Source organism: Nicotiana tabacum, chromosome 3 (assembly GCF_000715075.1).
Source record: "Nicotiana tabacum cultivar K326 chromosome 3, ASM71507v2, whole genome shotgun sequence".
NCBI classification, from domain to species: Eukaryota; Viridiplantae; Streptophyta; class Magnoliopsida; order Solanales; family Solanaceae; genus Nicotiana; species Nicotiana tabacum.
In genome coordinates this window covers 163,118,323-163,190,411 of record NC_134082.1, presented here as the reverse complement: position 1 = coordinate 163,190,411, position 72,089 = coordinate 163,118,323, and the positions used below count along the sequence as shown (strand labels likewise).

At 39.6% G+C, this 72,089-nt stretch overlaps 3 protein-coding genes across 4 annotated transcripts; 1 reads left to right on the top strand and 2 right to left on the bottom strand.

The window, feature by feature from the left end:
* Positions 1–32,350: 32,350 nt before the first annotated feature.
* LOC107782359 (large ribosomal subunit protein eL32z) lies at positions 32,351–34,163 on the top strand. 2 transcript variants are annotated; one of them, XM_016603232.2, is made up of 4 exons: positions 32,351–32,470; positions 32,550–32,666; positions 33,584–33,765; positions 33,868–34,163. In XM_016603232.2, the coding sequence occupies exons 2-4, from the start codon at positions 32,577–32,579 to the stop codon at positions 33,995–33,997; spliced, it is 402 nt and encodes a 133-aa protein (XP_016458718.1). In that variant the 5' UTR covers positions 32,351–32,470; positions 32,550–32,576; the 3' UTR covers positions 33,998–34,163. The 2 variants fall into 2 exon arrangements, with proteins under 2 accessions (XP_016458718.1, XP_016458719.1); XM_016603233.2 differs by having other exon boundaries at positions 32,354–32,470; positions 32,553–32,666.
* A 1,310-nt stretch (positions 34,164–35,473) lies between these two features.
* LOC107782357 (protection of telomeres protein 1b-like) lies at positions 35,474–41,747 on the bottom strand. The gene is made up of 10 exons (XM_016603231.2): positions 41,512–41,747; positions 40,794–40,930; positions 39,747–39,936; positions 39,114–39,178; positions 38,878–38,966; positions 37,799–38,080; positions 37,419–37,495; positions 37,280–37,338; positions 36,380–36,532; positions 35,474–35,925 (listed from the first exon to the last, which is right to left on the bottom strand). Exons 1-10 carry the CDS (start codon positions 41,642–41,644, stop codon positions 35,710–35,712), a joined length of 1,401 nt encoding a protein of 466 aa, XP_016458717.1. The 5' UTR covers positions 41,645–41,747; the 3' UTR covers positions 35,474–35,709.
* Positions 41,748–42,622: 875 nt separating this feature from the next.
* LOC107782356 (bZIP transcription factor 17-like) lies at positions 42,623–45,504 on the bottom strand. The gene is made up of 2 exons (XM_016603230.2): positions 43,600–45,504; positions 42,623–43,163 (listed from the first exon to the last, which is right to left on the bottom strand). The coding sequence occupies exons 1-2, from the start codon at positions 45,407–45,409 to the stop codon at positions 42,718–42,720; spliced, it is 2,256 nt and encodes a 751-aa protein (XP_016458716.1). The 5' UTR covers positions 45,410–45,504; the 3' UTR covers positions 42,623–42,717.
* Positions 45,505–72,089: the final 26,585 nt, after the last annotated feature.

Genomic DNA, 72,089 nt, shown 5'->3' with positions numbered 1-72,089 from the left:
ACATGGTGGTGTACCTCTCAATATCCCTTGCATAGATCCACCTCTGATTGGTGATCATCAACAAATTATGTTTTTCTCTTATCATCCACAATCTCAATATTTGTAAATTGATCATTTCATATGGACCGTCAGAGATTATTTCTTTTGGACCATATTGGTTTTTTTTCAAATGAGATTCATTTGAGTTACCGAGAATCCTTTGTGATTGGCCATAGTTGAGGCATCAGAAGTTGCGAGGGCTCATGGCCTTGCTTTTATTCACTAGTGATAGAGACATTTAAGGCACTTAATCATATTGCTTTCACTCACTAGTGAAACAAACTTTTAAAGCACTTAATCCTGGTCGTAAGATTTTTAAATATAGTGAAAATGGTATATGTCCTCATTCAAAAACTTTCCGACAGACTTAGAATGAGAAATGACCTTAATAGAGGGGATATCCCCTTATTTTCTTTGGTCAATGTGTGTCATAAAAGTGACAATATAGGAGATTTTTTACTTTGATCTGAAGTCACTGATAATATTAATTTGAGTTCTCATAATATTCAATTAATTACTTTTAGCCTTCTGTCAGTTCAAACTTGCTCAATTTTAGTTTCCCTGCTAATGGACTCTTAGTAGTTTCAACAAATTACTAACTAGGACCATATAGATCTCGCGTGCTAAGTGAGACTTATTTTAATACCTTCACTTCATAATTTTATGGAAAAAAATAAACATTGTCAGTGTTAACCTAAGTGTGAATATTTCTCTAGAAATTTTCTCCAACCTCTCACTAAATAAGAACAAAATCTTCTTCACTTGCCCTAACCTACATCAGTAGCTATGGCAAATCTAAGCCAATTGTGTCAAATCTCTCCCAAACCACCTGAAATAGACCCTAAATCTACTAATACCAATCCTAGTAATTCTGGTCCAAGTTTCAAAGATGAATTAATAGCAGGTGAGCATGGTACGTTAATCAATGTTCACTCCCCCTCTTATGTTTATTACCCATCATTAGCACAAGGATCAAGTATGCCACCCTCAAATACAAGCTCTATTGGAGGTCACCAAATTCACATTACATTGGAAGAACAGGAACGCATCTGTCAACCATGGAAATTTTCAGTCATCATCAAGCTTCATGGTAAAAGAATTCAACACAATCTTCTTAAAAGAAAAGTACAAGAAATTTGGAAAATTCCAGAGAACTTCCCCTTAATCGACCTAGGGGCAGACTATTACATTACTAGATTTAATTGTGAGGAATACATGTTTAAAGTACTACACTATGATTCGTGGTTTATTTTTGGCCCATTTATTTAAGTCCAAAGGTGGAAACCAAACTTTGTAGCAACGGAAGCTAACAATTCACTAATAGTGGTTTGAGTTCGATTACCACAATTGCCCACCGAGTTCTACGATAGAATCATTCTAGAGAAAATTGATAATACCATTGGGATACTATTAAAAATAAATGCTCGTACCATCCTCTACCTTAAGGGGTTGTTATGCAAGATTATGTATAGAATTACCACTGGAGGGGCCAGTTATTCCGTTTATCCATATTGGAAACCACAAGTAAAATGTCCAATACGAGGGTGAGAATTTCTTTTGTAAAAATTATAGGAGGATAGCTGAAAAATGCCATAATAATAAGACCATACCAAATGTGCCATCAACACTGCCAAACCACTCACCTCCCGAACCAAATGAAAGCAATAATGCCCAGGAAAATAATGAAGGAAAACAATGAAGTAGTATGGCAGACGGTTAACTTTACCAAGAAAAAGAGAGCCAACGGGAGAAGGAACGATGCAATCCAAAGCCAGGTATAATTAATAATCTACCACATCAAATGTCGGGTATGTTGTCTTCTTCTCAACACCCTAATACGAGCTATAACTCTACTAGCAACCAAAACAATTTCAAAACAAAAATCTCCACTTATGAAAATGATCTTTCTACAAATGAGCATGTTACTAGAGGAAACAAGTTTGTAGTTGGAAAATCCGCCCATAGATCTCAATAAAAAAGAAATCAACAATTCAAAAATGATTTTAGATTATAAACCTTCTGACGTGGCTTCAAAAAAATCAGATTAACAACTACGTGTCCCCCCATGAAAGAGGCTATCTTAACTGCCATGCAATTATCTAAGATAGCTATTAAAGATAATAACAATACTAACCTCTCTCTTAATACTCACCAACAGTGTTTTGAAGACTCTTTAAATCCTGAAATTAACTCTCTTAATATCTCCTTAATAAATAATATTAGTTGCATGGATGAAGATAAGGACCCACAACATATGTCTGTCACACCTCCTTTTGGCCCGCACCTACAGGGCGCAGAGGGAGTTTTTCCAATTAAAGGACAATCGAAATGAGATTTGTTTATTTAATTCAGAGTCGCCGTTTGGGAGATTTATGGTGTCCCAAGTCACCGATTTAATCCTGAATCGAGGAAAAGAATGACTCTGTATTACAGTCCGCGAACCAGAAATCCGGATAAGGAATTCTGTTAACCCAGGAGAAGGTGTTAGGCATTCCCGAGTTCCTTGGTTCTAGCACGGTCGCTCAACTGTCATATTCGGCTTGATTATCTGATTTAATACATGTTGAACCTATGTGCGAATTTTAACTTTTAGCCGCTTTTATTTTTATTATTATTATTTTTTATTTATTTATTTTTAGAATGTGAACATCGTTTAAAACATGTCTTTGGATTGCGTCACATGAAATGCACCCGCAATCCGGAACACATTTTATACATGTCTTTGGATTGCGTCACATGAAATGCACCCGCAATCCGGAACACATTTTATTCAATGTTTTGGGATTTGGATTTAGGTCGCATGAAATGCACACCCGAGTTTAAGAAGGTAAGATTATTAAAATGCGTGCCTAAAACGACTAGCGCGTGGTTATTTTGGAAAAAGCCGTGAATTTCGCTAAGCGGCCGATTCCGAGTTCTAAGTAATTAATACATACATTTGTGAGGGCCCCGCAATCTATACGTTTTACTAGGCGAGGCTCATCTTATTTATTTTTAAATGGACAATCCTAAAATGACTACATTTTTTCTATTAAAATTAGTCTCTAAAATAAAGAAAGAAAATCCTAATTAATTAGGAGCTTTCAGAAAAATTAAGAAAACGTAACATACTAATTGCTAGATTAAGACAAATATTAATGGAAAGGAATTTTACTAAATAAAAAAAATTCGAAATCATAAATAAAATAAGAAATTCGACAACTAATATTCAAAAGAAATCAAATATAGCTAGATTGAAGCTCGCATTGTTATATAAAAAAAACTATTGGAATTAATTATTCACAACCATTTGAAATTAGATTTAACCATAATTACTAAAGCTTATTAGAAAGTTTATTAAACTTAAACATTATCTAGTCTTGTTTGGCCTTTAACTAAATTTAGCTACCCATTCATGATTAACCTACTGTTGACCATATTAAAACCTTCATAGCTAATGAATTAACTCGTTTTGCCAAGCTGATTCACTAAAGACCAACTTATGTCATTTTCCTCTTATTCCAATTATTAAACAGTAATACATGAAATAGCCTAAATACAATCAGTAAAAGAAATAACGAAAAAGCGAAATTAAAACTTCAAAGTTCCATTCTTCATATGTATTCATGCTTTCACATTTTTCAGCTTACAATATCGACAAGGTTACAACCATGTACCTGGTATTGAATACAAAAGAAGAGGAAGATGAGAATCAGCAGCAGTAGTAACAATACAACACAGCAACAACAGTCCGGCAACACAAAAATAGACCAGTAACAGAGTTTGCAAACCGGTGGAGTAGTAACCCAAGAAAGAAGCTTCAAGCTTCGATGAAACAATAATAATTAATGCTGATTTCAAACAATGAAGGAAAGTAGAAGATTTTTTTTTTCAGTTTTGTTCTCCCTCTCCCTGTTTTTTTTTTCTCTTCAAATGAGTCCTCTTATACCCAAAGCAAGACTCCCTTTTTCTTTTTACCTCTTTACTTTTTCCCCAATATTCTTCTACTATGTGTAACTTTTAACTTTTTATTATTACCTATACTATTTCTGATTTTTACTTAAGTAAAAGTAGTCAACACGGACCCCACGGTTCCCCTCTGTTTGAATGGTCAAAGAAGACCTCATCATTATCCCCTTTTCTTTTTACTTTACATCATTATGTCTTGTCCCCCACTATAATATTTTAATATTTAACTAAATCTGCAATTGATTAATTCCCGTATTACCCCTAAAACTACTGTTCCTGGCCTGATTCAAAAACTGTTCAAACTTCAAACACTGTCTAAAAACTAAAATCCAATTATAACCAATTCACCTAATCAATTAACCAAAATATAGCAGCTATAACCAATCCTTAATCCAATTCAATCAACAAATTCAAATTAAACGATGAACAACAAAGAAACAACCGGAATTATTTTGACTGAACAATATTTTTAAACAACATCCTATTTTCAGATTCAACAACAATAACAAACAAGCATGTTCAAATTACTGAGTTTAAATTCAAATTAAGCTTAAACGAAACAAATAAACAGATTCAATTCACTAAATTAAATAACCAATTGAACCTCAAATTAAATCTAACAATATTACAATCAAAACGAAAGATTCAAGTTATCAAACTAACATATTTCTATATTAAAACTAAATCTTTTTAAATGAATAAAAACAAACTAAAGAAATAATTAATTGAACTTCAACTTAAATCTAACAATATTATAATTAAACTAACAATTTCTATATTAAAAATAAACTAGAACAAATGAAACAACCTGAAGCAATAATCAAGAAACGATAAACACGAACAAAAAACAAGAATCAAACATCTACTAATTTCAGATCCAATAATATCAAAACAAAATACGGACAGAATCGAAACGTAAACCCACTAACCGGATCGGAACGACGACGAACTCGGACGAAAACAAATCTGTCCGGAAACAATTATCGCACAAAAATAACTTGACGCCCAAGACGACCACGAACGGATGATCGAAGAAGCTGGTCGTTTGGTGTCGTTTGAAGATGAAACAGTGGCGGCGAGGAGGCGGTGAAGCAGTAGCAGCTGCCAGTAGGCTGGGCAGTGAAGGCCACAAAGGAGATGAAGGGCAGTGAAGCAGCAGAAACACGACTGTTTTAGGTGGTCATCCGACATGGTGAGGAGGAGCTACTGTCGAGGGCAATGAAGAAGGTGAAGGAGTAGCCATGGCGGACTGGACTGGAGGTGCAGCAGCAGGTGGTGACGAAGAGATGGCGATGAAACAATAGCCATGACTGCGTGTGTGTATTGACGGAGACGAAAACGAGCAGCCATGGGAGCTGGAGTCTCGAGGGTGGTTGACGACGAGGGGGGGTTTTGCCGGACTGCTGGTCGTTTGAGAAGGTGAAACAGCAACGATGGAGGCTTCAAGTGGTCGAGTTGGATGATGAAGCACGAGGGGGGCAGCCATCACAGCGTGCTGCGTGCCGGAGAAGATAACGAAGCAGCGGCAACAGTAGGTGGTGACGATGAGGAGGACGACGCAACAGGGGTAGGCAGCCATGGTTTCCGGAGGTGATGGTGATGATGAGGAGGCAGCCATGGCTGCTAGGGTTTGGAGGGATTTGGAGAAGAAGAAGAGGGAGGGGGGGCGAGTAGGTCTTTTTTTAGGGTTTTGTCTTTTTTTGTTCAAGAATGAAAAATAGAAAGGGTGGGGTGAGGTTTTGGGTTATGGACTGGGTCGACCCGGTTTGAAATGGACCGGGTCGTAGGGGAAGGTTGGGTATCCTTGGGCTTGTGGTTTAAAATTGAAGAAGAGGCCCAATCCGATTTTCGTCTATTTTTTGTTCTCTTTTCTTTCACTTATTGATAAAACTAAAATGTATGAAATTAAATTATAAAAACCAAAATTATCTTAAAATACTAATTAACTTCTAATAATAATTATCACCCAAAATTAAACATAAAATAAAATCACACAATTTGGACATTAAATGCTAAAAATGCAAAAGATGCCTATTTTTGTAATTTTTTCATTTTGTAAAACAACCTTAATTACTCCTAATTGTAGAATTACATATTAAATGCAAATGTGATATATTTTTTATATTTTTATTAATTTAACAAATAAACATGCTCAGACAAAATATAAATAATTATCCAAAAGTGCCACGAAAATTCAAACATTGCACACAAAGGAAGATTGTTTTATTTTGAATTTTTGGGAGTAATTCTCATATAGGGAAAAAATCACGTGCTTACAATGTCCCATAACAACTCATTGGATGCACAAATGACCAATAAAGTTAAACATGTTCCTAGCACTCTCAATACCCCAAATCCTATTAAAATCTCATCTTCCACAAGTAATCAAAGCATGCAAATAAATTCAATAATTACCACGCTACCTAAACCTACCTCTCAAAACTCTACCCCTTCTATCGACTTAGTCCATAGAGATAATATAAAACAACATTCCGGCAATAACAATGCCAAGAATACCAATTTCCCAATGGAGAAGATTCAGACTCGTACAAATTCTAAGGCACCAACGAGCACACACAACGGCCAATCCTCCACCAAATCCAACCACTCAGACAGAAAACCAGACAAACTTCTTCATTCAACCACCTGTACCTCAAGACTACCAACTGTTGTCCTGAATAGAGCAAGCTCTAATGGGCCATGCAATATCATTCAATATGATCTTGGATGACCAGGAGACAGTAATCATTCTCCAAAACTCACACTTTCTGGCTCAGCTAGTATCCGAGGGGATGCATATGGCCATGAGCAACTACCACAATCATGTTTGGTTGAACAATATCCTCCAACCACTAGCTCCTTCAATGAATGCAAACCAAGCCCAGACAATGAGAAACCATTGGAACCTACCTCCACATTTCAATCCTCTACCACCACAAAACATGACAATAGATCTCCCCTTCTTCCCACCAGGAGAGATCTCGAACATGAATCCAATCTTTATGCCATGGGCTGCACCTCAAAACTTAGTGCAAAATCAAGCCTATGCTACACCACCAGTGAACCAGGAACCACCCCCACCACCCCATCCCAATGTGCTAGAACCAGAAGATTACCAAGTGGTGAATGTAGAAGAGATGAACTTGCTAGGGTCAAGAGGAAATAGTGAAATTTTCAAATCTAAATAAAGTAAAGGTGTATCTCTTTAGGGAGATGCAAGAGAAGAGGTTTATTCTCAGTTTCCCCTCAACCCTATACAAATGCTCGATGGACATCATGCCTCTACATGATCTAACAGTGGGGAGCCATACAATGATATCGGTTCCTTCACTAAGGAGGAACCCAGTACTCCATGCAAGGATGGAGATGGCTCAACCAACAACCATGCAGCGATGATGTATCGACCAACTAATATCATAATATGGAACATACGTGGTGGTAGCAATAATAACTTTCATATTAACTTTCGGTAAATGGTTGATACCCATAAGCCATGCATGGTGACACTGCTAGAGACTCGTATAGAAAATCACATTTCTCTATTAAGTGAATTTGTATTTTCGGAAATGATTGAGGTTCCTTCTGAATGACAAGCTGGGGGAATGGTCATCTTGTGGGGTTCCAGTGTTGTGAAGGTTCACAACTTCGTTAGGAGAAACCAAGAAATCCATGCCACTATTGAGGTACTTCCTACCCAAACTACTTGGTTTTTTTGTCTATCTACGCTAGTACTAAACTAGATAAAAGATGTGATTTATGGAATAATATAGAAAATATTCATAGTAACTATAAGGGTCCTTGGTTATTAGGAGGTGATTTTAATGATATTTTTAATGTAAATGACAAATTCGGAGGAAACCCCATTAATCGTAGGCATAGTAACTCTTTATAGAATAGTATTAATAATTGTAACGTTATGGATTTAGGTTATAAGGGATGCTCATATACTTGGTCAAATCATAGGGAAAAAATCTAGAGGTTTAATTATGGAAAAACTTGATAGAATTTTTGTTAATAAGGATTGGTTATCCTTATTTTCTAAAGCTAAGATCATAATCCCTTACTAATCAGTCTTACCCCAAAAAATATGAGTCATAATGGTAAACCTTTTAGATTGGAAACTATTTGGTGACACCCCGACTTCATTAACATTGTAAAGCAATATTGGAATAATAATGACCTTGTTAGTGCCCAAAAATATTTTAAAGATGTTGTGATTAAGTGAAAAAGTGATACGTTTAGAGATATCTTCAAAAAGAAAAAAAGGATCTTAGCTCGACTAAATGGTATTCAATCTTCTCCGTCATACTAAATGAGTTTTTTCTTACAAGACTTAGAATCGAAATTACAACTAGAGTATAATAATATTCTAAGAATGGAGCAAAATTTATGGAAACTTCGCTCTAGAATTACTTGACTCAATGATGGTGATGCAAATACTAAATACTACCACATTATGGCCTCCAACCGTAACGTCCTAAACGTAATGCTATTATGTATTTCACAAATGACAATGGTGATTGAATTTTGGACCCCACATTAATCCTTGATCATACCCTCTCTTACTTTCAAAGTACATTTAAAACCTCCAAGTCCGTCACCCACGAAAATGCCATCTTGAAAGATCCTTTTTGCCATAACACTGTTGACCTAAGTAGCCTTGATATGCCTCTATCAAATATGGAAATTACTAAGACTATTTTTTCCTTTAAACCTTTTAAAGCACAGGGTCCGGATGACATACATCTCTTCTTTTATAAAAATATTGGCACATTATTGGTGATTCTATCACAAATTATTGTCATAAAGCGTTCGAACCTCAAACATTGCCAACAGGTATAAATGAAACCTTTATATGCCTTATACCAAAATTTTCTAATGCTAATAATCTCAAAAATTTCAGACCTATTAGGCTATGTAATATGTCTTATAAAATTATGTGATGACCCTAAAGGTCATCTCTTGTTTTAGAAGTCAAAACTATGTTTTGAGGCCTTAAAGACCTCTTCTTGTCTCGCCTCAATTTGCGTGCGAAGTCCGGACGCATTTCCGGAAAGCTTTTATGTGAAGTTTTAGAAAAATAATGAATTTGACCTTTAAAATAGGTTAAAGTTGACTTTGGTCAACATTCTTGGTAAACGGACACGAACCCGTGATCGGACGATCTCGTAGGATCTGTAGTAAAATATGGAACTTGGGCGTATGCCCGGAATCGAATTCCGAGGTCCCAAGCCTGAGAAAAGAATTTTTAAAGAAAATTATTTGTTGGAAAATATAAAGGCTTTTAGAAGTGAAATGATGCATTTTCTTGATGGTATCGAGCCCGTATCTTGGTTTCGGAGCCCGGTACAAGTTTAAAATAATAATTAAGTTGGATCTGTGAAATTTGGTAAGAATCGAAATTGGTTTGGTATAAATCGGACCTATAGTTGATAAAATGGAAATTTCAATGTTCTTGAGTGATTTCATGAATTTGAGGTTTAATTCATAGTTGTTGATGTTATTTTGATGATTTGATCACACGAGCAAGTCCATATGATGTTTATAGACTTGCGTGCATGATTGGTTTGGAGCCTCGAGGGCTCGGGTGAGTTTTGGATAAACTACGAAGTGAATTTGGACTTAGGAAAATTGCTGGTATGTTGCAGCTGTGTAACAGGCCTCTGATCTCGCAATTGCGAGATCAGGCTTCACTTGGGAAATGTGACCCAGGCGTCGCAATTGCAAACCAAGACTGGGTAGGCCATACTCGCAAATGAGACAATTTGGTCGCAAATGCGAAAGAGTCAGTAGTCGCAAATGCGACATATCCTTCGCAAGTGCGAAGGTAGCATACTTTTGAAGGGTTCGCAATTGCGAAACCCTCTTTGCAATTGCGATAACTGCACCTGCTAAATGAGATTTCAGACGGGATTTTCTTCATTTTTCCAACTCTCTTAAACCCTAAACCTCCTTAGGTGATTTTTCAAAGGCACAAACTTCTCCAAATCATTAGTAAGTAACTTCTAACTTATTTTCTTCAATCTATAACATCTTTTTATATGATTTCATTTCAAAATCAAGGTTTTTTCATGGGAAATTGGGTGTTTTTGGGTAGAAGTTAGGATTTTTAAATTTTGGAGAATTGGACCTCGATTTGAGGTCCGATTTCAAAACTAATTACACATTTGAGTTCGTGAGTGAATGGGTGATCGTATTTTGGTTCGAACTTCGAGTTTTGACCAAGCGGGCCCGGGGTTGATTTTTGACTTTTTGGAAAAATCATTGGAAAACCTATTTTCATGCATTAGAATTGGTTTATTTAGCATTTATTGATATTGTTAAGTAAATTATGACTAGATACAAGCGAATTGGAAGTGGAACCGAGAGGTAAAGCGGTAGTAGAGGCTTAATCTTGTTCGTGGAATCGAGGTAAGTGTTTGGCCTAACCTTAGCTTGAGGGAATAAGAGTTATGGTCTATTTGTTATATGTTTGTATCAAGTGCGACGTATAGGTGTGGTGAAAAGTATCTATACGTTGGTGTCAAGCATGACCGTGAGTCTTATATCATGATTTTGTGAACCTATTATGTACCAATCATGCTCAATTGATGATTAGTAATGTTGAAGAAGCTTATGAAAGTTTCTTGGTATTTGACTATTGTTGAGTATCGACTCAAATTGAAGTTTCATTTTGGTAAGGAAATTGTTGAAACAAGATTGGTTATAGCTGAATCCCTTACCGGGATGTTTTATTGATATTGTTGATTCCCTTGCCGGGATGTTATTGTTGATATTGTTGATTCCCTTGCCGGGATATATTATTTTCCATTATTTGGGTGAGGAAGAGCGTTAAACACGAAGGGTGATGTCGTGCATGTTATTATGAAAGAGTGTGAAGCACGAAGGGTAATGTCATGCACGATATTATGAGTGATAATGCACAAAGGGTGATGTCATGCCATGATTTGAGAGTTAATGCATGAAGGGTGATGTCGTGACGTTGTGAGGAATAATGTACGAAGGGTGATGCCATGCCATGATTATGTGAGATAAAGCATGAAGGGTGATGATGTGCCATTCTATTGTTTCATATGGTGAGGATAAAAGTAAAAGCACGAAGGGTGATGCCGTGCACGTGTTACCGTTTCATTGTTTTGTTGATTTAGATATGATGTTCATTATGATCCTTTATTGATGCTCCTTTATTGGATTATTGTTAGAATCTGATATCCCTCGCAGCATGTCCCCTTACCACCTTATTCTATTGATTCCTGTTTTTTTGTTTATGTTTGTATATGATCTATCTGCACAGGTATATGTGATTGTCGTGTCCTAGCCTCATCACTACTTCGCGGAGGTTAGGCTCGACACTTACTCAGTACATGGGGTCGGTTGTACTGATACTACACTCTGTACTCTTTTGTACAGATTTCGGTATCGGACCCGATGAGTAGCTGAGGTAGCTGCCTTCAGTCCAGGGAGACCAAGGTAGATCTATTGGTGTCCGTAGAGCCTAAAGTCCCCCTTCCCTATTTAGATTTTCTATTGTCTCTTTTCTTTCCCGAGAACAATTGTACTTTCTTTTCAGACCAGTACTTGTAGTAACTCGTAGATGTTCATGATGTTGTGACACCATATCCGTGGGTAGACTTGTATTGGATTATTTGATCATGTTATAACTCTTCCGCATTTATCAGCTGTTTAACTTTAAGTTTTCTGTTTAATACTGTTTGGGATTGATTGTTACTGTGTAGAACCCTAATAGTTGGCTTGCCTAGCTTTCACGAGTAGGCGCCATCACGACTCCCGAGGGTGCGAAATCCAAATCGTGACAAGTTGGTATCAAAGCTCTAGGTTGCTTAGGTATCACAAACAAGCTAGGTAGAGTTTGGGGGATCGGTACAGAGACGTCTGTGCTTACCCCTTAGAGGCTACAGAGTTTAAGAATAACTTCACATCTATTCTTCTTTGTCGTGCACTTTGAGTTATCAATGCTAATTGAACTTCTACTCTGTTCTTTCTTAGATAGCGAGAACACGTGCTTCTTCCTCCGCTGACCAGCAGCCCAAGCTCCCATTGGTAGTTCCTACGAGAGGCAAAGGACAAGGCCGAGGCTGTGCTAGAGGCCGAGGTAGGGGCAGGGCTCAACCCAGAGTAGCAACACCAGTAGCAGAGCCTCAGGTAGAGTTTGAGGAGGAGGCTCCAGCCCAGCTTGTTCCAGCAGGGCCAGCTCAGGTCCTAGAGGGGTTAATCGTCACCCTGGTACTCCAGGATGCTTTGGTCCGTCTAGTGGGCCTTATGGACAGTGTCACCCAGGCAAGCTTACTTCCTACAGCACCAGCCATCTCTCAGGATGGGGGAGGAGCACAGACTCCTGCTACTCACACTCCGAAGCATATGGCTCCCCAGTTTCAGACTCCGGCAGCTCAGCCAGTTGGGGTAGTTCAGCTAGGTGTTGTGGCTCAGACCGGTAATGGTGCAGCTATGTCTGCTGATGCTTTGTGGAGGTTGGAAAGGTTCACCAAGCTCTTCACTACTACTTATGGTGGTACATCTTCAGAGGATCCCCGAGACTATTTGGATAGTTGTCATGAGGTTCTTCGGTACATGGGAATAGTAGAGACCAATGGGGTCGACTTTGCTGCTTTCCGACTATCAAGTTCCACCAAGACTTAGTGGAGAGATTTTTGTTTGGCTAGACCAGATGAGTGACCGGATTTTACTTGGGATCAGTTCTCTCAGCTATTTCTGGAGAAGTTTCTACCTATAACTTAGAGAGAGAGAGGGATAGAGCTATCGGAGGCAGTTTGAGCGCCTCCAATAGGGTTCTATGACCATCACTCAGTATGAGACTAGATTTATTGCCTTGGCCCGTCATGCTCTTATCATACTTCCCACACAGAGACAGAGATGGCAATGAGGTTCATTGAGAGACTCGCTCATCCTATTCGATTGTAGATGGCTAAGGATACAGGGAGCGAGATTTCTTTTCAAGATGCGGCCAATATGGCCATGAGATTTGATATGGTTCTATCACAAGGAAGTGGCCAGGGGTCTAACAAGAGGCCTCGTCATTCGGGCAGGTCTAGTGGTGCCTCATCTGGAGGCAGGGATTTATTTGGTAGGGGCTATTCTCCTAGGCCGTTTCATTCAGCCCTTCAGGCTTCTCATGGTGCTCTAGGTGGTCGTGGTTCTCACATGCAGTAATCTGATCAGTTGCCCTACAATGCACCACCATCTCCCATCAATGCACCGCCCCTCTAGAGTTTTCAGGGTGGTTACTCAGGCTGCCAGGGTCAGCAGTCTTAGTAGCCGAGGGCTTGTTACACCTGTGATGATATGAGGCATATTGCTAGATTTTACCCTCGAGTGCCGAGTAGTTCTCAGCATCAGGGTTCCCGTGCCATGGTTCATGCATCGAGTGTTCCACCGCCCGTGCATCCATCTAGAGGTAGGGGTCAAGGTGTTAGAGGTGGAGGTCAAGCCATTAGAGGTGGAGGTCAGGAATCTAGAGGTGGAGGCCAGCCAGTAGGAGGTCGTCCTCGGGATGTTGTTCAAAGTGGTGGTGCCCACCCCTGATGTTATGCTATCCCAACCAGATCTGAGGTTGAGGCCTCCGATGTAGTTACCACAGGTACTGTTTCAGTTTGTAGTAGAGATGCCTCAGTTCTATTTGATCCGGGGTCTACATGTTCCTATGTGTCATCTTATTTTGCCCCTTATTTGGTTGTGCCTCGTGATTCTTTGAGTGCACCTGTATATGTGTCTACACCAGTGGGTGATTTTATTGTTGTAGATTGAGTCTATGCTCGTGTGTGGTTATTATTGGGGTCTTGAGACCCGTGTAGATCTCTTACTTATCGATATGGTAGCCTTCGATGTCATTTTGGGGATGGATTGGTTATCCCCTTATCATGTTGTATTGGACTGTCACACCAAGATTGTAACATTAGCCTTGTCGGCTTTTCCTCGATTGTAGTAGAGAGGGACTCCCAGTCATTCTGTTAGTAGTGTTGTTTCTTATATAAAGGCTCGACGTATGGTTGAAAAAGGATGTTTGGCTTATTTGGCGTATATTCGTGATTCTAATGCTGAGGTCCCTTCTATAGATTCTGTGCCCGTTGTTCGTGAGTTTCCAGAGGTATTCCCTTCAGACCTACTAGGGATGCCACCCAACAGTGATATTGACTTTTACATTGATTTGGTTCTAGGCACTCAGCCTATTTCTATCCTGCCATAATGTATGGCCCTGCCAGAGTTGAAAGAATTGAAAGAACAGTTACAGGACTTGCTTAATAAAGGCTTTATTAGGCCTAGTGTCTCGCCTTGGGGTGTGTTGGTGTCGTTTATTAAGAAGAAGGACGGATCGATGAGGATGTGCATAGACTATCGGTAGATGAACAAGGTAACAATAAAGAATAAGTATTTGTTGCCGAGGATTAATGATTTGTTTGATCAGCTTCGGGGTGCCAAAGTATTTTCAAAGATTGATTTGAGATCTGACTACCATCAGTTGAGGATTAGGGCATCCGATGTCCCTAAGACATCTTTTCGCACTCGGTACGGGCATTATGAGTTCTTAGTGATGTCATTTGGGTTGACAAAATGCTCCAATAGCTTTCATGGATTTGATGAACCGAGTGTTCAAGCTTTATTTCCTTCGTGATTATTTTTATTGATGATATTTTGATCTTCTCCCACAGCCGGGAGGAGCACGAGCAGCATCTTCGAGTTGTTCTCCAGACTTTGAGGGACAATCAGTTATATGCTAAGTTTTCGAAATGTGAGTTTTGGTTGAGTTTAGTTGCATTCTTGGGTCATATTATATCAGCAGAGGGTATTCAGGTGGGTCCTAAGAAGATTGCGGCAGTCAAGAACTGGCCTAGACCCACGTCAGCTACAGAGATCCGGCGTTTCTTGGGTTTGGCGGGCTATTACCATCGATTTGTGGAGGGGTTTTCATCTATTGCAGCCCCGATGACCAGGTTGACCCAGATGGGTGCCCAGTTTAGGTGGTTGGACGAGTGTGAGGCGAGCTTTCGGAAGCTTAAGATAGCTTTAACTACTGCGCCGGTGTTGGTATTGCCTACAGGTTCAGGGCCATATATAGTGTATTGTGATGCATCTCGTATTTGACTTGGTGCGGTGTTGATGCAGAATGGCAAGTTTATGGCATATGTTTCATGACAGTTGAAGATCCACGAGAAGAATTATCCAGTTCATGATTTGGAGCTAGCAGCCATTGTTCACGCGCTGAAGATTTGGAGGCATTATTTATATGTCATGTTATTTGAGGTGTTCACAGATCACAAGAGTTTGCAATACTTATTCAAGCAGAAGGAGCTAAATTTGAGGCAAAAGAGATGGTTGGAGCTATTGAAAGACTATGATATCACCATCTTGTATCATTCGGGGAAGGCCAATATAGTGGCCGATGCTTTGAGTAGGAAGTCGGTTAATATGGGTAGCCTCACATATATTCCGGTCGGTAAGAGACCGCTTGATTTGGATGTTCAGGCATTAGCCAATCAGTTCGTGAGGTTGGATATTTTTTAGCCCAGTCGTGTGCTAGCCTGCACAGTCGCTCGTTCTTCATTATTTGAGCGTATCCAAGATTAGCAGTATAATAATCCTCATTTTCTTGTCCTTAAAGACACGGTGCGGCACGGGGGTGCCAAACAGGTTACAGTGGGAGACGATGGAGTTTTGAGAATGCAGGGTTGAGTTAGTGTGCCTAATGTGGATGGACTTCGTAAGTTGATTCTAGAGGAGGCCCATAGTTCCTGGTACTCTATTCAACTGAGCGCCGCCAAGATGTATTAGGGCTTACGACAACATTATTGGTGGAGGAGGATGAAGAAGGATATTATTGTGTATGTAGCTCGGTGTTTGAATTGTCAGCAGGTGAAGTACGAGCATCAGAGACCTGGTGGTTTGTTCTAGAAGATTGAGATTCCTGAGTGGAAGTAGGAGCGTATCACTATGGACTTCGTTGTTGGACTCCCACGGACTTAGAGGAAGTTCGATGTAGTGTGGGTTATTGTGGATAGGCTGACTAAGTCAACACATTTCATTCCTGTAGCAGTCTCATATTCTTGTGAGTGGTTGACAGAGATTTATATCCGGGAGATCGTTCGTCTTCATTGTGTGCCCGTGTCTATCATTTACGGATTGAGGTACACAGTTTACCTCGCATTTTTGGAGAGCAGTTCAGTGTGAGTTGGGCACACGGGTCAAGTTGAGCACAACATTTCATCCTCAGACGGACGGATAATTCGAGCGTACCATTCAAATTTTAGAGGATATGCTCCGAGCATGTGTTATTGACTTTGGAGGTTCGTGGGATTAGTTCTTTCCATTAACAGAGTTTGTCTACAACAACAATTACCAGTCGAGTATCCAGATGCCTCCCTATGAGGCTTTATATAGTAGGCAGTGTCGGTCGCCGGTTAGACGGTTTGAGCCGGGAGAGGCTCGGTTATTGGGTACAGATCTAGTACAGGATGCCTTGGATAAAGTTAATATCATTCACGGTAGGGTTCGTACAGCTCAGTCAAGGCAAAAGAGTTATGCCGACTGTAAGGTTCGTGATGTGGCATTCATGGTCGGAGAGCGAGTGTTGCTTCGGGGATCGCCCATGAAGGCGTGATGGGATTTTGGAAGAAGGGCAAGCTAAGCACTAGATTTATTGGTCCTTTCGAGATTCTTAATCGAGTGGGAGAGGTGGCTTACAGACTTGCGTTGCCGCCGAGTTTATCAGTTGTGCACCCAGTGTTTTGTCCATGTTTCAGAAGTATCACAGTGATCCATCCTACGTGTTAGACTTTAGCACTATCCATTTGGACAATGACTTGACCTATGAGGAGAAGCCGGTAGCTATTTTAGACCGACAGGTTCGTCAGTTGAGATCGAAGAATTTCCCTTTAGTTTGTGTGCAGTGGAGAGGTCAGCCTATTGAGGCAGCGACCTGGGAGTCTAAGTCCGATATGCGGAGCCGTTATCCTCATCTTTTCATTGACTCGGGTACTTTTCTATGTCCGTTCGAGGACGAACGGTTATTTTAGAGGTGGAGAATGTGATGGCCCTAAAGATCATCTCTTATTTTTGAAGTCAAAATTGTGTTTCGAGCTCTTAAAAACCTTTTCTTGTCTCACCTCGATTTGCATTGGCAGTCCGGGCGCATTTCCGAAAAGCTTTTATGTGAAGTTTTAGAAAAATAATGAATTTGGCCTTTAAAATGGGTTAAAGTTGACTTTGGTCAACATTCTTCGTAAACAAACCCCGGCCCATGATTGTGCGGTCCTGTAGGGTCCGTAGTAAAATATGGGACTTAGGCGAATGCCCGGAATCGAATTCCGAGGTCCCAAGCCCAAGAATTATTTTTTAAAGAAAATTATTTGCTGGAAAATATAAAGGCTTTTAGAAGTGAAATGATGCATTTTCTTGATGGTATCGGGCCTTTATCTTGGTTCCGGATCCCGATACAAGTTTAAAATAATAATTAAGTTGGATCTGTGAAATTTGGGAAGAATCGGAATTGGTTTCGTATAAATCGAACATATAGTTGAGAAAATGGAAATTTCAATATTCTTCCGTGATTTCGTGAATTTAAGGTTTAATTCATAGTTGTTGATGTTATTTTGATGATTTGATCGCACGAGTAAGTCCATATGATGTTTCTAGACTTGCATGCATGATTGGTTTGGAGCCCCGAGGGCTCGGGTGAGTTTTGGATAGACTACAGAGTGAATTTGGACTTAGGAAAATTGCTTGTATGTTGCAGCTGTGTAACAGGCCTCTGATCTCGCAATTGCGAGATCAGGCTTCGCAAATGCGAAGTTCCGAGGCTTGGGAAATGCGACCCAGGCGTCGCAATTGCGAACCAAGCCTGGGCAGGCCATACTCGCAAATGCGACAATTTGTCGCAAATGTGAAAGAGTCAGGAATATCCTTCGCAAATGCGAAGGTAGCAGACTTTTGAAGGGTTTGCAATTGCGAATCCCTCTTCGCAATTGGGATAATTGCACCTGCTAAATGAGATTTCAAATGGGATTTTCTTCATTTTTCCAACTCTCTTAAACCCTAAATCTCCTTAAGCAATTTTTCAAAGGCACAAACTTCTTCAAATCATTAATAAGTAACTTCTAACTTATTTTCTTCAATCTATAACATCTTTTTACATGATTTCATTTGAAAATCAAGGATTTTTCATGGGAAAATTGGGTGTTTTTGTGTAGAAGTTAGGATTTTCAAATTTTGGGGATTTGGACCTCGATTTGAGGTTCGATTTCAAAACTAATTACATATTTGAGTTCGTGAGTGAATGGGTGATCGGATTTTGGTTCGAACTTCGGGTGTTGACCAAGAGGGTCCAGAGTCGATTTTTGACTTTTTGGGGAAATTATTAGAAAACCTATTTTCATGCATTAGAATTGGTTTGTGTAGCATTTATTGATATTGTTAAGTAAATTATGACTAGATACAAGCGAATTAGAAGTGGAACCGAGAGGTAAAGCGGTAGTAGAGGCTTAATCTTGTTCGTGGAATCGAGGTAAGTGTTTGGCCTAACCTTAGCTTGAGGGAACATGAGTTATGGCCTATTTGCTATGTGTTTGTATCGAGTACGACGTATAGGTATGGTGATAAGTATCGATACGTTGGTGTCAAACATGCCCGTGAGTCTTATATCATGATTTTGTGAACTTATTATGTACCAATCATGCTCAATTGATGATTAGTAATGTTGAACAAGCTTATGAAAGTTTCTTGGTAATTGACTATTGTTGAGTATCGACTCAGATTGAAGTTTCATTTTGATAAGGAAATTGTTAAAACGAGAATGGTTATAGTTGAATCCTTGCCGGAATGTTTTGTTGAAATTGTTGATTCCCTTGTCGGGATGTTATTGTTGATTCTCTTGCCGGGACATATTGTTTTCCATTATTTTGGTGAGGAAGAGTGTAAAGCACGAAGGGTGATATCGTGCATGTTATTGTGAGAGAGTATAAAGCACGAATGGGTGATGTCGTGCATGATATTATGAGTGATAATGCACGAAGGGTGATGATGTGCCATGATTTGAGAGTTAATGCACGGAGGGTTATGTCGTGCCATGATTATGTGAGGTAAAGCACAAAGGGTGATGCCGTGCCATTTTATTGTTTCATATGGTGAGGATGAGAGTAAAAGTCCGAAGGGTGATGTCGTGCATGTGTTATTGTTTTATTGTTTTGTTGATTTAGATATGATGTTCATTATGCTCCTTTATTGATGCTCCTTTATTGGCTTATTGTTAGAATTTAATATCCCCCGCAACATGTCCCCTTCCCACCTTATTCTGTTGATTCCTGTTATTTTGTTTTTTGTCTGTATATGATCTCTTGAGCTGAGCGTCTCCTGAAAACAGCCTCTCTGCCCCTCGGGGTAGGGGTAAGGTCTGCGTATATATTACCCTCCCCAGACCCCACTTGTGGAATTATACTAGGATGTTGTTGTTGTTGTCTGTATATGATCTATATGCATAGGTATATATGATTGTCGTGTCCTAGCCTTGTCACTACTTCGCCGAGGTTAGGCTCGACACTTACGCAGTACATAGGGTCGGTTGTGTTGATACTACACTCTGCACTCTTTTGTGTAGATTTCGGTACCGGGCCCGGTAAGTAGCTGCCTTCAGTCCAGGGAAACCAAGGTACATTTGTTGGCGTCCGCAGATCCTAAAGTCCCCCTTCCCTGTTTAGCTTTTCTACTTTCTCTCTTTCTTTTCCGAGAATAGTTGTACTTTCTTTTCAGACCAGTACTTGTAGTAACTCGTAGATGTTCGTGAAGTTGTGACACCAGATCCGTGGGTAGACTTGTATTGGATTATTAGATCATGTTATAACTCTTCCGCATTTATCAGCTGTTTAACTTTAAGTTTTCTGTTTATAACTGTTTGGGATTGATTGTTACTATGTAGAATCCTAATAATTGGCTTGCCTAGCTTTCACGAGTAGGCGCCATCACGACTCCCGAGGGTGAAAAATTCGGGTCGTGACAAATTATCACCAAATCATAGCTAATAGGATCAAACCATTCCTCCCTTACCTCATTAGTCCTCTCCAATCCAATTTTATAAAAAACAGAAGAGCTAGTGACAACGCCAACAGGAAATCATGAATAATATCTGTAGGTCAAAAAGTTCCAACTTCGATATGTTAATTAAAATAGACTTAGAGAAGGCTTTCGATAGACTGGAATGGTCTTTTGTCTATAGGGCTCTAAGATTCTTCATATTCCCCCCAAAAATGTCCCGATTTATTATGTATTGTATTAGTACAAGCTCTATAGGGATCCTGGTAAATGGTTCTAGAATGAACTTCTTCAGTTCCAGTCAAGGTATACGCCAAGGGGATCCTATATCTCCATATGTCTTCATCCTTTGTCTTGAAATCCTATCAAGGATCATAAACCATCAGATGGACATTTTAAGGTGGGATACTATTAAAACAACGCATAAAGGCCCTTCCTTCTCTCATGTACTATTCGCGAATGATATCACTCTAATGGGAAAAGCTAACAAAAAAAACAAGCCAATGCATAAAATCATGCATGGATTTTTTTGTAATGAATTCGGGCTCTCCATAAATTTCTCAAAGTCTAAGATTATCCTCCCAAAAAACTAGCTAAAGGAAATTACCAGTTATCTCACAAACCTTTTTGTAATAAAGTCTAGTTATGAGTTTGGTAAGTACCTTGGCTTCCAATTCTATATCGCTCTCCAAAACCTAAATACTTCCAATTTGTGTTAGATAAATTGCATACTAGACTGTCACACTGGAAATGTTCCTTCTTAAATATTGTCGGAAGGACAACTTTGGCCACTAGTACCTTAAGTGTCATTCCTACTCATTCTATACAATATACCTTACTCCCCACCAAAATTCGAAAACAAATTAATAAATACAAAGGAATTTTATTTGGGGATCCACTAACTCTACTAGAAAACTACATCTTGTTAACTGGCAGATGATTACGAAGGATAAAGATGAGGGTGGTCTTGGTATACGCTCAGCATCTTCTAGAAATATGGTCTTGTTAACAAGTCTTACGTGGGGGCTCTTGAAAAACCCTAACACACCTTGGGCATATCTCATTTCTACAAAGTATGCCCGGAAAAAGTCGTTGGCTAACACCTCTTTCATTTGGAAGGCTATCCTTAAAGGATGGAAAATGTGTAATGATGGCATATTATGGCACCCTTTAACAAACTCCAAAATTAATACCTGGTCCTCAAAATGGATTTACAACTCAAATTCCTTAAGAATTCCATATATGGCCCTGTTTGTTAGGATGATCAAAATCTTTTCATTAAAGACCTTATTAAAAAAGATGAGTGGAATATCTCTGTTATTTCTTTCGACTTTCCATCCACTATTATTAATAAGATTGCTTTAACTCCTATACCTAGTAAAGCTCTTAAGAAAGATATTATCAGTTGGAACCCAAATTCAAATGGTTTATTTACTACGAAGTCTTCCTACAAACTTTTAACTCCTAGTTACACCCCAAGCATCTCTTTTAGCTGGATTTGGGACCTCCGCTACCCTAACAAAATCAAATTCTTCCTTTGGCAATGCATGCATAATTGTATACCTTGTCGAGCTTTATTAGCTCATATTGGCATTAACATTGATACAACCTGTACGATTTGTAAGGAGAACGTGGAAAATATCCAATATATCCTTCTCCACTACTCTGCTAGCAAACGCTTTTGGAACAATATGGGCATCCCGACTCAAACAATTGATAAGAATTTCCATGCTTATGGGCCTAAAAGATATTTCATTCAGAATAATAACCATTCAACAAGTTGGGAAACCTTATTTCCTTTCTCCATCTAGAACATTTGAAAAAATAGGAATAACAATTTCAACAATCTTGATCTTGACCTTGAGGCCCAAAAAGTTATTCAACAAGCTTGGGAATTTAACTTTTTTACGGAAAAAAACCCTTTCAAAATTCGTAAGATTGATATAAAGTGGGACAAACCTACAACTGGTACGGTTAAATTAAACATAGACGGTGCTTTTTCAAAAAATACTATGGCAGCCGGTCTAGGTGGAATATTCAGAAATAGCAATGGAGACTGGATCGTGGGGTTCCATAAATCATGCCATACAACATCTCCCACGCATGCATAATTAATGGCTTTACAAGAAGGTTTAAAGATTGCAAGAGAGATGAATTTTCACAAAATGGAAATTGAAACAGACTCTACGGATATCATCAAGCTCATATATGAAGACAACTGTTATCTTTCTAACATTATTCATGAATGTAGGTTATTAATACACCAATTGAAGCTCCCACCTCTGAGACATAATGTCACGACCCAAACCGATGGGCTGCGACGGGCACCTAGAACACTTTACTCAACCGAATACTAACGTAACTTATCTTTCTCATTACATCAACATGGGTAAATGTGCCAGAAGGGCTGTATGAGGTAACAAGAATAAAACATAAGAGAAAACTCGACATAAAATGACGCAACCTGATATACTGACTTATACATATGATGTATGGGCCTATAAGGCCAAAATAATCACTTGTACATTGAACATAGGCCGACAAGGCCATACAATCTTTCATATATATGACATGTGCCGACAATACTCTAAGAGTACATAAATGTCATAAGGCCGGTACAGGGCCCCAACATGCCAATCGATATATGTCTAAATCATACTAACCAAATAAGCAACTACGGAGCAAAAAGATTGCACCAACATCTTTCGCTGAGCTGATAGCCTACTTGGAGGACTCTCAACTTGTCTATTGGGATTTGCGGGCTTGAAATGCAGCGTCCCTAGGCAATAGGGATGTCAGTACAAATTATATACCGAGTATGTAAGGAATGAAAATCGGTAAACAATAGACATGAGAGAAACATGAAGTAAAAGACACAACATGTATATCTGAATAGCTCTGTGAATCATTTAATATTATAATATCATTCATATGCGTATAAATGTCATACCATGCATGGGTATATGCGTTCATAATATCATTAAGCCTCTGAGGGTATCCCATCATATCATCTCAGCCACTGTGTGCAAATCATCAACGTATACTAGCTGATCAGGTGGTGATGCATATTTAACACTATAACCTTTTCACATGTCCCATATACATACATACATGCATACATACATATATACACACACACACACACACACATATATATATATATATATATATATATATATATATATATAATTCCATCTGGTCATAGGGTCAATATAAATGAATGCAATGCATGAAAAGTACGTCAATAAAATATTTTGGAGTGTCATAAGACCATTATGCCTTTGATTAATATCATGAAATAAACCTTATCAACTTATGTATTTTCTGAAACCCATGAAGAGATGATAGAATAATATGACACATGGGAAATCAAGAACATAAGCATCTCTAGTATTTCTATGAATAAAGTCATTTATTAAAATTGTGCATTTGCTCGTTTCATTTGTGTCTTATAGATCATACCAAAAGAAAGAAGGGATAACCTTAACATACCTGAGCCGATTCTCTTGACAATCCCTCTCACATACGTCAATTGTGATAAATATAATGGCGGATCGAAGTAGGAAAAATTTCGTATGATATTCTTGAGAAAGATTGTATCGTGCTCTCTTAGAATTTCATATCACACTGCTATTACATGATATAATTTCGTATAATTTTGCCGAAACTCCCCTTCATCTCATTGTAGAGATGCAAGCCTCATTTTGCCGAAACACCATTCATCTCATTGTAGAGATGCAAGCCCCTTACTTAAGTTATTTAGAGAGGTTTTTAAACCTTAATTTGTGTGGGCCTTACATAAGTGATGACTAAGCCACCATAAGAGTGTCATCTTGCTTCATGAAATAAGACTTATCATTTTTTATTTGCTCAAGATTTGTGGGCTTCCACGTTGAGGGGTGATGTCCCTCTTAATATTATCCACTAAATATCTTAATTAATTTGTTAATCCACTACTAATTTAATAATTAACCAATTACCCACATAAGTAAGAATTATCTCAAAATACTTATAATACTACTCACATTTAACATACTTTATATACCTTACTATTATGGTCATGTGGTACCTTATATGGTACTAGTCCATAAATACAGGTATTATAGCTCGGACCGTATTTTATCCCAAAATAATCTCATTCCCGAACTTACGACGAAAATTTAACGTATGAAAATGCAAAATGTAACATCTCATTTTTGAGCTTATATCAATTTACTTATGGCGTACTTTCACGTACGAAAACATGAGGTGTAACATTATTCCCCCCTTTGAAACATTCGTCCTCGAATGTTAACTAATGTACTTATCATTATCATAACTTATAGCTCTTGCGAATACTTTATTACTCTCTTTTCCATCTAGGCAACTGTGCTGTGAATAAATCCAAAGGCTAGGGTATTCCCACCTGTAGGTCTCTTTCACCACGGCCTGTGGTCGGAATTCTTCCAATCTCGTAACTCTTGCTACCTTCTGTCATGCAGCCTATACGACTTCTTCCTTATATGTGCGCCTATTCGACTCTTCCCTCCAGCATTTAGCCAATCTCTAGGTCTTACTTGTAAACATATAGATAGCTTGACAAGATGTCTCTATGGGCATCTATAGGTATACTAAAGTTCTTCGTTCGGTACCTTGTTGGACTTACCGATTTACTATATCTTATTTCATAGACCCGGCTATCCATTCGTATGACTTTACTGTATCTAGGTAGGTCATACCATACCATAACTCTCACTTTGATTTATCGTCAGTGGCGTCTACTACTAAACTCCAGGTTACTAAATCTAAGTCCTTTAATGCTTTCTCATTACTATTCATCTTAAGAATGACGACCTAATCTCATCTCATACTTTATAACTTTTATACATCCATTGTTGATTCGCCTCAATATTGATTTATAATCTACCACTGATAACTTGACCTTCTATGTAATACTGCCGCTAGGGCTCACGCCTCATCGAGGAACATTTGAAGTGATTTTTCTGATCTACCTGGGGCGTTACTATACTCTATAACCGTATTTCATAGTATCCCAATGTGATTTACCTTATGTGAGTATTTTAATCCTGTGCAATCCATGAAATCCTTTAATTTTTTTCTTCAAACCATTACTCAATCGAAAGCCCAAACGTCATCCTTTATTTATCACAACTACACCCTCATTTTACTACCAGGGCATCATTTCATCCCTTCTAAATGCTACTAGTCTTAGCTCCTTTGAGTTCATTCAGGCTATACTTGGCTTTCTATAACTTAGAGAAACCATCAGCTCTCTTATTTTTATGGGCTTAATCCCGAGGACTTATCCATTCTTGTTACCTTCTTACTTGCCTTTTCTTATTCTTACTCCTGTCTTCCTAAAACCTTGTCACTCTACCATGCTTTAGCTTGCAACCTACACATATCCATTTATACTACTCGCAACATCCCTTCAACTTGCTTATACCATAGATTTCCTTGTGTTACTCTGGAACATCAAGTGAGATATCACATCGTCTCTAGCTCTTCTTTTATTCTCTTAACTAGACCTCTCGATACCTAAAAATCATAGGCTGGAAGATATTCCATTGACGACGACGCTATCATTCCTGGGTATTGAATCCCCGCGCTTCTAGCCTTTTGTCCAAAGTATGGACTATTCACAATCTTGCATCGTACCTTATATCTCTTTCATGACCTCCCTTCAACATAGGTATAATTCACATTCATAACTCAAAGCTCTATTATAATACTTGCACCTCTAGTGCATACACAATCCGGTGAGAGCTTCATATTAACTTCTTATGAGGCTGGTATTTCTTCTAGCTGGCTTTATCATAGAGCTATTATAGATGGCTATTGTACTATCTCTCTTGTACCTCTGATATCTAAGAGTAATCCTGCAATGTTCTCAGTTACGAGGTCTATAATTTTCTAGGTCTAATAATCAAACTCCTGATTTACTTAGTCGATGTAACTTTTTTAGTTTCCTCTTCCTTCTAATCAACCTTTATGTAGGCTTAAGCTATCTTCCGATCTGCGGCTCCTGGTATTAGTTATTACTTTAGCCATTCATGGGCGCTATGGAATATCCAGGATACAATCTTCTAACAAATCAATCCTTTATCTATGACCTGGACTCAATTCTTTCTTTTAACTTATACCAGAGTCTTCTACTACTCTATAATTGTTAACATATATGCCACATGGATAATACTCATAACTCTTAAGTGCGTTCATAACGTAACTAACTCTGGATCATTGATCGAATAATTCCTTTCGTTCCTTCTCAACTTTCTTTAAACGTAAGCTATTACTTTTCATGATCTTTTTGCCCCTTGTTGCGTTCATACTTAGTTTATCTTAGTTCCCACATATGTCGGAGTCTTCGTGCAACTCATATAATCTCGAATATTACTCTTGATTTTACTTCTCGTTCATTAGCTGCGGTAGGTGACACTTTCTTTTGGAGTGCTTACAATGTTGTTGTGAGACTGTTGTTACACGACCATTTCCTCTTTAGGTCATTGTGCTTAGGTTAAAGCCTTCTTCCTTATTTCTCAGCTAGTCTTTCGTTGTAGTACTTAGGGAGACCTTCTGTCTCTAGTAAAGTTATAAGCTTGTTATATCGTTTACCCGACAGAATTTTTTTGATGTTCGTACTCACCTATAATTGTCCTTAGTTACTTACCTCCACACTCATGTGCTCGTACGTTTGCTTCTGAAGTGAAGTTTTTACTGTCTTCCCAGTGGGACTCTTTTATTTCCGTAACATTTATATGGTACCTTTAACTACCCCAACTCTTATCTGAATATTTCTCAAGTATTACAATGATATTACTACGAGGCTGAATTTACTATATTGGGCTTTACTATGCTTATCTTTCCCGGTCTACTGATTCGTATGTAACCTCCTATCTAGCCATAACTAGGCTCTTCCTGAATCAACTACCAACTACTTGTTGGCCCATTCTCATATCAATAATCCACGTAATCTTTTTTGGGTTATTTCATTTGTATTAACTTACCTTTCGCAATGGCTCCTTATTTATCCATAACATCCCAGTTAGGAACCCTTACTTCTTTTTCTTGACGTCGTGCTTGCATAATATTCTGGAATCGTAGTATATCTGTAGGATTTAAATAAGTGCAATCTCATCTCTTTCTCATTTTTATCGCATTCTTCCTTTACCATTCCATAGTTACTAGAACCACTTAATTCTGACTTAATGTCACATCACTCCATATTTCTCCCTTTAGGGGAGTACTAAGATTCAGTGCTACGATGATCTACGTATAGATATTTTACCTCTTTATTTTTGGCGTCTTTTCTCATCATCGATGACCCTTACTTGCCTTGCGTTAATCTTTCTATACCAAGGATAACGAAATTTTCTTAATCGTGATGATGACACTTAGTGTAACTGGCACATACAGTCTCTTAAGCTTAACTTTGCTCACATTGCTTGCTTTAGGAAAGCATCTTCCCGAATGACCATTCTCTGAATTTCTGATGAATCTTCTTCTATTGTCCATTCTATTATCGCTAGAACAAAATCTGAAATTCTCATGATGTCGACCATTATCAAATCACTCAGTCTCTAATTCATGTTTAGTTTAACTTGTTCACCACTCCATGCAGACTTCTATTACTCTAGGATCTAACTCTTTTCCTTTTGGTAATCACGTTAGAGTCACGAACTTATTTTTTCGAAATGAGGATATGACTTTATGACCTATATTCTTTTATTGTCTCAAGGCCTATCACCTCTCGTCTTTTCCTTCCCTTGACTATAGACTCTGTAATAATGTCATCTTTTATTTTTGATCTACCGTTGTCATCCATGTATCACACCTTGGTCATAATACTTCCTTAACTCCCTTCTAATTTCCCTGCTAACATTTCTGTCTATCATTTTATTCTGAAAATTTCAACAAGACATTATTCTACTTCTAGCTCCCCTTGCTCTATCCATTGGCTCTTCGAGTTGCCTAACATTCTCTCTCTACTAGGGACGAGAGCCATACTAAGGTAATATTTATCCCTTCAAGGCTTCCAATGCCTATCTTTGTAGTACTCATATCTAGTTGTACTATTTTAGAGTGCACTATCTGGGTGTCTCACAAAGAGATCTATTATCACATTTACAATATCCTTCGGAAATGTCTGCTAACGCTAACAATCCATCCAGCATTTTGGGTTACTTTAACCCCAGTTGGATCCTGATATCCCGTCCTTCTCTTAAACTATATCTATTGGCTCCCACGGAGCATAACTGAGATGGGTGTAACTAATTGTACATACCTCTGTTACAATTGATGGTAACTCAAAATGCTTGTATTTCTCTGCTTGAATTGTAAATATTGTTAATCTTCATTAACTGGGTATCTCGTACCCTTCTTCACCTTGCTTCTTTTACTTGCTGAAACTTGTGTCTACCTTCCTATTCTCTTATTCCCTTTTATTGTAAGAGTGGATAAACATTCTTGCCTTATTGATCCTATCAATAAGCTTACACATCTTAAGACACACATGATCTGCTGAATACCTCATATTTATCCATCATAAGCATGATGCAAAAATCGAGTTCCTTTGACTCAATTATTCCACAACTATACTTCTTACCAACCGTCTTTTTGGATATAGGCATCGTCGAACTATGAATAAGATAAAGTTTAGGAAATTGAGTTCTTACAACTGAGCTCTACCGCACGATCTAGAGTGAGAAGAAAGAGTGACAGTCCTAAATGCCCTGTAGCCTCCTGCTTATAAGTATGGTGTACAACGCACCCATAAACAAGACTCTACTAGACACGACTTGTAGACTCCCTAGGTCAGAACTGCTCTGATATTACTTTTGTCATGACCCAAACCGATGGGCTGCGACGGGCAACCGGTGCCCTTTACTCAACCGAGTACCAACGTAACATATCTTTCTCATTACATCAACATGGGTAAATGGGCCAGAAGGACCGTATGAGGTAACAAGAATAAAACATGAGAGAACACTCGACATAAAATGATCCAACCTGATATACTGACTTATACGTATGATGTACGGACCTATAAGGCCAAAATAATCACTCATACACTGAACATAGGCCGACAAGGCCATACAATCTTTCATATACATGTCATGTGTCTACAAACCTCTAAGAGTACATAAACGTCATAAGGTCGGAACAGGGCCCCGACATACCAATCGATACATGTCTAAATCATACTAACTAAATAAGCAACTCTTGAGCAAATAAAGTGCACCAACATCTTCCGCTGAGCTGATAGCCTACTTGAAGGACTCTCAACCTGTCTATCGCGACCTGCAGGCAAGGAAAGCAGCGTCCCCAGGCAAAAGAGACGTCAATACAAATAATGTACCGAGTATGTAAGGAATAAAAATCAGTAAACAATAGACATGAGAGAAACATGGAGTAAAAGACTTAACATGTATATCTGAATAACTTTGTGAATCACTTAATATTATAATGTCGTGCATATGCGTATAAATGTCATACCATGCATGGGTATATGTGTTCATAACATCATCAAGCCTCTGAGGGAATCCCATCATATCATCTCGGCCACTATGGGCAAATTATCAACGTATACCAGTTGATCAGGTGGTGGAGCATATATAACGCTTTAACTTTTTTCTATATATATATATATATATATATATATATATACACGTATATAATGTCATATGGTCATAGATCAATGTAAATAAATGCAATGCATGAGAAGTACGTCAATAAAATCTTTCGGAGTGTCATAAGACCATTATGCCTTTGATTAATATCATGAAATAAACTAAGCATCTCTAATATTTCTATGAATAGATTCATTTATGAAAATGGTGCATTTGCTCATTTCGTTTGTGTCTTATAGATCATGCCAAAAGAAAGAAGGGATAACTTTAATATACTTGAGCCTATTTTCTTGACAATCCCTCTCACATACGTCATTTGCGACAAATATAATGACGGATCAAAGTAGGAAAAATTCCATATAATATTCTTGAGAAAGATTGTACCGTGCTCTCTTAGAATTTCATCTCGCGCTGCTATTACATGATATAATCTCATATAATTTTGCCGAAATCCCCTTCATTTCATTGTAGAGATGCAAGCCTCATTTTGCCGAAACACCATTCATCTCATTGTAGAGATGCAAGCCCCTTGCTTAAGTTATTTGGAGAGGTTTTTAAACCTTGATTTGTGTGGGCCTTACATATGTGATGACTAAGCCACCATAAGAGCGTCATCTTGCTTCATGAAATAAGACTCATCATTTTTTATTTGATTAAGATTTATGGGTTGCCACGTTGAGGGGTGATGTCCTCCTTAATATTATCCACTAAATATCTTAATTAACTTGTTAATACCCCACTAACCCAATAATTAATCAATTACCTACATAATTAAAAATCATCTCAAAATACTTACAATACTACTCAATTTTAACATACTTTATATACCTTACTGTCATGATCATGTGGTACCTTGTATGATACTAGTCCATAAATACCGGGTATTATAGCTCGGATCGTATTTTATCCCAAAACAATTTCATTCCCGAACTTACGCCGATTAACTTACGACGAAACTTTAACGTAAGAAAATGCGGAATGTAACATCTCATTTTCGAGCTTATATCATTTTACTTATGGCGTACTTTCACGTACAAAAACATGGGGTGTAACACATAACTTCAGAGAAGGAAATGAAGTGGCACACCTTTTAGCCAATGAAGCTGTTAAGAACTTGTCCTCTACTAAGTGTTTTTACCATGCTCGTCCGCCTCTTTTTATTGAGCCTGAAGTAAACAAGAACAAGTTGGAATATGTAATAGTACTAAGTTTCTTTCTTCTACAGTTTGTAGCTATCTAACAACTCTGGGCAACAGTAATGTCTGAAGGAACTATATTATGTCTATGTAACCTTGTGTTTCTTGATATAATCTCCGTTTTGCGTTCAAATTTTTTTTTTTATGAAAAATAATGTCATAGCATAGCAACTTCATTTATGGACCCTTAATTATAGTGTAAAGATTGAAAAATAATGTCGATTTAGCATAACACATATTAATTCACATGGACTAACGACTAGCAGTTCACTAAATAAGTAGGGGCATACTAATAGTGGAATCCAAATTAAAGTGCAGTTTTTGGTTAATGCAAAGCAAAATGTGGTTATTTGTATTGTTGAAATTAAAAGTTCATAAAAACAAAGGACCAAAAATTACAATTTCGGTCCAACATCGCCTTGAATTTGTTTTATTTAATTAAGAGTCCTTTTGGATTAGCTGATTGTAAATAACTGATAAGCTTGTAGTGCTGAAAAGTTTTTTAAGTGCTGAAACTGATTTTTAAAATAAGCATTTACGTGTTTGGATAGAAGTGCTGAAACTGATAATAAATAGTTGATGTGTTTGATTAAAAAGTGCTGGTAAGCTATTCTTTTGTTAAAATGACTAAAATACTCTCGAATTTTTTTCAAAAGATTATAAATTAAAATTTTCTTTGTAAAGAAAAGAATTAATAACGAATATGGAATGAAGAGAAAGTCAAGAAATTTATTTTGGGAAAAGTATTTTGTGAATTAGAAAATATTATTAAGGATAATCTAGTAAAAGTGTTGGTCAAACTAAAAATGCTTATAAGCTGAAAAGCATAAGTTGGGGGTGACCAACTTATGACTTATGGCTGATTTTAGTGCTTATAAGCACTTTGAGTATTTACCAAACGCGTAGATAAGCCAAAAGATGCTTATAAGTCAGTTTGACCAGCTTATAAGCTTAGCCAAACACCATCTAAATCAACTTTTGACAAGCGAATTTACCTGTCAACTTGAAACCAATTAAATGTTGTTAAAGTTGATAAGGTCGAGTGTGCTAACAACTACTCTGTCGTTTAATTTTATTTGTCCAGTATTTTAAAAATAGATTTTTTCACTTTTATTTGTTCACTTTCGCATATCAAGAGAAAAATAATTTATTTTTTCTGTTTGCCCTTAGCATGAATTACTAATTCCAAATCATTTTCAAAGCACATTAAGACTACACATCAATTAATATGGGTATCATGGTAAATTATGCACTTTATTTATTATTTTTTAAGGGGTGTGCAAAGTCAATAGTGTACAAGTAAAAGTGAACGGAGGGCGTAAAATTTATTCTAATGTCCCCTAAGTTATCTTTTCACTTCTCTATTTTTAGAGCAACTTGTATATATGATTATTTTATTAAATTCGAGATTATTTTATTTTATTTTAATCTTCTCAATATATATTTTATTTTAATTATGTTCAGCACTACAGTATAAAAGGCTATTTTTGACTTTCACCTCCGAAACCCTAGTTATTGCCCCAACCCTTAGATATATAAGTGTACTACTCCATAATAAACTCCTTGAGCAAGGTGCGGGCCGCTTTTGCAGAAACCCTAGTTCCGGTGAGTCTCTTCTCTCTACCATTTTTACTTCTTTCCTTTCAGTTTTGCATCTAACGTATGCTATGTACCTCTGTTGCAGCAGGTAAGGGAGAAGAAGTGAACAACAATGGCGGTGCCTCTGCTTACCAAGAAGGTCGTGAAGAAGAGGGTTAAGAGGTTTATTAGACCCCAGAGTGACCGCAGAATCACTGTCAAGGTATAACAACCTTCTGTTATTATTATTAGCCCTTTCAGCTCCCCAAATTAACTTTGTTTTATTGTTGCATTTTTCCTTTTGTAAAATAAAGGAGATCTAATTGACCCTTGAAAGGCAAAAAAGGAAAGAAAATTTGAGTTGGTATTAAGTTTAATTGGTTTAGCTTTTGTTGATTTGGTTCGATTTTTGCTGGGTTTTTCGGATTTTACAAATATAGTTGATAATTCAAAGTAATTCATACTACCTAAGTTGACAAACAATGTATGAGTATGGCATTTCCTTTAAGATAATATTGTATCTTTTATCTAGACTTACAATGTATTATGACATTTCATTTGGAGGGCATAGACTAAACTTTAGAAAGGTCTTATGATAATGTTGGGATTGCTATGACTATGAACAAACTTTTTGTTTTCTTCGATGACCTCCCTCAATTTAGTCGTTTGGCTGTTTTTCTGAGTAATGGTGATGCTGCTAATAAGATTGAAAGATTTAAGTAATTTATATGCATGCCATTTGGTTGTTATGTATGGAATCATGTTGGTCAGTTGGTTTGAAATTTAGTTACCAGCTTCGTAAAGACACGCAGAAGCATGTAATTAGCGTTTTCAAATGTAGCTTCCCTTTAGCAGCTATCTGTACATGGCTTAATAAATTGAACCGATCTTTGAAGATATCTACGAAAGCCAGGTTGGATTTGAACTGTTGCTTCAGACCACATTATGCGGTGTAATTGATTTCTCTATGGTTAGCTATTATGGATTGCTAGGAAATCTTGTGAATTCACGTGGTGTCTCTAAAGGAAATCTTGTGAATTCACGTGGTGTTTCTAATAACGTGCTTTTGTGTTTCTTCAATTGTATTTCAGCTGAGCTGAGTGTACTAATTGAAACTGAGTATTCAATTATTTATAACAGGAAAGCTGGCGCAGACCCAAAGGTATCGATTCTAGAGTGAGGAGAAAGTTCAAGGGATGTGTCTTGATGCCCAACATTGGATACGGGTCTGACAAGAAGACCCGCCACTATCTTCCCAATGGTTTCAAGAAGTTTGTTGTGCATAATGCAAGTGAGCTTGAGGTCTTAATGATGCATAACAGGTAACATGATTAGCTCATTCATCTGTCTCATGTTTCTTACTATACCTACAGGTTTGATTTATCTTGTCTTGTCAACCAACATATTTCTTTTTTCCTTCCCAGAACTTACTGTGCAGAGATTGCACACAATGTTTCCACGAGGAAGAGGAAAGAGATTGTTGAGCGAGCTGCCCAGCTTGACGTTGTCATAACAAACAAGCTTGCTAGGTTGCGCAGCCAGGAGGATGAATGAGCATTTTGTCTTTAGATATCTCTATATTGTTAGCGTTTGCACTTGTTCCTTGTGTTTGTTTGATTAACATTCTATTTTTCCCGAAGCGGATTTTGACTTATCCTATTGCTATCAAATGCTTAAATTTTCAGATTTTAGTACACCTTTTTACCAGTGTTTTGGGTAAGTGGCTTTATGCTCTTTAGTATCTGCCGATCTGCATGTTTTACATTAAATGGCTAGATTGTATGTTCTTGCTTTCTTTATTACAATCTATAGATCAAAAGATTGCTCAAGAAGCATCTTGTGACATTAAACACCAGTGACTTGAGCTAGTACTTTGTCGAAGCTTGGCTTTAAAGTGATGCTACTTCACTTTTCAGTAATAATTTAGTTATTTACTGGTTATGACAGTTTTCTGATATTAAGAGCTATATGATTAAGTTCATACCTGTGTTGCTCTATGTATAACTTCTGTTGATCTGTCTTTCTTCGTGTAACTAACCTATCTTCAAAACTTACTATGGAATTATTCGCTGCCAATTAACTTTTCCACATCTGCATCAAGTATGAAAGATGTGAATTTGGACCATGTAAAGATCTCTCATTCATATGAAAGAATTTCATTTAGATCTTGCGCAAGCAGCTAATTGTAGTCTTCTTTACTGATGCTGTGTTTGTATACATTGAGTAGATAGATGGCGCTCCATCTGTGCTAATTCTCTGGACTTGAGGCGTGTAGTCTTGTTTCCTTTGCGGTTAATAAGACCAAATCAAATGATTTGGTAGAAACAATACCAGGTAGCCATTCTAGAGGCTGCTATTTAGCAATTAGCCAATGTGTCATGAATTTAAGTTTTGTTCTGAAATTCAGATTTTTGGTTCAAATTTTATGGTTAATATAGCCCCTGACTAACCCCTAAATAGCAGTTCTTAAAAATGGCTATTTGTGTACTCCCCCCCTCCTAAAGTCTTCGGACGATATCACTAGCATAACTATGTTTGCTATTCATCTCGGTGGTACCAATGCATGCAATTCGCCTTGCCTCTGGAGCTCTTTCCTTCAGGCCGAAATATAAAGCTACTAAGAACCTAAAATGGTGCATGTGTCCTACAAGTAACACGCTGGATTACATTATTTTGGCTGTCAATCTTATTTAGATTGATTAGTATTTATTTCGCTCAAATGAAGATCTGTCTTCATATTTCTTCGTACAAACTTCAAATGTCTTCGGTACTTGCTTGTCTGGTGTGGATCATATAACAGATTTTGAATGCTCAAATGAGTCGACTAATAATTGATTTAAGTTCAACCATCTTTAGAGATATATGAGAGCATTATCTTGAAAGTAATTTTCTAATATGATAACCTTAACATGTGATTTAATAAAAAGGTAGCAAAATACGAGGCTCAAGGGGATAGGTGATAAATCCTTAATTCGCGCACGGATAGCTCCAATAGGCCTATTATAAGATAGTTGTGCTACAGCAAGGAAATAAACAAAATAATAATAACAATAATAGTTATTATTATAAAATATGATAAGGAGCTCTAAGCTCAAGCAAAACTACAATAGTTTATGTTACCAAATATGATGAGTACATTTACAAAAACAAAATCCAAACGAGGTTAGATTTCCTACTTGCTAGCAACTGCCATCAGTACCTTTGCAGAAGGGCCAAAATACATATATTCATTGTAAGCACTGGAGGTATATACGACGGACAATCTCTTATACTTTTAGAGTGGTAGCAAAAATTCGAAAGTTCCTACTTCCCCAGACATCGCTGTCATCGATGTGGTAAGATTTTAGGCAACATTTGATCCAGGGTGGATTTCTAGAATAATCATTCATTTCACTACCATCATCACCTTCAGAAGTTCCAAGCAACAAATTCCTCTTTTTTGTTAATGCATAAACAGAGGGGTACCCATCAAAAAACTGTTCCTGGAAAGTGAAGTAGCATCACGTCAAAAACAAGCTTGACAAGTTAGTAGCTCAAACAATGAAAACATGCAAATCACTCAGATTAGCAGATTTCTGCACTAAAATAAACCAACAGAATATCTTGATGTAGCACATTGAGGCTTCACATTTATAAAAAATCTTCAAGGGCCTCCATCTCATCATTTTCCCGATAAATTGGTGGATGTTTTTGGAAGTAAATAGTTTTCAGTTTGTACAATATCAACAACTATGACACACGGAATCTTCATTTTGCTTCAAGATAATGAAGTCGAACAGTTTAGTTATGAGTATAGGTACATCATATATATCCTTTCAAATACATAAAATACTGATATCCAACACCATGAAACATAGTCCCCAAATGGGTAACAATGAGCTGCAGTATATTTAATGAAGATTAATAGGAGATTGTAAGTGCGAAAACAATTATTACCGCATCCTCTGCATACAGATATGCATGTATTCTGGCAGTTGGATCCTCTAGGGTCAACCTGATTCTATAAACCCCAGAAGGGGAACGAAAATCTTCAACTATCCAAGGAAATGCCGCTACCACTCGAACTACACAGTGGAATTTACCTACGACCTGCAAGCCGTTATCTCGATGATGTAAGAGTGATAAAAGTGCCAAGTCATATATGTAAAACAAAAAAGAACCTTACTAGATTCATCCTAACTCAATAGTCTATGCTCATGGAGACAAGCAATGAAAACTGAAAAAAAGGAACTTGCACTACATTAAGCACCAATTACCTCACGAATATTATCCCCCATATGCTCCTGTTCCACTATCACTAGTGCGAGTATAAATACAGTATAATCAACAGGCGAAATGGAATTTATATTATCCTCATCTCAAGACCTGAGAAAAGCTAATCCATAACAAGTGGAATCAGGGAGGATAAACACTGAACATAAGACTAACTGCTCAAACTTTCTCAAGTCCTTAAGTGTTGCCTAGTAAGTAGAAGATTCACCAGCTGATAACAAAGAATCTTTCTGGTGCTTTAAAGGAGCTCAAACATTAGTTATAGAGCAAATGAGAAGTTAAATGTTTTGAGTGTGAAGAGGTAAGGTCACTTGCAACATCGAAGAAACAAATGGTTCATGGACACCACTATTTTCTCTATCAATACACTATTCCAGTTTAGCCAAAATCTGTTGAAAGCAAATAATGTGTTTCAATGCCTATGTGCAATAAAAAATCAAGAAGATGTAAGGTTTCTTGCAACATCGACGAAGTAAATAGTAAAGATAGTGTTAATACATCTTCGATAATTGGAATACTAACACAGCACAAGGAAAGGATGACCCTGTAAAGTGGTCAAGATACCTTTGGATTCACCAGAACTCTCATCAAGGAGACAAAAGGTACATTGGGGAAGTCGGTCTCTGCGAATTTAGGAAATAAAAGAAATGTTAGTATGTGTAATTAAAACATCAGAAACATTGCTTGGGCATACAAGCCAAACCTGTTATGTCAGATGGCCAAGGAAAGCATGACAAAGGCATCCATCCCCATTTAGATTTTCGGCGCTCATCATGATCCCTATCATGTAATTGCAAACAATTGAGGTAAATTCAGAGGTGCATTATATTATACTGTCGGGACAAGATTGTTACGAAACACCTTGCTGCCAAGAGTAGATATGGAAATGATATATGTTGTGGGCATAAGCCTCCATGTTATGAATTCATGGGCTATGACATGCTTGTCAAATAACGATGTTGAACATGTTTATCATGCAATTGAGTTTCACGCCTAACATTATTTATTTATTTTCTTTTTTTCAAATAAGGAGTTCCACACCTAACATTCTACCATATATATTAAAACTGGAAGAAGAAAGACCTCATCCGCTGTAAAACTATGTCATCTTCATCGGATAAGTAGCTAAGCTTAGTAAAGGGCATTAGAACAACATGCCACAATGCTGTATGAAGTTCACATCTAATGTTAATGAGTTTCAACCATCGATTGCTCTTGAGAAAGTTAACACCTAGTTTCTCGTTGCAACGATCAATGGTTACCCTCAAGACAGTTCCAAGAGGCGGCAAGGTACAGAGAATATCTCTTGGCAATGGTGAGTTAACTGACTGCAATGGAAGTGGGTTTTCCAATTCTTCTTCTAGCCTGTAATTCATGAAACAATAGGCCACAGCGTATCAGAACAGGTACCAAATCATCCATAATGTATGTAAAAGCTTTCTTGGGAAGAAGCAGTATGCAGATATTCAGTGAACCACTCTGAATGTACTTAGTTCAACAGAGGTTATATTTAAGGCCAGTAAAGTACTGGAAGAAGGCCAGATATTTAAGGATGATTTGAGGTTTTAGTTCCCATTGTATTTTCTTTGACCTTTCAAGTTATCTGAATTTCAGTTATCCAGGTACTTTGGTGATACTCATTAAGATCAGGAAGTAACCAGGTATGGCTATTAGTTAGTTTGCATCAACTCAGTCTTTTGGGTGGCATTGAATTAAATTGGTAAAAATTAAAAGTTAAGCTTGAAATATTATTAAGCGTTTCAGAGTTAGACCTATCGAATTATGTTCTTAAGCCCAATTCCTAACTTGTTTCAATAACTCTGCTATTGTGTTGAGAGTGAACAGCATTAAATTAGTACAGATATCTCCTAGTGTTCTAATTACGAAATACGTAATAGCGTATTAAAAAGATATAGTTTCCACCTAAAACAAATTTCTGTTCAATGGTGACAGTAGATAAAGGAAATCTCTTTCCAACAAAGAGCCTAATATAACTTATTGCAAGCACAAAGTGGTCATATAACTAATTCAGATATCCGGGGAATCCATCAATCACTCCTGCACAAGTATCTCATATCAAGCGGGAACTAATTAAAACATTTCTACTAACATCACAAGCTTATTCCTAGCACAAAGCCTGATCGAAAAGTAGAAAATCTCACTTTGTTTTGATAGTGACTGGTGGAGTATCCGTTCCATCCCACACGAGAAGCATCCACTTATCTTTTTCAACTTCACATATATGAAGAATCTTGCATATGCCAACGTAATTTGCAATGGAAGTGTTAGTGAATTTGAATGTAGTGTCAATATCCAAGAACATGTGACCCACACTGTGCTTGCCAACATATTCCAGATACATTTAAGGACAAAACTTATGTTAAGGACACATAACTACCTTGCAGATCAAATTGAAATGTTCTCCTTCTCTGATCTCTTTCAAGGAATGTAAATCAGTCAAACCTATCAAGAAACGGAAAGTGTAAGCATATTCTGAGGGAGACACGAAAATTCAAACAACAAAATAAAAAAAGAAAAAGAAAAAACACTACCAGAATATAAATGGCATCTGTTTGTTCTCTTTTTCTTTTTTCCCATTAGTTTTAATGGAGGCAAGGGAGATAAGGAAGGGATTCTGCAATTGGATCAATCATTTAAAGCAAAATTGATGTTTCAAAGAGTAATCAATATATTGAAGGATAGGGTTAATGTTAACTGAGATTATGTGAGAGGCTGTAGCAACTAGATAACTACATGTAAATGTGCCGCACATATACCGAACACCTTTTATGGATCCATTATTTGTCTTGACATGTCTGTGTCGAACAAGTGCGACAAGGGTACTTCATGAAATTCATTGAACTATATGTACCTGTACATCCATAATGGATATGTACTCCTAGACGAACTTATCAACATAGGAAACATTTTTTTATGCAACCTTCATCAGCTAAATAAATAATCATTATGTACTTAGCCCGGACTTCTGTTATAAGCATCACCCTGAAGTTGGCAATGCTGATGAGAATACCTGTATCAATCTGGTGATCGTCCAACCACTTCATCAGACCCAGTATAAATTTCTTGTCTTGTTCTCTAGCATGATACTTTAAAGAACATTGGTAAGGAAGGAAACTTGAGTTATCTTTTCGGTCAAATATTGCAAATGAAGAGAACTTCTTGTTGAACAAAGCATAAATCTCCGGTCCATGAGTTTTCATCTGCAGACCCACAAAAACCATTTGTAAGGATTGACACCATATTTTTATTTCCAGAAAATAATACTTAAGAGCAATAAAGTTCATTCAATCAGGACAAAATCATGCATTCAGTTTGTTGTCCAATCCAGTAACTTTATCTATTTCCTTGAGAAATTGACTTTTATTTGTTCCCACTTGGCCTTTGCCAAATATTTATAATAGTAGATTCATAAGTAGTTCAGAATCCAGATATAACAATGTCTAGCAGATAGAAGGGCTATGAAAACAAAGTTATCAATGTACTTCAATCAACTTTGAGAAGCAACAAACATTTCTCCTCTAAAGAGGATAAAGGAAAAACTTCCAAGTGGCATAAATATCCATCAAGTGATGGCCTAACTGCAAAGGCAGCTCCTCCTAACCCAGCAATGAATAAAAGTCAAACCCACAAAAAGGAACGATGCAATCTCTGCTTAGCTGCTTCTGTTTAAAGGAGAATAGCTGAATCCTGACGGATGCCAAAACATCAATCAACCGTGGTTGGAAATTGAGTTGATCATTTAATTGAATAAAAATATCATGAGCTGGTCGATAGAAAGGGCTCAAGTTACATTTTGAAGTTGTTCCAAACTTTTGGGTTGGGAAAGGAGTACATATACCCTTTTGAAGTTCTAGACAATGCCAATTGTAACTCCATGTCTAAGCCTTGTATAATGTGGTGCATAGTTTTTAAAAGAAAATTCAGTTCATTTAAACATTTATTTCAGGGTTTAATAACTCTGTATCTAAGTTCAAGATTTACATTACATGTAAAACTGATAAAAGAAATGAACCAATACCCACAGGGCTACAAGCAAATATTAGAGCAAATTAGTTACCACAACTTGAGAAAGCTGAATTATATCACCAAAAGTCAGCACTTGAGGAAGCTTGTCCATAGTCGCAGCGAAAAAATTAACTGAAATGCCAGGGCTTGGATAGGACTCATCAATTATCTTAATGGTGCAAAAACAATCTACAAAATACAAACAAAAGAAACCAAAAATCAAGCCTAAAAATTCATTTCACACAATGCTGTGGAAAAAAAGAAACAGCTTCAGGATATTAACTACCGCTACATATCCCAAATATGTGATGTGTAGAGCATACACAGCATGATGTTCAACAACTCAATGAACCTTGTGCAAGTGTTGGTGCTACACATAAGCAGCTAAGAAACAGATATCTTTAGCTGATGGTTCATTCTAGTTATTGTATAGATTGGTGCATTTAAATTCTTTCAATAGTATTCAGTTTTAGATATTCTTGTTGTTCAAAGATATATACACGTGTATCCGTTAGGACAGCAATCGAGAAATGAGAATTTGATTCTCATTTTCCCGCTTCGTTTTATTAGCTCAGTGATAAGAGAACATTTTCAAGCAAATATTTTTTAAGAAAATTAGAGCTTTCATGGCACCAGAAAGTACAGTAAAAAAAAAATTAATAAACCCTAAAGTGAAATATTTAAATACGTGTAGAGAATATTGTAGTCAAATAAAGAATTATTCAACTATAAGACGGAAGGAAAAAGAGTATTTGAGAAGAAAGAAAGACCAGTGCCCTTGGACTGCTTGGGGAGACCGGTTTCGATAACGACGCCGATGAGATTCACTTTCTGATTCAGTGCAGCTCTGGCATCTACTATTTGTAGGAACTTGTAGTCATCTCGGCTACTTCTGCGACCCATTTTTTGAAGAAACTTTGTGTAAACACAGCCACCGAGGTAATAGTGCTCTTCGCCAGTAATTTTAGGGCGCCAAAATGTTCATTCTGATCGGTGCGCTCCACACACTCATATTTAAACTATAAGTTTTATTTTGTGTTTTGTACAAATTATAGTCAACTAGTCGTATGAGTCTCCTTTTTGTCAAATAAATTTGTGTAACCCAATCTTACATTTTTTGATCCACAGAAATTTGGGTCCACAAAACTGTAACACAAAAAAGTTGTCTCATATAACTAGTGTCAGTTGTATGACACAAAATAAAATTTTTCCATTTAAACACACATTCTAATATATGCACTATAATTATTATTTTATTATAATATTGGACTTAGCTGTTATGTTACTTTTGTTTTGAATATTAAAGGACAATAAGCATGTATATTAGTAGCATTTACAACATTTTAAAATTTGTAATATCATTCACAAGTAATATTATATTATTTCAGAGGACTTCTAATGCTTATAAGTATTACTTTATTATGAATAGTAGTAAAGTAAGTTTCTAAAATCAGTTTATTTTGAAAAGTATTTTTTAAAAAAAGTATGTGCGTTTTCAAAAAAGTATTTTTCGGAGAAAAACTATTTTTTTCTCGTCAAAAGCACTTTTTTTTCCTTTCAAAAGTTTGGTCAAATAACTTAATTTTAGGGAAAACGCACTTTTGCCTCAAAAAAAACTTAGGTCAAACAAGCTATAAGTAGGCAGAAGATGATCAACCGTCTGCTTCATATTTTATGTTGCGAGTTGAGAAGAGAGAACAAGGACCAAATATTGGGTTTTCTGTTTTCATTTGGAGGAAAGATAAAAATTAAAATTTGGCTCTTCTACCGCCCATTGCTTATAATTGCCGGCAAATAGGGATCTTCTCCTAATATTTGAGGTTTGGAAATAAATTGCTGGGAATTAATTAGTTGATGCTAAATAATTGCCAGTAAAACTACTTTTTGTTGTAGTGAGTAAAGACTATATTTGACCTGAATCTACAAAATTGTTCAGGGATCAGTAAGATGCTTCTACAACATAACTTTCTCCATCTTCAGGTAGTCACTAGAGGAACAGATCCTTTAAAAGGAAGCATACAAGAGTAGGTGACATACTTCACACTATCTATCAATACAACAACAAAAATCCTAGAGATGGATTTTGGTCCCATCATTCCATCACCATCAGCATCACCTGCCTCTCTTGGATCAACTAGCACAGAGACAACCATTGAAGAAAGTGAATTATTTCCAGTAAAGTCATCGTTCTTTCCACTTCCTCCAACATGTTCTTCAGAAATGCTGTGAGTTACTCCCGAAACAGGAACAGAAAGACTATTAAGGATCCTTCTATTTCTCCCCTTGTTGGTGCGTGTAGTAGCATTCTGCCTCTGCTTCATAGAAACGTTCCTCGCAGTGGTAACAGGAACTATGCCTCCTGGAGATGAGGACACATCAAACTGGAACACTTCAGTACACATGCCTGAACTTAACATAGGCTCTGCACAAAAGAGAAAAGGAAAACATTAAATAGTTGGGCAGGGGGAGGCTGCTGCAAACACGAAACAGAGCCAAAATGCCCTATTTATATTTGATTGAGACATGTGCCCTCAATAGGAGGCTATAGTCAGATTAGAAATATAAGGCGCCATTGCATAAACAGCAACCCAGAAATGGATTGTAGGAGTAGAAAGTAATCCCTGTTATACAAACCGTGTATGTTATGAAAGCAATTATTTAGAAGACAGCAACTTATAGTTGGATTTGGCTCTGTCGACATTGGTTTAGTTAAGAGAAAAAGGTGCGAGAGAAAGATCTCTACCCTATTAAAAAAGGACTAAGGACAAATATAAGACCAATTTTTTTGATAAGGTAATAATCAACAATATGTAATCAAACAAATGATGTATAATAAAATGAGATTTATCAGCACTTACCAGCAACACCTTCAAGGAACCATTGCTGCACAGTGGACTTTGCTTTCTCTTTATCCCCAGAGCCAAGAGCCCGTTTTCCATCAGTAGGACTGCGGTAATGATGGGAATGCCTTCCTGGGATGGCAGGGGCCAAATCTCCAGGAACCGCAAGACCGGTCTCACCCCTGTTTTTCTTATCTTCACTTCTATGAGATGCCATGGCTTTCTCACTTGCCAAAACAGAATGAATGATCAAGTTTCCATCAATCTTCACAAGTTTATCATTCCTGGGAACATACAATGAGGCCATTAGAGGCTCACTATCATTGCCCGAGCGAACAAACTCATCTGTGCCGCTATTGAAATTTGGCTGACCATCTCCTCCCTGACCTCTCCGACCACAATTAGTGCCATAATCCCTCCCATTATGTTTCCGTGAATAACTACTCCCATTCACTTGCCCATCAACAGCCAAAACTCTTCCACGATGCCTTTCATTGTGCCCACTTCCAGAAAGATCTCCACTTGTAAAAGGTTCTCTCACTCCTCCGTATCTCATATTTATCACAGGAACTAATCCACCAAATAGGAGCATGAAGAACAACAAGCCAAGGAAACTAACACTCGCAACCTTCTTGGTTTTCATCTCACTCTTCTTAATCTCTACTTTCTTACTACCCTTGGGTGCAGGAGCCGCAGCTTGTGGTTTCAACCTAGGAATAGGAACCAAAGGCACTTGTGATCCTTGTGGCTTCACCATATAAGGAGGAGCACAAGGCATCCAAGGATACATCACGGGGTACATCCCAGGGGGGGGTGGTGGCATCTGGGAAGGCACTGGTCCCATCTGTGACCTTAAGGTGGCATTCTCGGACATTATGTATGATATCTTAGCATTCAGATCTTGAATAGTTGAATGCATAGTCCTCACCTTATCCTCTAACTCCTCAACGTAATGCTTTTTCCTTTGCCTAGAAAGCTGAGCACTTTCCCTATTCCTCATCAATCTTGCTTTTCTCTTTTCATCCCCTCCTTCACTATTAAACACATTGCTACATTCAGCCACATAATTAGATTTTTGGTATTTGCTTACATTATTTGAATCTTCTTCACTCACTTTTTTCCTCTTCAATATGGAGCTACACTTATTATCTTTTGTATTCATCATTTCCTCTAATTTAATTATGTTCTGTTCTACTACTACTACACATTTTATGGGAGAAGAAGTTACCGATTTGCTGGGATAATTGAAAGCTTCTTCAGAGACATGGGAGCCACAATTGCCAGAACCCTGCGACTCCGGTGAAGGGCAGTTCGAATCATGGGAACCCTCCTTGCTGTCATTTCCAGAATCCTCGTGATTAGACCCATTGGACTCGGGAGGAGACGGCACATTCAGGTATCCAGAGACATCTGAGATTTGGTTCGAAACTGCAGTCATAACAAGGGACCCACTCGAAGCTTGACCTCCGGAGCTATGACACGCCTCGGACGTACCTCCGGCGACGGAAACATGACGCAATTCCGGAGACGACTTGAAAACCCGAGAAGAATCGTTAAAACCTTGGATCAGCTGGTGACCAAACCCTTTTGGGTCAATCTGACCCGCTTCAAGAGAATTGGAGTTGTTGAGAATGGCAGCATCATCAGGAGGGAAGATGATATCTAAGTCAAAGTCGAGGTCATCGAACATGAATTCGTTGTTAAATGCTTCATCACAAATGCTGTTACTACTGTTATTGCTGTTTCCTTGGTCCAGAGGTGGATCCAAGGCACCGGCAAAGTCGTTCGCCGGCGGCACATATGGATCGGCCTCCAATGGATTTGCCATTTCTCGGGCACAGATCCAAATAAGTGAGTATATGGAAAGTGAGATTGCAGAGAGAGAGAGAGAGGGTTTATGTTTTAGGACCTAAAGTATGGGTTTTAAGTTTGTTACACTTATTTGACGTAAGGTAAACGGTACGTTACACTCGCTTCTCACGCTTTGATGAAGGATGTGAATTTCACGCTCTTGGTTATTTTTATAGATAATATAATATGTCAAACTTTCTCCTCAAAATTTGCAATAAAACATCGAACGTAAGACAATTATGAACTATACCGGTATGAACCAAAATTTGAAAAGAACTTTTGTTTTCATCTCCAATGTTTGATCAGTTTGCATGGAGATTTCAAACAAACCGTGAAAGTACAAGAGGGAGTCAATTGTTATTTTTTTTTTGTGACTAGGTAATTGACTGATTTGCCAATTAGTCGACTAAGATTAGATGCAAGGTAAATAGTAAATACAAAAAGTAAAAATACAAAGTAAATGATATCGGAGATTTTTATACTGGTTCGTATTCAATGTGAATCTTAGTTCAGTCCCCTTGGATTGCAAGAGGGTTCTCTTTTCAAGTTCCTTGAAATTTTTCGATATAAGTGAGTTGATGTTGTCAAGCATACATCAACTGCTTCTCAGAACACAAGTGAATTTCTACAATTTTGATACAATTCATCTCCGGTGATCTTTCTCTTTTTCTTCTATTCACTAATTACACAGTAAATCTACAACACTCTACAATGGTTGTTTGGAGTAGAACAAAAAGCTTGAAGTTGGTTCGATCAAAGTATTTTTTATAGAGCCTTTGACTATATATATATATATATATATATATATATATATGACACAAAATACAACATATAATGGAAATACAACAAGAGAAATGTACCCATATACAGATACAAAACAACTAAAACAGAATAATATAAGTTTCTGCAGATCAACTGTGTATATAACACAAATTTATGACAAGAATGAATATAAAAAGAAAAAATATAAAAAACATAAACCTCAATATAATAGGGGATATACTAGAAAAAATTATTATCTTAGAAAATTATCAGCTAGAAAACCATAAAAATAGTGATAAGAATACAGAAAAAATATGTGTTTACCAAAGTGGTAAATATAGAGAAAAAAGAAATATGAGTAGTGTCACAACTCATTTCCATAATAGGTCATGATGGTGCCCAACACCATTATCGGGCAAGCCAACGTGGAAGATACTAAATAAGCTCTCATTTACTTTTATCAAAAAATAGTTTCAATGATTCCTTAAGTTATAATAAAATCAGAAATGATCGGTAAAGCCGAAAATAATCATACAACCCAAAAATAATACGATCTACTAATATGTGTGCCAAGACCTGGTGTCACAAGCTATGGGCAACTAGTAAAATATACAAAAGAATCACACTATCCTACTATCCGAAACAGAATAGACAACAAAAATACATAAGAGAGACTCCTTCAGACTGCTGAACGACATGGGAAGGGAAGCAGGTCACCGTAGAATTCTCAAAATCCGCTCAATGATGCGCACCAGACTGATAGCCAGATACACATGCCTCAGATCATGTACAATTAAGTACAGAAGTGTAGTATGAGTACATAAACAATATGTACCCAGTAAGTATCCCGTTTCTCGAAGAAGTAGAGACAATAGGTCGACTTGATACTTACTAGGGTCAAATAATATGAGAAAAAGAATTTATAATAAACATGGATAACACAATTTAATAACATTGTATGGCAGGGAATGTCAGTTCTTCTTCCAAATAATATCATGGGTATCCATTTACGTTTCAAGGCATACATAAAGTTCAATCAACAGAGAAATACTAAGTAAACATGCGCAAGTAACACCGAGGGACGTACGACCCGATCCAACATAAAAGTAAATTGTGCACTACCGAGGGTCGAATGGCTCGAACCATATATGCATCTATTACCCTGCTCGCGAATCACACGTGCGACGCGGTCAAATATAAATAAACTCATCAACAAGCAGACAATAATGTATATCTGGGGAGTAGTTATTCACAGGAATATTCAAGTTCTCTTTTAAAAGACCAAGCAAGATAAGGTTCCTCTACTAATCTCATTTACCTTAATCAACATAATTTATACGAATCCAAATTTATCATCAAGTTACAAGAATATTATGTAGAGCATGCTTTTGGGCCCTAGACTACCCGGACTTAACATAATAGTAGCTACGCACGGACTCTTATCACCTAGTGCATACGTAACCCCCGCATATAATAGCAATTAATTCAATTATTATACCTATGGGGACAATTCCCTCTTACAAGGTTAGAAAAGAGACTCACCTCGCTCCACAGTGCACTTCCAATATCAAGAACGAGTCCAAACCCTCAATTTGGAGCCGAACGATGCCAGACTAGTTAAATGAGGTAGGAACTAGTCAATATAAACTCACAAGATCGAATTCTAAAACCTTTAACACAAGTTTCCTAAAACACAAGTTTCCTAAAACCCGACTCGGGGCCCACGTGCCCGGATTCTGAAATCTCTCGAAGGAACTTGTTCTCTATAACCTAAGGATCAATAATATATGATTTCTAATTCATTCCATAACAAATTTCGTGGTTAAATCTAACTTTTATTAAAAACCCTAGGTTTTGCTCTAACCACTTGATTTACCTAAATTCTAGTGTTTAATCTACCTAAAACACAAGTATTAAACTAAGAATTAGTGGGATAGACTTACCTCAAGATGGTAGGTGGAAGTCTCTTCTCAATAGCTCCCAAAATCGCCAATGGAGGAGTGAAAAGTGGTAAAAATTGACTTAGAACCATATTAAATGAAGCTTACTGCTTCAGCGATTTCCGCATCTGCGGTCAGGGGACCGCATTTGTGGTCCTGCATCTGCGAGAAAGGACCGCATATGCGAAAAAGGGCCTAAAGGGCTGGGACCGCTTCTGCGGTCTTGAGGCCGCTTCTACGGTTTGGCCTGGCCTTCCCTAGGTCGCATCTATGATAGATGGCCCGCATCTACGGTCTCGCACCTGCGGTCTCGCACCTATGGTCCACCGATCGCAGGTGCGGTTATGACAGAAGCAGCAGCTTCAACACTTCTCAAAATTTTCAATTTCACTCGAGCCTCGTCCGATTGATGCTCGGGGCACCCGGGCCCCGCCGAACATACCGACAAGTCTGAAATCATGAAACGAACCTACTTGAACCTTCAGAATGCTCGAAATAATGCTAAATCTAAGAATCATCCCCTAAAACCAATTGAATCAAACTTATGAACTTCAAGTTCTTAATTTTCCTCTAACGGGCCAAAACTCCATTAAACTACTCGAATTGACACCAAATTTTGCGGGCAAGTCTTAAATGTTATTTCGGACCTGTACCGGGCTTCGAAACCAATATACGAGCCCGATACCCATGTGATCAATCATTAGTTAGTTTCTTTATATCCTTAAAACTTCAGATTAACAATTTCTAATAAAAATTCATTACTCGGGCTAGGGACCTCGGAATTCGATTCCGGGCATACGCCCAGGTCCATATTTTCCTATGGACCCTCTGAGACCGTCAAATCCTGAATTCGGGTCCGTTTGCTCAAAATGTTGACCAAAGTCAAACTGAGCCTTTTAAGAAAATCCTAAAGAATCAAATGGGCATATTTCGCTCTAAATTCTTCCAAATCCCGAACCAACCATCCCCGCAAGTCGTAAATTAGCTAAAGCAAGCGCAGGAAGTTTTGTTTTAAGGGAACAGAGTTCTAAAAGGCAAAAATGACCAGTCGGGTCGTTACATTCTCCACCTCTTAAACAAACGTTCGTCCTCAAACGGACATAGAAAAGTACTTGAGCTGCTGAATAAATGTGGATATCTGCTCCGCATGACCTCCTCGAACTCCCAAGTCGCCTCCTCGACTGGTTGGCCCCTCCATTGGACCCTCACCGCAGAAATTCTCTTGGACCTCAACTGGCGATCCTGTCTATCAATAATGGCAACTAGCTCATCCTCATAACCCAAATTCTAATCTAGCTAAATAGTACTGAAGTCTAACACGTGGGACAGGTCGGCATGATACTTCCGAAGCATCGATACATGAAAAACTAGATGAACTCCCAATAAGCTGGGGGTAAAGCTAGCTCGTAAACAACCTCCCCAACTCGCTTCAACACCTCAAATGGGCCAATAAACCTTGGGCTCAGCTTGCCTTTCTTCCCGAATCTCATAACGCCCTTCATTGGCGAGACTTTCAATAGGACCTTCTCGCCAACCACGAATGATGCATCACACGCCTTCTGATCCGCGTAGCTCTTCTGTCAGGACTGAGCTGTGCGAAGCCTTTCCTGAATCAACTTTACCTTGTCCAAGGCATTTTGTACCAAATCTGTACCATATAACTTAGCCTCCTCACCAGGTTCAAACCACCCGATAGGAGAACAACAACGTCGACCATATAAAGCCTCGTATGGAGCCATCTCTACGCTGGACTGATAGCTGTTGTTGTACGTAAACTCTGCCAAGGGCAAGAACTGATCCCACTGCCCTCCAAAGTCAATCACACATGCTCTAAGCATGTCCTCAAAAATCTGAATTATTTTGCTCCGACTATCCGTCGGTCTGAGGATGAAATATTGTGCTTAGCTCCACACGGGTCCCCAACTCACTCTAAACGAACCTTCTAGAAATGGGAGGTGAACTAAGGGCCTCTATCTGATATGATGGAAACAGGTACACCGTGTAATCAGACTATCTCTTAAATGTAGATCTGAGCATACCTCTCTGATGTATAAGTAGTCGCTACCGGAATAAAGTGGGCCGACTTGGTCAACCTATCAATAATGACCCATACTGAATCAAACTTCCGCAAAGTTCGGGGCAACCCAACTACGAAATCCATGGTAATGCGCTCCCACTTCCACTCTGGTATAGGCATCTGCTGAAGTAGGCCACCTGGCCGCTGGTGTTCATACTTGACCTGCTGACAATTCAAACACCTAGCTACATACTCCACTATGTCTTTCTTCATCCTCCGCACCAATAATGCTGCCTAAAACGATACATCTTCGTAGCTCCCGGATGAATAGAATACCGCGAATTGTGTGCCTCCTCTAGAATTCTCTCCCTTAGACTATCAACATTAGGAACACAGATGACCCTAGAGTCGCAAAACACCATCTTCGCCAATAGAAACCTCCTTGGCACCTCCCTGAAGCACCGTCTCTCTAAGAATCGCCAAATGTGGATCATCGAACTGTCGGACCTTGATCTACCCCAATAATGAAGACTGAGCAACCATACACGCAAGAACTTGGCTGGGCTCTGAAATATCCAACCTCACAAGTTTATTAGCCAAGGACTGGATGTCCAAAGCTAGTGGCCTCTCCTCCGCTGAAATGAATGCCAAGCTACCCATACTCTCTGCCTTCCTGCTTAAGGCATCCGCGACCACATTAGCCTTGCCCGGATGATACAAAATGGTGATGTCATAATCCTTCAGTAACTCAAGCCACCTGCGCTGCCTCAAATTAAGGTCCCTCTATTTGAACAAATGTTGTAAGCTGCAATGATCCATATAAACCTCACATAACACCCCCATACAGATAATGCCTCCATATCTTAAGAGCATGAACGATCATGGTCAACTCTAGATCATGCACATGATAATTCTTCTCATAAACCTTCAGCTGGCGCGAAGCATAGGCAATAACTCGCCCCTCTCGCATCAATACATATCCTAATCCAATGTGCTAAGCGTCGCAATATACCGTATACATCCCTGAACCGGAAGGCAACACAAGAACTGGTGTTGTAGTCAAGGCTGTCTTGAGCTTTTGAAAGCTCGCCTTGCAATCATCGGACCAACGAAAACGAGCACCCTTCTGGGTCAATCTAGTCAGAGGTGATGCAATAGATGAAAAGCCCTACACGAATCGTCTGTAATAACCTGCTAACCCCAGGAAACTCCTAATCTCGGTCACCGAAGTAGGACTTGACCAACTCTGAACGACCTCAATCTTCTTGGGGTCCACTTTAATACCCTCTCTTGACACAATATGCCCCAAGAATGCTACTGACTCTAGCCAGAACTCACACTTAGAGAACTTAGCATATAGCTTCTGCTCTTGCAAGGTCTGAAGCACTACCCTCAAATGCTGCTCGTGCTCCCCCAGGCTAGGGAGTATATCAAGATGTTGTCAATGAAGACGATGACAATTGAATCAATGTAAGGCCTGAATACCCTGTTAATCAAGTCCATGAATGTTGTTTGGGCGTTAGTCAAGCCAAAGGACATCACCAGGAACTCATAGTGGCTATATCTAGTCCGGAATGTAGTCTTCGGAACATCCGAGTCCCGAATCTTCAGCTGATGATACCATGACCTCAAGTCAATCTTGGAGAAAACCCTAGCACCCTACAAATTGTCGAACAAATCATCGATACGAGGCAACAAATACTTGTTTTTTATGGTGACTTTGTTCAACTGGCAGTAATCAATGCAAATCTGCATAGTTCCATCCTTCTTCTTCACAAATAACACTGGTGCACCCCAAGGCGATACACTGGGTCTAACAAAGCCCTTTGCTAACAACTCCTCAAGCTACTCCTTCAACTCCTTCGGAGCCATACAGTACGGTGGGATAGATACAGGCTGGGTGCCTGGAGCCAAATCAATGCAGAAATCAATATCATCATCTGATGGCATGCTAGGAAGATCAGAAGGAAACACATCGGCAAACTATCGAACTACTGGAACTGAATCAATCGTTGGAGACTCTACAGTGGTGTCTCGAACATAAGCCAAATAAGCCAAACACCCCTTCTCGACCATTTGTCGAGCCTTCAGGAAAGAGATAACCCGACTAGATGTATTAACTATGGAACCCTTCCACTCCAACCTCGGCAACCCTGGCACCGCTAAAGTAACAGTCTTGGCATGTCAATCTAGGACGGCGTGATATGGGGATAACCAATCCATGCCCAATATGATCTCAAAGTCGATCATATCAAGCAACATGAGGTTCTCCCTAGTCTCGAAACCACAGAACATGACCACACAGGACCAGTAGATCCGATCCACAACCATAAAATCACCCACAGGAGTGGACACATGAACATGAGTGCCCAAAGTCTCAGGAGAAATAACCAGGAAACGAGCAAACAGAGATGATACATATGAATAAGTAGACCCTGGGTCAAATAATACCGAAGCATCTCTACTGCCGACAGAAATAATACCTGTGATGACGGCTGTCACACCTCCTTTTTCCATACCCGGGAGGGTACAAAGGAGTTTTTTTCCAATTAAAGGACAATCGAAATGGCATTTATTTATTGATTTCAGAGTCGCCACTTGGGAGATTTAGGGTGTCCCAAGTCACCAATTTTGGTCCCGAATCGAGGAAAAGAATGACTCCATATTACAGTCTGCGCATCAGAATTCCGGGTAAGGAATTCTGTTAACCCGGGAGAAGGTGTTAGGCATTTCCGAGTTCTGTGGTTCTAGCACGGTCGCTCAACTGTTATATTCGGCTTATTTATCTGATTAAATACAATTATGAACCAATGTGCCGATTTTAACTTTTTGCCACTTTATTATCATGATTTTTTAAAAAAGAACGTGAACATCGCTTAAAATACATCTTTGGACTGCGTCACATGAAATGCATCCACAATCCGGAACATATTTTATTTGATGTTTTGGGATTTGGATTTGGGTCGCATGAAATGCACACCCAAGTTTAAGAAAGTAAATTATTAAACACGCGCCTAAAGAGACTATCGTGTTATTATTCTGGGAAGGCCGTGAAATTTGCTAAACGGCCCGCCCTGGAAACTAAGTACTTTAATATATACATTTAACGAGGGCCCCGCAGCTTGTGTATTTTTTTTTGTTTGTCGAGGCTCGTCTCATCTTTACTTTGAAAGGATATCCTATAGTGGCTACATTTCTTGTTACGTTTGTCTCTACTAATGAAAGCAAAAATGATCCTACTTAATTACATGCTTGCAGGTTAGTTATAGCGGGATTCCGAATGCTTTCGCAAAATCAGAAGCATGGCCACGTACACGGGCAGTCGATCGAATATTATGGGCCTAAACCCAGCCCACACAGTATCGGCTGGACTTGGGCCACTGCTTTTCCGATGAAGGCCTGCTTGGTTCGTTCGACTTGGGCTCAACCTTCGTGAGGTTGAAAAATGTAAACTTGTGCTATTTGTTCTAAAGGTATGGTTTGCCAGTTATAACGAGGCAGCTTATCAAAAGGAAATGAAATTAACTAACAATGGATAGTTTTCATACTTAACATGCATTAAAGGATATGCTAATCACAAACATAGCTAAAGTCTAAGATATAGCATACTACACTGTCAATCCTTTTATCTACCAGCCTATATACACAATATGATATCAAGTTGCCATACATTGACATTCACTATGTATGAGGGCTACCTCCAGTATCCAGGCAGAAATGTAAACTATTATACACCACATGATGTTCAATATACATGCTACGTATGAAAATAAACATCTTCAACTCTTCTCTTTTGTATTCATGCTCAACTTTCAAGTTACATTGACAGTGTATCAGTCGTGTACCTGGTATAGGAAAGCAAAAGAAGAAGGGGAATAATTAGCAAAGCAGTGTGCAACACCACAGCAACAGCAGCAAACAGAAATCAACAATCAACAGCAACAAAAATCCCAGCCACAGATCTTTATAACCCAGGTAAGAAAATCCAGTTGCAACCCAATGATACCAAACAAATGCAGGCAAAGCAGTAAGGGAAACAAATGCAAGAAAATGGTATCCTCTGGTTGCTATGCTGCAAACCCAGCACAATCCTAACTCTACCTTACTCTGAAAACTAGACTGTCCTCCTAAAATTGAAAGACCAACCCCTTTTTTTCTTTTTTCTCTGAAGACTAAAAAAATGTCCAACCCTTTAATTGTTCTGACACAGCTTATTTATAAGCCAATGTAGGTCAGTCAAGCTGCCCGGACCCCTCCAGGTTTTAACCTGCCCATACCCCTTAACTCCCCAAGCCTAAATGCATTTTTCTTGAAGTAAACTCATCTGCTCTCCATGCTTGTCCTATTGCTCTAATCAAGAGTTGTGGGTTCCTTAAAGTATTCATTTAATTCCCATGCTCTTATGTTTTGTTCCCCATTGTCATTAGGTTAATAGTATTTTAATTACCACTTGACATGTTCTTAAGTTAATCCATAATCAAACTCTGTCCAATGCCAAAATTACCCTTAACCCTTGCATATTACTGTATTACCCTAACTCCTAATAGTCAGTATATAAACCTCTCTAAATTCAACTAATCACTGACTACTAACTAATTAACTTAAACTCAATGCTGACTTCAGGTTGATCTGTTAGATCTCCACAGCTATAGCCAATTCTCTGCCTAAGTTCAGGCAATGATTCAAACTTAAACAAACAGGGGTGCCAATCAAATGTATGAGTTGGTCATATCGGGAGCCAAACCTGACCAACTCAAAACCAATTGATCCAATACACAGTTGAGGATGCAAACTATGATCGAAACACTACTACAACATGCCTATTGATACAAGTCTCACCATAGGTAAGAAGAACAGGCTAGTAATCACACTGAAATGAGCAGATTTCTGATTTTCTAGTTTTTCAAATGAATTCAGTTGACGACACTTATTTAAACGACTACACAAGCTATAATATACAGCAAGCAATCAGTATAACACACAAATCAACCTAAACATTGACTTAAAATTCACATGCATGGACAGACAAGTCAGAAACCAACCAAACCAGACATGAAAAACAGATAGAATTTATAGGAGGACAAAAGAAAAGGGAAAATTACCTCAGGGAAATGAAATTAAAACTGACTCAAGCTCGAACTCAGATTTGACCATTTTGGGGTCGAATGGACTTTAATCAAAGTGTTCTCAACTGAGAACACCTCGGTGAAAGTCTATTAGACCCTGGTCCTTTTGTTGATCCGGGCAGACCCCCATAGATCTGAGTTCTAGGGTTCCTGGGGCTCAAGTTAGGGGTTCGAGCCTTTTGGTTAGATTCGAACGAAACCAAAGCCATTCAGGGGGTGAGGAAGGTCAGGAGGTGCTGTGGTGTGAGTTTGGGGTCGGTGGGTGTAGATCTGTTTTTTGCTCGAATCTTCGATTGAAGATTCGAGAAGCTACAGGGTGATTCGAGGTGAATGGTTAATGGATTCGTGTTCAGGGTAGTTGGGTGCATCGGGGGTGTTATTTTGGTAGTCATCGGAGCCGTGGTTGCCGGGCTTTCGGTGGGGGAATCCTAAGGTTGCTAGGGTTTGAGGGGAGGGGGTTCTGGGATGAAGGTGAACAGTGGGCGAGGGGGGGTTTTGGTTTGGGGCGTGGGGTAAGAGGGTTGGGTTTATATACAGATTAAGGGTTTAGATCCTGGCCATTGGATCAAGTGAGATCGATGGCCAGGATCTATTCATTCAGGAGGGACGACGTCATTTGGGTGTGATGGTGGGTGAGACCGGGTAGGGGAATGGATCGGGTCAGATTTGACGGGTCTAGGGGAGGGCCTGGATCCGTTGGATCAATGGGGTTGGACGGCTCAGATCAAACGCCCTGAAACGGCATCGTTGTGGTTAAATGAGCGGCCTGATCGGGACCATTCATTTGAATCATATCAACGGATCAAAACAAGGGCACCGATACGACGTCGTTTGGGGGCCGTGCTTGGGCAGCCTGGGGTTGGGCTGGGTCTGTTCTTGGTTTTGGGCCTAATTTTGGGGTCCAATCCGATTTTAACACCTTTTTTCTTTCCCTTACCCAAAAATTTAACAAAATTCCCTAAAAATAACAATAAAATTACACACCTATTATTCAACACCCATAATATTAACACACAATCTAACATAAAGATCGCTCAATTTCTGGAAACACCTATGCATATATTTTTGATTTTCTTTTCTTTTTTGGAGTAATTTCCGTGAAGCAAAAATCACGTGCTTACAGCTGCCCCTCTTTGCCCGAAGACACGAAGGGTTTTCGTGCAAAGACAAAGCGAGCGATTTTTGCTCGTCCGAGTACTCCGTGTGAAGCACTTTTTGAAAAAGATTTTGACCGAACCTTTGCTTCAGAGGTTTCCTACATATCCTGGGCTGAATAGGAATCAGGTCAATGTAGTTCGGGAAGTTTTGGTAGTTGGGACTACCGTGTGACTGTAATGTTCGCTGCTGTTGTTTGCTGTTACATGCTGCTGTATGCTGTTATTGCTTACCGATCTCCTTGTTTCATCGTGCTAAAAAGAAAACAAGAAGCTAGGCTAGACTACAGATCATAAGATCTCATCTATCTTCAACTTGTTCTTGTTGCCTTGCTTTCTTGTCGGCTTGTGCTTCCTCTGGTGCTTTTCTTCCGTGAATTTGGGGATGACACTAGTCCTTTGCTTTTCTGAATACCAGTTTTCATCATTTTGCTTGGTCTGCTGGGGGACATGGCTTTCTTCATCAAGTTTGTCGGCGGTTCCTGTTGTAACCTTCTGTCTTTTAGTGGGCTACTGATCTCAAAAATCTGAAATATTTAAACTAAGACATAAAAAGTATTTCTCTCATTATACAGGTGGGCGCCTATTTAAACTAAGACTGAAAAATATCCCTCTCATTATACAGGTGGGCGCCTATTTAAACTAAGACATGAAAATATTCCTCTCGTTATACAGGTGGGCGCCTATTTAAACTAAGACTGAAAATATTCCTCTCATTATACAGGTGGGCGCCTATTTAAACTAAGACATGAAAATTATTCCTCTCGTTATACAGGTGGGCGCCTATTTAAACTAAGACTGAAAAGTATTCCTCTCATTATACAGGTGGGCGCCTATTTAAACTAAGACATGAAAATATTCCTCTCATTATACAGGTGGGCGCCTATTTAAACTAAGACTGAAAATTATTCCTCTCGTTATACAGGTGGGCGCCTATTTAAACTAAGACTGAAAATTATTCCTCTCGTTATACAGGTGGGCGCCTATTTAAACTAAGACATGAAAATATTCCTCTCGTTATACAGGTGGGCGCCTATTTAAACTAAGACATGAAAATATTCCTCTCGTTATACAGGTGGGCGCCTATTTAAACTAAGACTGAAAAATATTCCTCTCATTATACAGGTGGGCGCCTATTTAAACTAAGACTGAAAAGTATTCCTCTCATTATTACAGGTGGGCGCCTATTTAAACTAAGACATGAAAAATATTCCTCTCATTATACAGGTGGACGCCTATTTAAACTAAGACTGAAAAGTATTCCTCTCATTATTACAGGTGGGCGCCTATTTAAACTAAGACATGAAAATATTCCTCTCGTTATACAGGTGGGCGCCTATTTAAACTAAGACTGAAAAGTATTCCTCTTATTATTACAGGTGGGCGCCTATTTAAACTAAGACTGAAAATATTCCTCTCGTTATATAGGTGGGCGCCTATTTAAACTAAGACTGAAAAGTATTCCTCTCATTATTACAGGTGGGCGCCTATTTAAACTAAGACTGAAAATATTCCTCTCGTTATACAGGTGGGAGCCTATTTAAACTAAGACATGAAAATATTCCTCTCGTTATACAGGTGGGCGCCTATTTAAACTAAGACTGAAAAGTATTCCTCTCATTATTACAGGTGGGCGCCTATTTAAACTAAGACATGAAAATATTTGAATTTGTTTCCTCGTTCCTCCGAGAAATTTTTTTGACAACGACAGAAAATTTTCTGCCCCGGTTTTGGTGACCTTTCCGGCATCGTGTCCTTCTGTCATCATCAACCTTTATTTTCCTGCAGCAGACAAAAGGATTTTGTTAGTTTTAATCGTGGTGGGCAGCGGTGTCCTTCCCGTTGGGGATGATTTTTCCTTTTCTTTCCCTTGCTCTGTGCTCCCACAACTGGTTGGTGGATAAAGTTGCTTGCTGGGGGGTGACCTACCTACTGGGGATGGTTTTCCATTTATCCTCTTTCCTGCTTTCTCTTTACAGAACAAGACGTGGGAGTCCGCTTCAATCCCGAAACCACTCCCTTAGGAGTTTATTTCCTCCCAGAACTGCAAGGCCTAGAATTATATCGCCTGGGGATAACCTTTAGGACTGTTAGGGTTATCTTGCATCAGATTAATTTCCCTTTCATGTGGCGTCTGACCACTTCGGACGTGGGTCCGTGATTTATCGACATTCTGCGGGGAAACCTTCTCGGAACTTGGTCCACAAGTCCTTCAACCGTCATTTTTCGCTCTCTTCACGTCACCCTTAACTTTCTACACAATTCGTCCTTTGGTTTTGCAACCGATGCATTTCGTCTTATTGCCTCGGCTTTTGGCCTGTCCTTTTCGTATTTTGCTCTTGTACCCCTTCGCCTCTGGTAGTAAACTCTGAAAAATCCTTTTCAAAACGAATTTCTGGAAAGAAATGAAAAAGATAGAAAAGGATAAAAATCTTTCTGAACCAATACTGGTGGAAAAAGGAAAAGAGAAGAACTTATCTGGATGACATGACCGGTCCTTACGATCATGACATGCACCATAGATTCCCGACCCAGTCTATTTGTATCAATCAACTTGCCTGATGGCCTTACTTGCTGGGGATAAATGGGTGTCCATTTCTTCGCGAACGTGGACCCTTTGTCAATCTGTCTTATCGCCTTATAGTGCCCTTCGAGGGGTTTTCACTAATGAGACTCTCTCTTTTCTCTCAGCTCCCGGCGCCTTATGGTGCCTGTGAAGGTTTTCACCGATAAGACTCTCTCGTTTTATATCTCTCATCTTGCGTCGCCTTATGGTGCCTGCGAAAGTTTTCACCGATAAGACTCTCTCATTTTATTTCTTCGGCGGGGAATTGGAGTGACTATCAATTCATTTCCAGTTTTATGATCCTCTTCTCTGCTGGGGATCAGGGTGTTATTCCCGGCTTTATTTGCCTGACCTGGCACCTCTCGGAGGTTGATCGGGAGGTCTTTTTTGGACATCAATGTTGGTTTTGGTGTGGGGCTAAAAGAAAAGCTATCAAGAATTCGAAATAACTTCGACGGGTGAGCCACTACAACTCTTGGAATCAATCCTTTGTTGAAACTTTAAAACATAACCTCTGCCCCAGTTTTCTTGCTTGGGAGATTTTTACACTATGTTGAGCTAGGTGCGTTACGCACACTGTGCACACTATGCACACTATGACCGAGCCGTGAGGCGCCTACGTATCCTCTTTGAGGAATCAGGTCAAACGTAGTTCCTACCGGTTTTGTTTTTCTTGTGATTTTTATCCTTTTTTTTCATTTTCTTTTAATTTTTTTTCTTTTTTTTTTCTTCTTTTCATATTTTTTCCACTAGTGATTCCAAAAGAGGGGTATGAAAGAATAACTTAAGGCTTAAAAGGGGGAAACAAGGGTTAAAAGTGTTTGGATAGAAGAAAGAATTGCCTTCGTCATTTCATTATCCAATAAGTACCAAATACAAACAAACGAACCAATAACTACCATAATCAAAGAAATTACGCATAATATCTTTTGACTGCATCAGAATTGATAGCCATATTGACACATCTTCCCTCGATATCTGTCAAACACAAAGCACCGTTGGACAACACTCTGGTCACGATATAAGGCCCTTACCAATTTGGGGCGAACTTGCCTTTTGCCTCGACCTAATGCGGGAGGATCCGCTTCAATACCTACTGCCCTACTTCAAACTTCCTGGGGCGTACCTTCTTATTATATGCCCTTGCCATTCTCTTCTGATACAGTTGACTGTGGCACACTGCTGCCAAGCTTTTCTCGTCTATCAAGCTCAACTGTTCCAATCGAGCTTTGACCCATTCATCATCATCAATCTCGGCTTCAGCGACAATCCGGAGGGACGGAATTTCGACCTCCGCTGATATTACGGCCTCAGTTCCGTACACCAACAAATAAGGAGTTGCACCTATGGAAGTCCGGACGGTAGTACGATAGTCCAACAAAGCAAAGGGTAATCTCTCGTGCCATTGTCTGGATCCTTCCACCATCTTCCGCAGTATCTTCTTGACGTTCTTATTGGCTGCTTCGACCGCTCCATTTGCCTTGGGACGATATGGGGTGGAATTGCGGTGCGTAATCTTGAATTGTTGGCATACCTCTCTCATCAAGCCGCTGTTAAGATTTGCACCGTTGTACGTAATGATCACTTTTGGGATCCCAAATCTGCAGATGATATGGGAGTGAACAAAATCCACCACTGATTTTTTAGTTACCGACTTGAAGGTTTTAGCCTTGACCCATTTGGTGAAGTAGTCAATGGTCACCAGAATGAACATATGACCGTTGGATGCTGCCGGCTCGATAGGCCCAATGACATCCATGCCCCATGCAACAAACGGCCAGGGTGCTGATATCGTATGTAACTCTGTTGGCGGAGAATGAATCAGATCTCCATGTATCTAACACTGATGACATTTCCTCACGAAAGTGATACAGTCATGCTCCATGGTGAGCCAATAATACCCTGCTCGAAGGATCTTCCTTGCCAACACATATCCGCTCATATGTGGCCCACAAACTCCAGCATGTACTTCTGCCATCACCGTCGTGGCCTGACCGGCATCTATACATCTTAACAATCCCAAGTCCGGGGTTCTTCTGTACAAAACTCCTCCGCTGAGGAAGAAACCATTCGACAAACGCCGAAGGGCTCTTTTTTGGTCTCCAGTGGCCTGTTCCGGATATATCCCCATTTTGAGGTACTCCTTAACATCATGAAACCAAGGCTTGCCATCTACTTCCTCTTCTACCGTGTTGCAATAAGCGTGCTGATCACGAACCTGGATGTGCAAAGGGTCTACATACATTTTGTCAGGGTGGTGTAACATTGATGCTAAGGTGGCTAATGCATCCGCAACCTCGTTATGAACTCTCGGGATATGTTTGAATTTCACTGATTGAAATCGCTTGCTCAGATCATGCAAACATTGTCGATATGGTATGAGTTTCAAATCCCGTGTTTCCCATTCACCCTGAATCTGATGTACCAAGAGGTCCGAGTCTCCCAAGACCAAAACGTCTTGGACATCCATGTCCGCAGCTAATCGCAGACCCAAAATGCAAGCTTCATACTCGGCTATATTATTGGTGCAATAGAAGCGTAGTTGAGTTGTAACAGGATAGTGGCGTCCTGTTTCAGAAATGAGTACTGCTCCTATTCTGACCCTTTTCGCGTTCGCGGCTCCATCGAAGAAAAGCTTCCATCCCGGTTCCTCGGGTAATTCCAGCTCACTCGTATGCATCACTTCTTCGTCGGGAAAATACGTCCTTAAAGGCTCGTATTTTTCATCAACGGGATTCTCTGCCAAATGGTCGGCCAGCGCTTGGGCTTTCATGGCTGTCCTCGTCACATAGACGATATCGAACTCGGTAAGCAGAATTTGCCATTTTGCCAACCTCCTGTGGGCATAGGTTTCTGAAAAATGTACTTCAATGGGTCCAAACGGGATATAAGATAAGTAGTATACGAGGACAGGTAGTGCTTCAACTTCTGAGCCACCCAAGTTAGGGTGCATCATGTTTTCTCGAGTTGAGTGTACTTGACCTCATATACTATGAACTTCTTGCTAAGATAATAAATGGCCTGCTCCTTCCTTCCTGTGACATCATGCTGCCCCAGTACACAGCCAAATGAATTTTCCAGGACCGTCAGATAAAGAATTAAGGGATTCCCTGGCTTAGGTGGAACCAACACGGGTGGATTGGACAGATACCCTTTGATTTGGTCGAAAGCCTCTTGATACTCTGCCGTCCAGCTTACCGCAACATCTTTTTTCAGCAGCCGAAATATGGGTTCACAAGTTGCTGTGAGTTGAGCGATGAACCTACTGATGTAGTTGAGTCTCCCCAACAGGCTCATTACCTCTGTTTTGTTCTTTGGCGGTGGCAAATTTCGGATGGATTTGACCTTGGACGGGTCTAACTCAATACCCCGTCGACTGACGATGAATCCTAACAGCTTTCCTGATGGAACCCCGAATGCGCATTTGGCCGGGTTGAGCTTGATATCATACCTTCGGAGTCTTTGGAAAAATCTCCTTAGGTCTGCTACATGATCTTCCCGACGCCAAGACTTTATGATCACATCATCTACGTACACCTCAATTTCTTTGTGTATCATGTCGTGAAACACAGTAGTCATTGCTCGCATGTACGTTGCCCCGACATTCTTCAATCCGAACGGCATTACCCGATAGCAGTAAGTTCCCCATGGCATGATAAATGCTGTTTTTTTCCGCATCTTCCTCGTCCAATAGGATCTGATGATATCCCGCATAGCAATCCGCAAAGGATCCGATCTCGCGCCCAGCGCAATTATCGATCAGGATATGGATGTTGGGCAATGGAAAATTGTCCTTGGGACTTTCTTTGTTGAGATTGCGGTAGTCGACGCACACCCTGATTTTCCCGTCCTTCTTCGGAACTGGTACCACATTGGCCAACCACTCGGGATATCGAGTGACCCGAATGACCTTCGCCTGCAGCTGCTTAATCACCTCTTCTTTGATCTTTACACTCATTTCTGTTTTAAATTTCCTTAGCTTTTGCTTGACCATAGGGTCCGGGTCAGTGGGCAATTTGTGAACTAAATTGGTGCTTAATCCCGACATATCGTCATATGACCATGCAAAAACATCTTTGAATTCCACGAGGGTTTTGATCAATTCTTCACTGACATTTGGCTCAATGTGGATGATGATTTTGGTTTCTCTGACATTATTCGCATCTCCTAGGTTTACAGCCTCAGTGTCATTTAGGTTAGGCTTGGGTTTCTCTTCAAATTGGCACAGTTCTCGGTTTATCTCTTCGAAGGCTTCATCTTCGTCATATTCAGACTCATTGTCACAAACGACCTCTTGTAGCATTAAGTCGGACTCGGACTGATTTATTAGACTAGGTCGAAGATCTGCTGTGCATGCCATGTCATTAGAACCAGTAAAAAGAGAACTGTTCAGAAAGAAAAAGAACAAAAACAAAATTAAAACGAGACAAAAGAAGAGAACTTTATTAAACTTGCGGGATAACAAGGTTCACACTTTTACAAAACAAAAATTGGGATTACACCCTGGAATAATCCGAACAAGAAAAGCATAAATCAAAGCCTACTACCAAGACTCCCCCCGGATAGGAAGAGGAGTAACCGTCCAATTGTTGGTTTTGGCCTCAGGCCCCACAAACTGTATCTCCGCTCTGCTGGAACTCTCTCCAACTTCTACCATATTGACATCCGCGAATAGCCTCTTGAAACTTTGATTCAGGTCCCCATCCATACCAATCCATGGCCCGAGAATCTTTGGGACCGGCGACCCCTTGGCATTTGCTTTAACAAAAGATCTTAAGAGACGTGGCACAGGTTTGGGAAGAAACCAGACTTTCTTCTTCATTTTCCGCGCTTGCTTTACATCTGCTGCGGTTGGTTTGAACCCCAAACCGAAGTTTTCCAAGTTCTTGGGCAGGGAGACAGGTTGGATAATCCCCTGAAGCTTAACCCCCAAGCCTTTTCCTGGCACAAACCCGTTACCCAGCATTTCCGAGACCATCATGATTGTTGCGGAAGCTACCCTAGGGTACTGGAGGATCTCACACTCAGAAATCTTGTTTGCCGACATTGTATCGAAAATCTGGTAGACCCAAGGACCTTTGTCATCATCGGTCTCTATGAAGGGAACAATGGCGCCACCCATGGTGCATGCCGTGTCCTCGCCGTGCAGTACGACCTCTTGTCTATCCCACTCGAACTTGACCATCTGATGTAGGGTGGAAGGCACTGCTTTGGCTGCGTGGATCCACGGTCGTCCTAACAGAAAGTTATAAGATACTGTGGCATCTAACACCTGGAACTCCATGGTAAACTGGACCGGACCGATGGTTAATTCAAGTACAACATCCCCCACAGTGGCTGTTCCATTTCCGTCAAATCCTCGGACGCAGATGCTATTCTTGTGGATTCTTCCGTGGTCGATATTTAACTGGTTCAGGGTGGATAATGGACAAATATTGGCACTTGAACCATTATCCACCAATACCCGAGTAACCACCGAATTTTCACATTTGACAGTTAGGTAGAGAGCTTTATTATGCTCCGTACCTTCCACTGGCAGATCGTCATCTGATAATGTTACCCTGTTCACCTCAAAATTTTTGTTGGCAATGGTTTCCAGGTGGTTTACGGAAATCTCGTTGGGCACATGAGCTTCGTTCAATATCTTCATCAGGGCCCGACGATGTTCCTCAGAATGGATTAGTAATGATAGCATCGAGATCTGGGCTGGTGTTTTCCTCAGCTGTTCGACCACGGAGTAGTCCTGTACTTTCATCTTCCTCAAGAACTCCTCAGCCTCTTCTTCGGACACAGGTTTCTTGGTTGCAGCTGGGTTGGGTCTTCTCAGCTCCACCGGAGCAAAACACCGTCCTGATCGAGTCAGCCCTTGTGCTTCACAACTAACTTCCTCCACTTGTTTTCCTTTGTACATTACCACCGCCTTCTCATATTTCCAAGGCACGACCTTGCTATCAATCATTGGCAGCTGGACTACAGGCTTTATGGTGACCAGTTCCCTGTATACCCTTTTCAACACAACTGCAGGTGTGGGTGGAATCCCTGATATTACCAACTTGGTTGGCTCGGGTTTGCTTGTTACGGCGGACGGGCTCTTTCCCAATATCACTGCTGGCTTGACGCCTTCTCCATGCGACTGTGCCCCCGTTTTTCCACTGGTCGATCCTTCTTTCGGAGCGGCCTGGATCATCATCACTGTCTGCGAAGGCTTCCTCAGCTCTCCTCCCTCATACACCAACTCGATCATGTGAGCCTCGTGGTGCGTTGGCAATGGGTTCTGATTGATGTTAGGTGCCTCCGGCGTCTGGACCTCGATTTTGTTAGCATCAATGAGGTCTTGTATCGCCTGCTTCAGCCTCCAACATTTTTTAGTATCATGTCCCAGCATTCCTGAGCAGTACTCAGAACTTATTGACCTGTTCACATTTTGGGGTGGGGGGTTTTGCTCTCTAGGTTCGACAGGACTCACCAAACCCAACCGTCTCAATTTGTGGAATACGGCGGTATAGGTCTCTCCCAACTCAGTAAAGGCTCTATGTTTCTGTAGCCTATCATTTTTAGCAGCTTGACTTCCTCGAAAACCTGCCCCCGGAGGGTTCCTGTATGCTCTTGGTGGAGGATAGGCGTTTTGTGGTGGTGGGTAGGTATTATGTGGAGCTGGGTATGTATTGTGGGGAGCTGGCGCACGCCATTGTGGGCGAACCGGAGGTTGGGTGTATGTCTGGGCTTGATGGACGGTGAAAGGTGGTTCTTGAGGTGGATAATAGTGCTGTGGTGTGTTGTATGGGTAGCTTGGCCTGTGGGGTCTGGGTTGGTTGTAGTGTGGTTTTCCAGACCTGGACCAACTGCTTGCCTCAATCGTGGCAATTTCTTCTTTCTTCCTTCTTCCCAGCGCACCTCCCGTGCCGCTCTGAATAGCCTGGGTCGTTGCCTTGAGCGCCGAGTAATTCAGGATTTTGTCAGACCTCATACCCTCCTCTATCATGACCCCTATCTTCACTACCTCGTTGAAGGATTTTCCAACCGTCGTCACCAAGTGACCAAAGTAGGTTGGATCTAGTGTTTGCAAGAAGTAGTCCACCATTTCTCCCTCTCTCATGGGAGGATCAACTCTGGCCGCTTGCTCTCTCCAGCGGAACCCGAACTCGCAAAAACTTTCCCCGGGATTCTTCTCGGTCCTCAGCAATGTGAGACGGTCAGGGACTATCTCGAGATTGTATTGAAAATGACCTGCGAAAGCCTGCGCCAGATCATCCCAAGTGTACCATCTGCTGGAATCCTGCCTGGTATACCATTCTAGTGCCGATCCGCTCAGACTTTGGCCGAAATAGGCTACCAGAAACTCATCTTTGTCGCCTGCCCCTCTCATTTTGCTACAGAATCCCCGCAAATGCACCATGGGATCACCGTGCCCTTCATATAAATCAAACTTAGGCATTTTGAACCCAGCCGAGAGTTGGACGTCCGGGAAAGGGCATAGATCCTTGTAGGCCACGCTGACCTGGTTGCCCAATCCGTGCAGGTTCCTGAAGGACTGCTCCAGGCTTTTGAACTTCCTCAATACCTCATCTTGTTCTGGGCCTTTAACCGGCTTTTCAATCTCCGCCGGTACCTCAAAGTGCGGATTGTAGGTATGTGGTTCGGGGGCATGGAATGTGGGCTCAGGGGGATAGTACTGTGTATCGTGAGCCTGAAACAATGGCTCGCTGGTCGTTCTTTGCAGGGTGGCTGATGTGGGTCCCCCAAAAGTGGGAACATTTGGTGTTGGGAGAGGTTGATGGGATGGTGGAGCTTGGGAATCATGTGGGGCTTCTCTCCTGATGATAACGGTGATTCGGGAGGCTTGTTGAAGGTCCGGAGTGAGGGTATTCCGGCATGTGCCCTAGTGGCTCAGGGCTCTTTTGTGCTTTGGCTAGAGCTAGCTGCATTGCATTCATCTCTAGTCCCATCCTTTCAATCTTTTCCATCGCTTCTTTTAACAACTGGCTCATCGGCCTTTCTTCCTTGGTACTATTCTCTGAAGTAGTCATGCTTGTTGTTACCGGTCCTTTGGATCTGGTTTGGTAAGGGTGTGTTTCCAGAATTCTTTAACAACTAACTGTCTGGCTTCAGACAACAACAAACTTTGTTAGCGTTAGAGTTTAACAGATTTGATAACAACACATTGAGGATACAATGCTCCTAGGCAGTTAACCGTTTCTAACATGCTTTACTTCAAACAACATGCGTCATCCCGGATTGCTCATTTGTCCTTTTAAAGTACTTTGGGAAACCTTGTATTTTATTTTATTTTATTTTTGTATTTTCTTCTCTCTTTTTCTTTCTTTATTAAGGGCGGTCGAATCTTATGTGGATTGCCTACGTATCACATCCCCGCGTGAATCAGACCGGGCGTAGTTCTGCCCCAAAGTAAAGACACACGAAAATTCTTTCGGAGTCAATTAATTCATCATCAAAATTTGCTATTACAAATTACTTCAAACAAGGAACAACAATAGTACAGACTCCACAATTCTTAACCTGATTTGACTAAAAGAAAAGAAAACAACATATGGGAAAGCGACAAAGCCAAATAAACAGTACTCGACCAAAGATTAATTTTCCAACTTAGGGGCCCATGAGGCATCATTCGGCCTTTCCGCGGCCCTTGGTGTAAGGTCTCTCTGCAAACTCTTCAACTCATTCATGATCCGGTGGACGCAGCCCATAATGGAAACAAGGAGGGTTTTCCGAGGCATTTGCTCACATGCTAGGCATCTCATGTAGATGTAGTGCCCAATCTCGTCAATCCTTCCTCGAATGTTGTCCCTTTCAACGAACAATTGCCTTATTTGTCGGTTCTTTAATCCTAGTGCTTGCGTATTGTCGGCAAGTTGATCCTGGAACATCTCCATTTGCCTTTCCATTCTGGTCATTGCATCGTAACAGCGCCTTCTGTCGGCTTAGGCATCTCGTGCTTGTTTGAAGAGCCGCTCCTGAAGCGTGGAGTTCGTTTTCCTTAATATCCCGATGCTCATTTCATAATCCCTTATGACTTGTTGCAGACGCTGCCTCCGGGCCATTGTGCCTTTTGCCCATCTGACCTTCATCCTTGCTATACAAGCTTCTGACTGTTCTAATTCTTCTCGGCTTTGGCTGACCTGATTTCTCAAATTTGCTATCAATCTTTCGTCGGAGCGACGTTTCTGTAGGTCAATGTTACTCTTACTGGCTTGGCGAATACGGGCCTTTAGTGTCTGGTTCTCTCGGGATAACTTGTTCTTTTCGCCTCGCTCGGAGGCGACTTGCACGTTGTTCTCAAATATAAGCCTTTCAACTTGTTGCTTTAGCTTCCCGATTTCGGCCCGGTAACCTTCCTCCCTTTTTAACCATCCCCATTGCTCCTGTGAATCATCCGTGAATTGTTGGACGTGGGCTCTTTTAGCAGGTCTCTGACGAATCTGGAACCTTCTTTCGAACCAAGCATCGTACTTTGAGTCTACCTCACCTTTAGCTAGTTCTCGAACCATGGTCTTGGGTTCCAAGAATCTACATTCGTGCCACAGCTTTCTAATCTTTCCTTCGGGAAATACGACTCCCGGGCTCAGCTCAATAGCGTGCTTGCTTAGATCTTCATCAGTAGGAATTACTTGAAACCTGCCCAGCTGGCGCAATACCCGATGAGGAGCGTATGGTTGGATGCTGCGAAGTCCCATTAAAAGAACATGCCATTCTTCCACTGCCATGTATATCACCTCAGTATCAATCAACCAACCGAATGCCCATTCAATTTGGTCAGCTGTCATTGACCTTAATCGTGTAAACCATGCTTCGACACCTTCAGGAAATCTGACGCCTGTCATGCGCTTCTCAAAGCCGCTGATACAATTCTTCTCGGTCAACCCGTGGTTCAGGTATCCTGCTCGGTGATAAAGGTGTTCTTGCATCCATAGCTGAAGTAACAGGTTGCAACCCTAGAAGAACTTGCCTCCTTCTCGGCATATAGTCAAAGCTCGGTAGATTTCGGACAAAATCAAAGGAACCACAGTACTCTCGGTTCTTTTGATTGCAACATTGGCCATCCCTACCAGGCCTATCTCCACTTTCTTATCCTGGCGGGGGCAGACCACGATTCCCAGGAACGCTGTGATAAAAGCCAACGTACGTCTTGCTTCCCATTTGTTTCTGTTCTCGCCATGTGTTAATCCGAGGTTTGGTTCCTTAAAACCCTGAGGAGTTCCGTACCGTTGATACAAGAACTGGAGAGCACAACATCCTCTCGACAAATCATCATTTTGTAGCTTCCGACTAATGCTTAGCAAATCCAAAAACGCATGCGGAGATACTGGCCTTGTCGAAAGTAAATATTGCCCTCTTAACCTCCCATTCAATCCCGCATATCCGGCGACTTCCTCTAGTGTTGGTGAAAGTTCAAAGTCAACGAAACGGAATACATTGCGGGTTGGGTCCCAAAATGGTATTAGAGCTTCAAGAATATCTGTCCTTGGCCTAATACTCAGCAAATTGACAAAACCTCCCAATACTCTTCCCACTATCTCTTTGCTATCGGCTTCCAAATCATTCCACCACATGTGGAGTTGTAGAGGGACCTCGCTGAGGGCCGAGAACGGTTCATTTTGCTTTGTGCTCATCCTGCACATTTATTAAGGTAATTAAAGAAAACTCTTACTAAACTCAAAACAGAACTGTCTATACTTGACTTTTTTCTTTTTGAAGATGGGGGACTTGGTTTTTCAAATACGACCTTTCAACACTTCAGGGACCCAGATTTTCAAAGCTGTGTGGGTCAACTGGACCAAAAAAAAATTCCTAAACATGACCCAAAAGGTGGCTCTTTATGCAAAGTCAGCCTTCCGGCATCCCTTTTGGGAACATTCGGCTATTTTTGACAAAACAGCATCACCCGACTTATTTATGACAAAATTACAACTTTGACCTGTTTTTAGTTTATTATTATTTATTATTTGTTTTTGGCTATTTTAGCAAAAAAAAGGGGGGGGGGGTTGCACCCGATGAGGGTTGCCTACGTATCTCACACCCAGTGGGAATCAAACCCGCGTAGTTCGGGCAATAAACTAACTAACCTTTCGAAAACAGACATATTTTTTTTTCTTTTTTTTTCTTTTTTTTTTTGAAATAAAGCAAATTAAAATAAAACTCATTCCTACGCCTTCCGCTTTTTCTAGGCCAACAAACGATTTTAAAAGTAAAATATTTTTTTTCAAAATTTCGGTAGCTCTCCGACAGTACTTGGACATCTGTTTAATCATCTAACTCTCCGCTTGCTATTTTTCTCTTTTTCTCTTTTCCTTTGTTTTTAGTGAAACAAACTATTAAAAATAAAATATACAAATTTTCTCTTCTTTTTTTCGACACTATTTGAACATTGTCATTTTTAAAAAAAAAATAATTTTCCCAACATTCAAAACCGGTCATCATGCAAGTCCAAAGCAAATAAATGCACAAGCAGTGAGCAGGATGCATCAGGATGGCCTTTTCTGTTTCAGGTTGCTATTCCTAGACGGACCCAACCCCTGTGTTGAGTCCCCTAAGTCAAAAATGCACATGATGCAGATAAGCGTTCCTACTAGGGATCCGGCATGAAGTTGAGTTATTCTAGGTTCAGAACCTGGGTGTTTGTTCTAGACCTGGCTTACCCGAGCGGACAGCTCGAGCCGAGGGGGGGCAGCGTACCGGGAATACAGAAGCTTCACCGGCTTAGCAACTTGTCCGAACCTCGTTCTAAATTGGGATTTGACACTATACAGAAAAGAAGTCGTACGAAGTACACCCTTCTTCACGATTTAGAAGACTCAGAGAGGATATGGGTTTCGGCACAGTTTATATACAGTTTACAAAATATCAAAGCGGTAAAAGCAGTTAGTTAGCACATTAAGTGTCACACCTCCTTTTTGAGCGCCCGCCCCGAAGGGTTAAATGCGCGAGGGAGTTTTTCCAATTTAAGTGACAATATTCGAAATGAGATTATTTATTTAATTCAGAGTCGCCACTTGGGAAAGGTTTGGCTTTTGGTGTCCCAAGTCACCGGTTTATCTTGAATCCCAAATCGAGGAAATTTTCGACTTTTCCAAATGAAGTCCGCGAACCAGAAATTCTAAGTAAGGAATTCTGTTGACCCGAGGGAAGGTGTTAGGCACCCTCGAATCCCGTGGTTCTAGCACGGTCGCTTAAATTGTTATAATGGCTAAATATCTGATTTAAATACATGTTACGACTTACGTGCTTTTATTAAGTTTAAACCGCTTTTATTATTATCATTTATTTTTATAGAATTGCAACGTCGTGAAAATGCATCTCGAACCACGTCACAATCAATGCACTCGTGGTCGTCGACACATTTTGACTCCGTTGAGATTTGGGTTTGGGTCATATCAATGTGCACCCGTGTTTAAGAAGGTTAAATTATTAAAGGTGCGCCTAAAACAACTAGCGTATTGTTATTTTGGGAAGGCCGTAAAATTCGCTAAACGACCTGTCCCGAATTCTAAGTATGTTAATATATACATTTAGAGGGCCCCGCAGCTTGTGCATTTTTGTTTGTCGAGGCTAGTCTCAATTTTATTTAAAAGGATAAACCTACAGTGACTATATTTTTCTATTAAGTTCATCTCTAAAATAAAAGAAAATCTCTTAATTAATTACATGCTAAAAACGTAACTTATTGGTTATTAGTTTACGGCTAATGCGAATGGAAAATTGCGACCGAGTTTGTACAAAGAAAAACTGCTTTCATTCTATATTCTATTATTCAATAATACTAAAACATGAGATTGACACACCATAATATAAAAATAGATTAATTATTCTTTGATTAATTTAAACTAACATTATTAGATGAAGAAGTTATACATATGCGACATCATTACTCATTTAATCAATCAACTACATTTTTATACAAAGAAAGGAAAATTATAAAATAGCCACTATTTTGCTGCAACAGAAACCGATCCAATATAATATACTGGAGTTTGGAGTTACAGTATACCTTGCTGGAACTCGAGTATGCTGGAGTTCCAGTATACTTTGCTGGAGTATTTTCCAGATTTTGAACAGTGTTTTCGTTCAGATTTATCT

Coding starts and splice junctions, on each gene's coding strand:
- LOC107782356 (XM_016603230.2), bottom strand. CDS start 45,409: ATGGCAAATCCATTGGAGGCCGATCCATATGTGCCGCCGGCGAACGAC. Junction 43,164..43,599: donor GTTCCTTGAAGGTGTTGCTG/GTAAGTGCTGAT, acceptor TCTTTTGTGCAG/AGCCTATGTTAAGTTCAGGC.
- LOC107782359 (XM_016603232.2), top strand. CDS start 32,577: ATGGCGGTGCCTCTGCTTACCAAGAAGGTCGTGAAGAAGAGGGTTAAG. Junction 32,667..33,583: donor ACCGCAGAATCACTGTCAAG/GTATAACAACCT, acceptor TATTTATAACAG/GAAAGCTGGCGCAGACCCAA. Junction 33,766..33,867: donor GTCTTAATGATGCATAACAG/GTAACATGATTA, acceptor TTTCCTTCCCAG/AACTTACTGTGCAGAGATTG.
- LOC107782357 (XM_016603231.2), bottom strand. CDS start 41,644: ATGGGTCGCAGAAGTAGCCGAGATGACTACAAGTTCCTACAAATAGTA. Junction 40,931..41,511: donor CAAGCAGTCCAAGGGCACTG/GTCTTTCTTTCT, acceptor TGTATTTTGTAG/ATTGTTTTTGCACCATTAAG. Junction 39,937..40,793: donor TTCAGCTTTCTCAAGTTGTG/GTAACTAATTTG, acceptor GTGGGTCTGCAG/ATGAAAACTCATGGACCGGA.